Source organism: Brachyistius frenatus, unplaced genomic scaffold (genome assembly GCF_029030835.1).
Source record: "Brachyistius frenatus isolate BFR_SWC_R1_liver_20210118 unplaced genomic scaffold, ASM2903083v1 Contig_58, whole genome shotgun sequence".
Lineage (NCBI taxonomy): Eukaryota > Metazoa > Chordata > Actinopteri > Embiotocidae > Brachyistius > Brachyistius frenatus.
This window is the reverse complement of record NW_027210657.1, coordinates 2,457,948-2,513,802: the sequence shown is the minus strand read 5'-3', so window position 1 is coordinate 2,513,802 and position 55,855 is coordinate 2,457,948. Positions and strand designations below refer to the sequence as shown.

Below are 55,855 nucleotides of genomic sequence, written 5' to 3'. Positions count from 1 at the left end.
GATCCGACCAGCTGGAGAGGAAGAGTCAAATAAAGTCACCGAAAACAGAGCAAACACACGACGCCGACGAACCCTCCGAGTTTCAGCGCGCTCACCGCTCACAGCGCCCCCTGCTGGATCCGGAGCAGGAAGCTCTCTGGTCACCAGCCACGACTCTGTTGTCCAACTTTTGAAGGAGTTTGACTCTAGAAAACATGAATCCGTCCGTCGGAAAGAGTTCTCCATGAATTCAGCGTCTTCACTTGAGGTCAATGGACATCTGAAGAAAACTACTCACCGACAGAAAGCCGGACGACCGGAGCGTCTGCCGGGTTCCTGAACTTCGGCAGGTAACACCGGTACCTGCCGTCATCGGACGCCGTCACGTTCCTGATTTTGAGCGACACGTTTCCGCGCGCCAGTTCGGCGGCGAGTATCTCCGTCCTCCCGACGTACGCCGCCAGTTTCATGTGGCGGTCTACTCTGCCGTTCCGGTTGAGGTGGACGTACTCCACCCGGCCGAGCCGGTCCGGCTTCAGGTCCGGTTTGGACCACTCCACCGTCAGGCGCCGGGCGTCCTCCGCCGGCTCCACGTAGCACGGCAGGATGACGTCATCGCCCGGGGCAACGACGACCAACTCGGTCTGACAAATGACCCGAGACTCACCTGTGGAAAAAGACGGAGAGTTTGATGAATCATGGTCAGAAATCTGATCTTCAGCTTCACAGAAATCTTGGTTCCTTTTTCCTCCAACAGTTTCTGGCAGGAAACCCAGAAGATAAAACTTTTCCCAGAACCGTGTTTCAATGGAGGTTTCAGACAACAGATGGATTTGACTTCAATTAAAACAATAGATTTCTGTAGGTTTGAACATCGGCGGAGACATTTGGGGTCGTGTGTTAAAATGACATCACATATGTCGGGATGTTTCTAAACATTTTAGTGCAGTAAAGTTACAGATTTTATTTACAGAAGCAGCTGTTTTGGGGAAATTTTGTTTCACTTCCAAATAGGTCCAAAACTTTTCTAAAACTCCCTCCAAGTTTCAAGAACCAGAAACAATATTTTACATCAGCAGTCGACTTTGTTCATTTTATTATCATCAGACAACAAGAAACAAACAAAGTGAAGATCTGGAAACTTCGGGGCATGTTTGACATTCGTGTTTAAAACAAAGACTAAAATATTTAACCAGTTCTTAAATTAGAGGAATATTTTCTGTTGATCGATTTGTCTCGGCACCGTTTTGAAGCAACATTTAAGATTGGGATATTTGTAGAGTCATTAGGACTTCACCAGTGACATGAGCAAATTACATTCAGGGTTTCTTATTTTCCCGCCATCTGCTTCCTGAGGATTATAAACTTTAACGGTTTTGGAAGTAGGCCAAAACAACCTGAAAAAACATGAAGTTGGCGCCTTTTTGTTTCTTCTTCACCATTGAACAAAGCACCACTTGTAACTGGAGCAGATCTGTGACCAGATCAAGAGCATTTTATTTCATGCTTTATGTGTCATCAGGTAAATGTGGAGAACACCTGAAACAGACTAGTTAGTAAAACCAAAAGCATTATAGATTTAAATATCCCTTCTGATTCAGCCTGAAACCCTCTGATCTGAATCCAATGACTCAGTCTAAAACTAAAAGAAGATTTCACTTTACTGCAGTTTAAAGTGTCCACATACACTAAATGTTCATCTGTTGATAGACAGCGAGTTGTATTTGGTAAAAAATAGTCCGTTCAAATCTGAACAGATATGATACTCCCATTTTTAGAGAAAGCGTGACTTAGACTATTATACGAAAATCTCTGGTGTCCTTTAATATGAAACTTTTACAAAAGAAAAGTCCTTGCCGAACTAGCCTCAGAATCATCACGTTTTAAGTTTTTATTCAGATTTAATGTGAATTTTCTGTTCGCCGTCATCACTTTAGATATTACAGAGCAAAGCAGAAATCCTAACAGTGAATTCGGCGTGGTTATTTGACCATAAATGTAAATAAAACGTCGGCTAACAGCTACCACATTAACTTGTAAACATATTATGACGTTATCCGCCAGCGTGTCCGTATTATCCGCTCTTACCTTGAACGGGAGTCCCGACGAGAGCAAAGCAGAGCGTGAAGGTCCAGAGAGGGAAAGAGGAGAACACGTTGTTCCGGTCAGAGGTGAACATGAGCATGTTAGAACACGAACGGAACCACCGGCTGTCTGAACACAGTGAGAGTCCTCCGGTTTCACCGCAACGAATTGAATGGGTTTGCGTCTGACGTCATGGAACTTCCGGGGCTGCGTCTCTGCGTCACTGCGTGACGATCGATACGATTCCGTCTTTGTTTTGTTTTTTCCGTGATGAGTTTCCCATGGAGATATTTATTATTGTTTTGGATCATTACTGACAAAAGAAATTCACACTATCGCTTTGTTTAATTATGTTTTTGTCATTTTGTTCAAGATTTATATTTTTAAAATAAGATCTGCATAAAAGAAAAAAAGTATTTTGATATTTCGGTGAATTTCCGATTCATTTTGTTTGTAGGTGAATATAGCCCACAATCCCCACAAATCCCTCTTTTCAATCACAGAACAACACGTGTCTTTTATGTCGGGTGTTCAGATTAAATCATGACTGAGATTGAAAACTCCTTCATGTCTAAAACGTTCTGGAAAGCTCTGGGCTGACTCTTGACAACATGAGTTGTCTTTCCTTATGAACAGCTGACTGTTGAATGAATGTTTTTAATCTGATCAGGTGCTCCTGTGGCACACACAAAAATTTATAATTTGCTGTCATTAATAGGGAAGAAACTACAGATGATCTTTTGTATTATCATTAATATTATGATTTGATCAAGTAGAGAAAGAATCAGAAAAATACTCATCAGAAGATCCCAGAGCCTGAAGTGACGTCTTTAAATGATTTATTTCATCAAAAGATGTTTTAATAAAGACAAAATAAAGCAGCAGAATACAAACAAATGTTGGTAAAAAAAGATCTTTTGACGGATTAATAGACTAATTTAACACTAAAAACAAATGTAAATGTTATATCTCAGTATTTCCTTTTAAAGTACATAAATAATCTATCATTTCTATTTCATAGTGACTGAAAACAACTTTTAACGTCTTCAATTTATTTCTCAGTGACCTGATAGGAATATGTAGAATATATGTTGATGTTTTACAATAAATTACTCTGTAGATATTTCATAATTACTGAAAGCAGACATGTTATTTCTTAAAGATATTTACCAGGAATTTAATTATTGTGTATAACGTTGTTTTTATTGCACATCTGTAGATAAACTGATGAATGTAAATAATAGAAGTCTTCCTCTGGTCTGCTCCGTGATGACATCATGTTGTTTAGGATCAATCTCTTGTGCGTTTTGTGTGTTTATAAGTGTGTGTGCTGCTGATTTGTTTGCTTCCTCATCTGCCTTGTGGTTTTCCCCTCGATACCGAGTCATTCTCTGTTGTGTGTGTTGTGTCTGTGAATCATGTGAATGTGTGTTTCTGCATGACCTGATCCCGGTGTGGTTGTGGTTAGTCATGTTGAACCCGCCAGCCGGCTCCTCCTCCGCTTCCTCCGTTTACAAACGAGCTGATCTGAGCCCACAATCTGTTCAAAGGGTGTTCTTTAACTGCTGTCCATCGGGCCCTCTGTCATTATATGGATTTCCTGGTGGGGTGCCACTGTGTCTGTCAAACACTATCTTCAATCTTGCCAAATACTGTCTCGTCGTCTCCCCGAGTACATTCTGCCACGTGGGAAAAATCTGCTCTATCTGCTGTCAGATTTCTTATTCTAAGGAGTAATGCTTCCAGCTGAACTTGGTGAGCATTTGGTGACTACCGGAAGGGGCGGGGTTTCCATCTACCAGCGGGTTCCAATCGCCGGTATTGGAACCAATCTACTCCTGTTATCTGTCTGATGCATCTTTCTATTTCAAATCCATTCAGCTGGTCGCTCTGACACAATCATTTTAGCTGATTTTCGAATTCTGCTGAATTTCCTTTTGGATGAGGAATGCCGTCTCCAGCTCTCCTAACGTCCGCTAATGTCCACGGACGATAAACTAGTACTGTGGCTTCCTGTCCCTCTTCTCCTGCTGGGATTAGATCATTCTATCAGGGGGTGCATCTGTGCGTGGTGTGTTTCTGCATCTCTTACGGTATTATTGAACAGATTCTGATCGTCTCTACCTGGTCTGGTTTGTCCAGGGGATGTGGTTCTTAACCAAACGGTCAATCGTCTGAACAGTTCTCGGCTGCTGTCTGGGGTTGGAGTAGAGGGGTGGAGTTTGGTGACGGTGTCGTGGGTTCGGAGACAGAAGCTGGCTGAGCAGCCGGAGGCGGAAAAGGTGGAGCGGGCGGATCAGCTGTTACCGGGACGTCTCCCATGTTAGGGTACGGAGGAGGATCGGGTCCCATGTTGGTTCGTTTTTGTACCACATAATCATCATCTTCATTATATTTCTGGGAGAAATGCATTTCATTTATTGGATATAGTATTGGTGCACTAGGAGCTTTATTCTCTTCTCTTCCCCTCTCATTTTTATTTTCTGCATTCTCTTTTTCCTTCTTCTTTCCGTCCCTTTTCTGCTGCTCTCTGTCTGTCAGCATGCCCTTGCTTCTCTTAAACCTTTTTTTATTTCCCTCACACTTGCTTTCTATTTTCTCTGTCAACTCTCTACATGCTGTCGCTGTTAGTTTTCCCTTAAATCTGTGTTCCTTTTCCCATTTTTAAAAATATTTGATGTAATCTGCACCTTTTGAGTGCATGTGTTTTACGTCTCCCTCCAGAGGTATCTCTTTGATCTTATTACAGCATGATCCCATTTTTTCTATCTGTGAGCCAACCAGTTAGTATGGAGTTCACCTGAGCAACTGGTCTTTATACAGTGTACCGTTAGGCTTCGGCCCGCTTTTACACTGTAGGACACTCACAGTATCTAATTATTTATTTTAATTTTCTTATAGTTACCTGTAGGTCCCTGACCTATTTTTGTGCACGCGACTTTTAGTTTACCTGGTCTACTCAGACTCTTTAGTTTACCTAGTCTACTCAGACTCTTTAGTTTATCTAGTCTACTCAGACTCTCTAGTTTACCTAGTCTATTCAGACTCTTTAGTTTACCTAGTCTACTCAGACTCTTTAGTTTATCTAGTCTACTCAGACTCTCTAGTTTACCTAGTCTATTCAGACTCTTTAGTTTACCTAGTCTACTCAGACTCTTTAGTTTACCTAGTCCATTCACTCTTTAGTTTACCTCGTCTACTCAGACTCTTTAGTTTATCTAGTCTACTCAGACTCTCTAGTTTACCTAGTCTATTCAGACTCTTTAGTTTACCTAGTCTACTCAGACTCTTTAGTTTACCTAGTCCATTCACTCTTTAGTTTACCTCATCTACTCAGACTCTTTAGTTTACCTAGTCTACTCAGACTCTTTAGTTTACCTAGTCTTCAGACTCTTTAGTTTACCTAGTCTATTCAGACTCTTTAGTTTACCTAGTCCATTCCTACTCTTTAGTTTACCTAGTCCATTCACTCTTTAGTTTACCTCGTCTACTCAGACTCTTTAGTTTACCTAGTCTATTCAGACTCTTTAGTTTACCTAGTCTACTCAGACTCTTTAGTTTACCTAGTCTACTCTTTAGATCAAAACAACAACAAAAGAAGTTGTCTTACCCGGGTGTCCGATGTTTGATGGTGAATCAGCCTTGTTCTAAGATCCCGTCACCCCTCCTCTCTCCAGTTAGTCCTGGCCTCACCAATGTCCAAACTGTTTCGATAAAGAAACAGGGTGGAGGTCTTTCCTCAGGAGTCCCAGACTCCCCCGTGCACGGTTTCAGGCTACTTCCGGAGAGAGATGTTGGGATCCGGCTCGAAGGACCAATTATGTTAGACGGAAAACAAAAGAAACTTTCCGGAGCCACAATGCAAACAAGAGGAAGAGACAAATCTTTTCTTTCCATCAAACACATAACTTGTCAAAATGTTAAAGGGGATGTTGTGGAAAGTTTTCATCCTTATAAAAAAAACTGAAGTGAAGAGGACTTTTATTTGTTTGGTTGGATGTTCCGCCGGGTGTTTCTGCAGATATATTCACATCTCAAAATGAGCTCTGGGCTGCGTCGCTATACTTCGTGCTTCACCATGGCAACAGACACCGAGGATCGTGGGTAATGTAGTATTGAAGGTAAACTCGATAAAAAAACAAAACATGATTTCTTCAAAAATGTGAAATGATGGAAACGGGTGGCTACAACAGAGCGCTGGGTTGTTTCTGATTGCTGATGACTGCTTCACTCAAAGCCAGGAAGAAAGCTGAGGTCACCATCTGCAACAGAGACGCAACCCCAAAAGTCCCTCAAGCCCCTCAGAGCCGTTGGTATAATTTTTGATTTTTTACACTTTATTAATCCCCGAGGGGAAATGTCTTCACTACAGCGGGGGGGCTCTCAGGGGGGAGCTGCTGCAGCAGGCTGCCACTAGCGCGGCGCCAGGTAACCTGACCTGAGGTGCATGTTTTTGGATGATGGGAGGAAGCCGGAGAACCCGGAGAGAACCCACGCAAGCACAGGGAGAACATGCAAACTCCGCACAGAAAGGCCCAGGACCGGATTCGAACCCGGAACCTTTTTTGCTGTGAGGTGACCGTGCTAACCACTGCACCACCGTGCTAACCACTGCACCACCGTGCCGCCCGAAATCACTGCTTGTGATTGATCAGCTGACTGTTAGTCATAAACTCCTCAGGAATTGATGTAAAACAGAGAAAAGCAGCAAGTCATCACGAAGAAGTTTGGAAAAGAGGAAAACGGTCTAAAATGGAACAATAACAGTAAAAGTACAAATAACAATAATAATAATAGCATTAGTAAAAAATGAATTAAAAACAATAACGGCAAAAATAACAACAGCAATGATAATGATAGAAATTAATGTTATTAGTAAAAAGAACAACAATAATAATAATTGTTTTTCTGGAAGCTCTAAAAATGTTGGTTTCGGGCAAAAAAAAAAAAAAAAAAATCAACTTATGATCTTTATTCAAATTGATCCATGAACATGGGACTCATGTCAAAGGTCACATGACCAGAACAGTTTACTTCCTGCTTGTACATCTGGAAGATGATGTTCACCTCAGATGTCAACGAAAGGCAGTAAAACACTTAAACGAACCGATTGAACATATTTTGTGCGGTTATACTGCGATACTTCACACTCGGCTCATAAGAGGTGTGAATGTTATTGAGCTCTTGTGAACTGAACTTTACCAACAGAGAATCAAACTGGGCGTAAAGTTTGTGTGTCTGAGGAGGAAAATGTGTCTTAGGAAGGAAACTTAAGTGAATAGAAGGCGTTCGAGGTGGAATCACAAGACTGAACGCTAATTTTACATGAAACAAACTATAAAGTTCAACAGAACCAAATGGTGATGACGATGGAGACTTGAAGTAATATTTACAATCTTTTAACTGGACTGGTGAATAACAACAACTGTAGATTGAATATTTCAACCAATCAGTACAAAAGTTTGTGTTCCGTTTTCTCAAAAACTGAATTCAGTCCAGCAGGAACACAAAATGAGGCCGAGGCCACGTTCACAAACGGCTCACAATTGAGCCGTCAAAAAAGAACAAAAAAACAACACTTCCTGCACAAACAAACTCGTCAGACATTCGGACCTGGAGCGCTTCGTCGCAGCAGGAAGCTGTGGCCTCTGTTTCGACAGAAGAGGTGTGATGGAGCACCAACCCCCACCTCCACCCAACACGACCTGCCAGAAGAGTCGGTGTGTCAGAGCAGCATGGAGATAACAACACTGTGCGCTGTCGTTGGTGAGTACCAGTGATTTCTGTGAGTCGGACACTAAAACGTGACCTGCGCTCTTATTCATGAGCAGTTCCTAGTGTTTAACTTTGTTGAATCTTCTCTGTGACATTTGTGTTCCAAACCCGGTTCTGAATAATGTTGGGAAACTGTGTAAAATGTAAATAAAAACCTGAATGCTATGATTCCCAAATCCTGTAAAAAGATATTTAATTGAAAGTACACTCAGCAGGTCGTCATGAGGACCAGAACGGTTCAAAGACAAGAGTCTGCAGCTTTATCTTTACAAGTCGTTATGCAACGAGACCCCCCCCCGTTAGCTCTGCTGCAGACAGTATTTGAGATGTGGTGTGATAAAGATGCCAAAGAGAGAACACGTTTTATTAAATGTACTTATCGTTGGACTGTCAATGCTGGGAGTCGTGTTGCACAGCTGAGACGTTGGTTCCTTCTGTTCCCCCTGAACAAACAAATAGACGATAGAAGTGCAGTTGATGACTGATTGTGATAATATCTAATTAGTTATGTGACATAACAACAGCCTTTATAGAGTGCCAAGCTGAAGATTAAAAGTTGGTTTAAATATTGCACCGACTCACCTCTGCCTGTTTCCTCTTCCCAGGGTGTACCAACCACAGGAAACGGGAAGGGGGGGAAGTAGAGATGTGTTGCTCTGTTTATTTAGGGAAATCATGTATTTATAATTTTAATCTATTTATAGGGACTGTAAATATTTGTAAATTATTATGGATATCTTTGGGTTGGTGAAATCATGTAAATATGTATTGTACATATACTGTTGATATATATATTTACCTGTAGATGGTATGTCTGGGCTAATTAGAGTGAGCAGGTGTATATAAGGATCTCAGTGTGTTTGTGTAGGGAGCCTGGTGGGTGATGGTGTACCTCTGGTGTACCTCTGGTGTACCTCTGGTGTACCTCTGGTGTACCTCTGGTGTACCTCTGGTGTACCTCTGGTGTACCTCTGGTGTACCTCTGGTGTACCTCTGGTGTACCTCTGGTGTGATGGTTTTATAGTGAAAAGAAATGAAGCTTCAGCAGAAACCTCTTCTGGACTCTGATCTGCTCTTTTGTCTCGATGGCTGCTCGGGCATGTTAATAGTTAATAATAATCAGCGCAGCGCAGACTCGTGGGATTTCAATCATTTGTGGTGAAACCACCAGCTGACTAACACATCAACCAGGGTTTCCTGGTGTCAACTTCCTACCGATTGGTAACGATCTCAGTTTGTCATTACTTCTGTCTTTCTTGCAGCTTCTCTGACAGTCTTCCCCGACAGATCCCAGATCTTCCAGTATGAGCCGATCACTCTGAGCTGTGAACATCAGGAAGACTCCACCGAGTGGATCGTTAAGAGGAACACATCCGAGAACGTAAATGAAGAATGTTCCCATTTCTGGAATCCAAGAAATTCATCTGACTGCTTCTGCAGCGAATCTTACTATTCAGACACTGGAGTTTACTGGTGTGAGTCTGGAGCAGGAGGATGCAGCAACACCGTCAGCATCACTGTGACAGGTGGGATTAAACCACAGTCCTGTGTTCGTAGCTTCAGGTCTGAAAAATGGTTCCGATGCAGAAGTGTCTTCAGCTGCAATACCAGCGAGTGCCACTAGAGGTCGGCTCCAAAAAGCCTCCGGCTCCATAGACTCCCATTCAACTTCTCTCATCAAATCCAAAGTGAATAAAATGTGTCCATCAGTTCTCTCGGTGTTGTTAGCTAAAGTCACTCCTTCTTATTAGTTTTCTGGAGGTCCATCTGAAAATAATCCCTCATTCATTAGAAAAGAAGATTCAAGAAGACCTGTTTTTGGGGGCGTGTCTGTTTGATTGACAGGCCTGTGGTGCAATCAGGTTACAGCTATCGGTGGGGGGGGGGGTGTCACTGCTGGTTGTCACTTGGTTTGAACAAAGTAGCAAAAGATCAAAACATACCTCAAACAACCAATATATTATCCTCAGGCCTGACCTCTTGTGGTCAAAGCAGGTCGTTTAGATGTTGATAAACCACAAAGTGCAGCAAGTATAATCTGGGTTTTGAGAAAATACCTCTGTACCTGCTTGTATGGGAAAATGTCCACTGGACCAGCATGTCAACGCTTGTCTTACACTCGTCAGAGAAAAGTACACGAACAGGGTCGAAGTCTCAAACTGTGATCTCGTCCAAACCTTTTTCTGAGTGTGTAGTTTGTGGAGGCTAAACCGAAGGTGTCTTTCTTTTGAGAGAAGGCTTGACCCTGACACGGTTTCCTGTTGTTTTACAAGCGGTCGGACTTTCACACCCATGTCCAGCCATAACTGCTCAGCTGTGCAACGGTTCAAATGTCTGCTTCAGGTGCTTTGATTCGATTCTTTACACAACTATCTGTCATGTTTCATGTGAACAGTCCAACACTGAAGATTTAAAAAAATTGTTTTAGCAAGTCTGGTATGAAGACCCAAATTCATGTTAAAAGATAAGGCTGCACCCAAAGTGCAATACCACTGGGGACCACTAGGGGCTTGCTCCAAAAAGTTGAGTTGCAGTGTGGTCTATTGTCCAAGTCTCCTAATAATGTGTAACCCAACCGTTTGCACGCAGGAAAACTCTTGCGTGACGTGTAGAAAGTCTAAAGTCGACTAAATATGTGTTGTTGTGTCTTTTCGTCTCTCAGCTGGTTCTGTGATCCTGGAGAGTCCCGTCCTCCCCGTGACGGAGGGAGAAGCTGTGACTCTACGCTGCAGAACCGGGACGACCTCAAACCTCACCGCCGACTTCTACAAAGACCAGGTTCTCATTGGCAGCAGCTCGACGGGAAACTTCACCATCGGGAGCGTTTCCAAGTCCGATGAAGGACTCTACAAGTGTAACGTCTCAGGAGATGGAGGATCAGCGCTCAGCAGGCTCACCGTCAGAGGTGAGTCGCTGCTTTCAAGGCCCTGAAAACCAAAAATGTCTTACTGTCAGCAGCGTGGTTCCACCTGCACAGGTTTCATAGTCTCACATGTATCTTAAAGTGGGCGGGGCCCAGCTGGAAGAAGTGATGTCATGTTTCTGTGCACCAATCAGAGTTTACCAACATTTGGTGTTCTTTACTTGTTTCCGATTGTATCCTAAATTCACCCACACAGTTTATTACAGTTAGCGTTTAGGAGTGAACAGGAAGTTAGCCGCAGAGCATGCTCAGTATTTATTCGTAAGGTTAGTGTGATTTGTTTGGTTTAATCAGCTTGCAAACGATGTTAATTTATATATAAAAATCCTGCCTTGTTCCTTTTAAGTTAAATAAAATCAGATGGAAGTGACACGCGGCTCACGAACCTTCGGTTCCCTCGACACCGATCGGTCAACAACAATGAACATTGTGCCGATGATGAGACCAGAGATGTTTTTAAGGGTTAGAAAGTGGAAAGTTGGAGGTCACATCGATACGGTTCCTCTCTTGGTTCGTTGTACATTTAGGCCAACCTGCGGTGTTTCTGTTTCGAAGCAGGGCGTCCTGAGCGATGCGACCAACCCTTCGCTCACATTCTACTTCCTGTGGTGGGCGTCTGCGTCTGCATCTTGCTGATGCTGCTGATGCTGCTCTGCCTCCGGAGGGGCATTAAAGGTTAGTCTGTTCTCACGTCAATAAGAACCGACATCCTGCTGGTTCAGTGTCGGGCTCTAAAAGCAGCCGGAAGTCCTGCAGACACAGGTCGTAAGCTTTCGACCACGATGGGTCCGAAACCAGCCGAGAACTGAAATCTGAGGCTGAAGTAAGTACCGGCTCACCGAAGCTGGACCGCTGACAACGGAAAAACTCCTCTGATGAATCTGCATTTCTGCTGACGCTGCAGATGTTCGGTCAGAATCAAGAGGCAACCAGCTGTGACGTCACCCATTGGTTCATGAACGTTATGAATCCTCCAGTTCAGATTCTGTCCGTCACCATCTTGCTAGTTCGGAGCGGTTTGGAGCAGGAAGTGACCATATTTGGACGAGCTGGGGGAGGAGCCAGCGGTGGATCTGACCGATCTGATCGGAAACCTGAGGATACTACGTCCCGCCCACCGATAGCTGTAACCTGACTGCACCACAGGCCTGTCAATCAAACAGACACGCCCCCAAAAACAGGTCTTCTTGAATCTTCTTTTCTAATGAATGAGTGAAGCTGGTGACGCAACATTCGGCGCTTCACAATGGCCGGATTGTGATGTCTGATAATGGGCAGGTGGGAGCTGGAAACATCCCCACCACCGTCACTGCAGACATAACAAACACACCTCGAGCACAGCGTAGCTCTTCTGTTCATTTGTAAATGAAGTTTCATTCACTGGGGAGGAATCGTATGTCACAAACGTCCAACCCGAAACAAAAAATAAACTCTGACGTGGTTCGCGTCTGCAGACAATAAAAGAACCTCCCAGGTGGCAGCTCGAGGCTGCAGCAGAAACACAGCTCGCCTCAAACTAACTTCAAACTGCACGCTCCTGTGTCTCTAACTCTGAATCGACCATCGTCTGGGTTCAGAGCTTTAAATCCAGTTTTTCTGTTGCAGGTAAAATGAACTCCGCCGTCTCGTACACTGACGTCACCTTCACACAGGAAGTGAAACCTCGGCGGGTCAGAGGTGAGCTGGCCGGTGTCTTGACCCACTTTTCCTGCACACTTGTCGGTCCACCTGACTCTAAGCTCCGCCCCTGTATTCAGTCACTCCCCATGATGCCTTGACATGAGGTCGTGTGTATTGCTCGGCTCAGATCCTCCCTACAGCTCTGACGCTTTCTGTCTTCATCTGTCTGCACAGATTTGGACGCCACGCCGACCTTTTACTCAACGCTCAGCCTGGACGCCATCTGACCGCAAACAGTTTATCATATTTTCTGTTAAAATGAGCGTTTAACATGATTTTACAGGAAACGGAAACATTACTGTTAATTGAGGCTCCTGACGAGTCGTCGTTCATCTTTAAATATTTGCACAAAACTGTCTTTGTAGTCGTTGACATCCTTGTTGTCATTTTTTTTAATGTTTTATGGCTGTTTTGCATTTCATTGGAGTCTCTTTGTTTCTTTGTCTACTTTTGTGATGCTTTGTAGTCGCTGATTTATTTATTTTTTGATCAGGTTTTAACGATAATGTGAAATTGTCTGCATCTCTTTTTGTGTCTCTTTGGGTGTTTTGTGTCTTTGCAGATTACGGTTTATCTCTCTCAGCAGCCAAAATAATCTGCAAGAAAACTAAACTTGAACTGTTTGAATGAAAGAGGGTATATTTGAAGACTTTGAGTTTCACTTTTTAAATGTAATGAATGGTGTCTGTTTCACCAGCTTCCTCCCCGACAGTTCCTCTCTAAGTACAGTTCATGACAGAAACCAGACTGAAAGGTCACACACTCAACACAGCAGCTGTAAATTATACAAACTTTCCCCGGACTCAAACAGCAGAAGCTTCAGTTTCTGTAACCAAAATAAAATGTTTGTAATGAAGGAATCGAGTGTTTCTGACTTGTTGCAGAAAACGATCAACCGCAAGTTTATAACGAACAGAAAATACATTTTATGGCTATTTATCAGAAGATGTCACGATGTAAACAGGTCAATAATTGGAACCGTTGTCTCAGGAAAGATTATTATTTTCACTTCTTTATCTGCTTAAAACTACATTATAGTGTGTATTAATTTTTTTTGGATTTGTATAATGCTGCTTGTTAATATAAAAATAGTTAATGTGCTGCCTGCCACTGCTGTGTTCATGGCTTCTTCAAAAACTGTATAATGAGCAGATACCATAGAGACACAATTGCATTTTCTCCAAGGCAGGATCGATGGATTTTTCAAATTATAGCCAGCGTTCTCAAGTCTGAAGCGTTTGTAACAGTTAAAACGGCGACATCTAGTGGCCAACATTCGGAATTGCACTGGAAAGACTGTTGGTCTTTTTAACATGTTCTTTAAAGGGTCGACAGAAGAAAAGGAAAATATAAACGGGATGAAAAGCTGTTAATTTACGTGGAAATAATCCTTGATAAAATTATGGTGAGTAGCAGAAACTAATGTTTCGCGGTTTGTTGTCATGTTTCTATGTTTGTGTTCAGTCGGGTTCAGTTTGGACTGTTTGTCTCTTGTTGGTATGTTTTCACGAAATCTTCAAAGCTGAAGGAAAAACAAATGTGTCATAAATAAATATATTTAAAATGATATGATGCGTTTCTGTATCTTAAAGTCGACAAAGTTAAACCCGAAACACCAACAGCAGTTAAATACGTGGAGATGAGTTCAGAAACACCGACGGAGCTTTTCAGACTTTAGACACATTTGGCTGATGATCGAAACGTTTTTACTTCAAGAAGGTTTCGAATGCAGGACAGCAGCTGTCAATCAACGTCACACCTGAGTATTAATAAAGAACAAGTCTGACAGGATGACGTATGCCGATGAACCACATCATGACTGTGTGTGCGTGTGTGTGTGTATATATGTGTGTGTGTGTGTGTGTGTGCGTGCGTGTGTGTGTGTGTGTGTGTGTGTGTGCTCCAAAAACATTTACCAAACCCAACTCAACGGATTTATTCCTGAGAGGTGATTTAACAACAACAGAACAGATAAACAGTCACATTAGAATAAGAAATGCAAAAAACATAATTAGTAAACATAACGTTTATTTTTCTGTTCAAACAAGAAACTCTGCAGATTGTTTTGTGAAAACATCACACAAGCATTTCAAAACTAAACAACTCTAAAAGATTAAAAAAACATGAGAATACAGGTTTGCTCCACAAGTTGTCGCTCTTCTTCGCCTCCTCAGTCCGCCGTGAGACCAGCTGACCGTTTCTTTCTGGCTTCAGCTCGAACTGCAGAGACAAAAGAAACTTGGTGTGGTGCAGGTTTTGTTTCACACGAGAGGGTGTTGCACAACAAACTCGGGTCTCGTCGCACACATCCGTCAGTCATCGGCTGGCACGACGCTCTGCCGACACCTTTCCTGCTTTCGAACAGTGCTCCTCTTCTGCTGTTGCCGTGACAACCGCTGCTGACAACGTCAGCTCATTAACCATGGCGACCGCAGCTGTAACATCTGCAAACAACATGCGGGTCTGTCCTGAATGTTGAAGGACAAACCTCACCGGCCACAACAGGCTGGCCCACTGCTTATCCTCAAGCTCCGTGTTGGTTCTCTGGTACTGGACTGATCGCCATGGTAACCACATACCTGAGTTCCACACTTTTGTTGTGACCACGCGAACGTTTGGCGGTTTGTTGTTCTCTGGATTTCAAAAAGATGCAACAACAAACGGGGAAATGAAACAAACTGACAGAGAGGAAAGAAGAAGAGCACACAGACTGAAATACAGCAGAGAGGGAAGGACAACGAGGGACAGGTGAAACTAATCAGGGGGGCGGGGCCAACGATCACACAAAGGACAGGAAGTGAAAACAAGACAGACAATCCAACAGGAAGCACAAAACTCAGACTGACCTGAAGACTACGAAGCAGAAAAGAAGTCCGAACCAGAACCAGAACCAGAACCTCAGAAGGTCCCGGTTGAGCTCGGTGTTGACAGTCTGACAACCAGCTAACAAAGCTAACAAACAGCTAATTTGGGGAAAAAAACCAGCTAATCTGAAGTTAACAATCAGACAACAACAACGCTAATAAGCGGCTAATTTCCCTGAACCCAACATCCGAGTGTGTTCTGTCGTGATTGGTTCTCACCTCGAGCCCAGCTGCAGTACATGTATATACAGAGGATGAGGACGACGGTGTAGAGGAGGAAGAGCAGGATCGTAACCACCAGTCTGGCCAGAGACATCAGAGGAGGAGAAGGGGAAGGAGGAGGAGGAGGAGGAGAGGACGCTCTGACTGCGAGGAAGAAACATCAGTTTTCTTTGGTCAAAAAAGCGAATGTGTGTCTGTCACTGCAGTTATTAGTGTTCATTTCGTGAATAAACGTCTTCCCATCGTCACCTTTCACAGCCAGTGGACTCTGCAGCGACTCTCCCTCCGTGGGGTGTCCACACTTGTAGAGGCCTTCGTCAGACTTGGACACCGCCGGGAGGGTCTTCGTTCCTTCGGGCCCCGACCCGATGAAAACGCCGTCTTTGTAGAACGTGGCGTTGAAACGTGACGAGGATTCCGTCACGTATTTTCTTTTGTGGGAGCAGCGCAGCGTCACTCGGTCGCCCTCCGTCACAGGAAGTGCAGGGATCTCCAGGATCACATCAACAGCTGAAAAAAAGACAAGTTCAAAATCATTAGTTGGCCAAGCGAACCTTTAAAATTCATTGCAAAACAACCTCTGGGAGTCTCATGAATTACGATCTTACTGGCCACTGTGACGTTGATGACGTTGCTGCACTCGCCCCGCCCCGACTCGCACCAGTACTGCCCGTCGTCCGTCGGGGAGGCGCTGGGATTCGTGCACGACGACCCTCTGAGGTAACCCCACCCTTCCTCACACGAAACACCAAACTCCTCGGTGGTGTTTCTCCTCAACGTCCAGCCGCTGAAGCTCCCCGGCACCGCACAGTTCACAGTGAAGGACTCATACAGGAAGAGGTGAGACCTGTCCGGTTGGATGCTCAGCGTGGCTGCTGCGGGTCAAAACAGGAAGTGACAGACCTTCAGGTTGAGCTTCTGTTTGGAGGTTGAACCGCATGTACTTTAGTTCATTTGGACAAAATGGAAATCTGTTCACCCAAATTCCAAAAATGATTTCTCACTTCTCGCGTCATTTAGTCGCAGCGAAAGCTTTTAGTGGTTTTATACGACATGTTGAATTTTCTTAATTTTTCAGCCATTTAAACACCACGAAATGACTTCCTGTCGACCTACTTTTATTGAGACAGTGGAAATCTTTACTCGGGGTGATGGCTGACCATAGAAAGTACCATTATAGCACCGTTGTGAAATGATATATTAAATTCACGACAAACATGTTAAAAATTGGACTTTCTATATCTAGTAGGATTCAAATCTCAAAGAGCAACAGCTGTGAAAAGTTGGAAAAAATGACATCAGTCCGCACACAGTCTTTAGTTCAAACATACAATCACATAAAAGGTCACCTGAGGGGGAAATGACATTTAACAGACAGTTAGTGCAGCTAAATACTGTGTTTAACATGGAATTGGACTCATTCACCAAGAAATCAAGATTTGATAGATAAACAGCCACAAAAATGTGAACGTAGACGTTTTAATCTTTGTGTAGCAGGTGACTAGAAATGATTACTTCCTGTGCTCAAATCACACTGCTCTAAAAGTTATTTGATAAAAGGAAAACATTTCTTACAGATCATCAGGCAGAGTGATGCGGCTTCCATACTGAGTCCGTTCAGTATGTCTGCTCCTCTAACTCGGTCACATGAACACACATCCTGAGCTCACAGCGGAAATCCATCACTGCAGGCTGAACAAAAACAAACACACAATCTAAGCCTTCTTCCTCTATCTCTAAAACTGAGTGAGTTACCGGTCCTGAAACAAAATGTGTTCCAACCACAACCTATTAAACGTAAATTAAAAACCCGTCATCCTAATTTTATTATACTTACTTTTAAAAGTTTCTTTTGATCAATTTGCTTTCATTTATTTATTTCATCCACACTTTCATACCTTTTATCATCCATTTAGCTACTTTTAAGTACTTTTAATTCTTCTCACCCTCTCACCATCTCATGTTTAATCCTACCTTCTGATTAATTTCTATTTTTTTTTAATCCTCATTTTTATACTCGTTTTCAGTCTGTAGTTCTTATCTCACTCTATTTTACCACTCTTATTGTCATTTTAGCTTTTAAATCTCTTTTGGTCTCAAACTGGTTTTCAAATCGTCTTATTTTTCTTTTAATTTGTTCTCAAATTGATTTGATTTTTTTCTGGTATGCAGCTGTCTGTTTTATTATTGGCCCCTCAATCATCTGTAAAAAACGTTGAACTTCATTCAAATCTATGAAAGGTGCTCCGCAGCGTCACAAGTGTTTTACTTTCGTTTTCAGTAATTGCAGACGACGTGTAGGTCTGTGCGCGGATAAAGTCGGCGAGAGTACTTTAAATATTTAATAACCACCGAAGCTGGATTGAGTAACATCGACTTCGATTTGAATATGAAATATTATGTCAACTTGTTGGTGATTCTTGGACTTGTTAGCTCGGCAGGTAAGCGCGATTTCCACACCGGCAGGATCATGATCCGTCAGTGGGCTCCGGCTGAATCTAGAAAATATGGCTCCGGTTGTCTTATTACAATTACATTTTAGAGCAACAGCCATGTAGGGGAAGAAACGAGATTTAAATCACAATCCTGAATCTCGTAATAATGATAAAACTTTGTCTTTAATGTTCAATCTGCTGCCATTCATTGAACAACTCGCGGGTTGGGAATTGGCAGTAATATTGAACTTTTCAGGCTGCAGGTCGACAGTCGCTTCAGGAAAGACTCACTTTAGTCTTTCTAAGTTCAGAAATGGACCTGCAAGCTGTAAAAATCAAATCCAGGAGTCAGAAAGTTTACAGACAGTTCAGGAAGTTGGATCTTTTACAGTTTGCCTGCAGGGGAATGAGAGGAGTGGAGCATGTGACGTAATTAACATCATCCAGATTGTCAAGTCTGTGAACAAAACCAACCAAACTGTGAGGGTGAATATGTTCCAAATGGTTTTATTCTCATCTCATAGTTTTATGTACTCTCAAAACTATTTTTGTGCTGCATAAAAAAGATGTAAAAAGACCTTTATAGGACTGGGACTCCATGTATGGATATCTGCTGCCAACAGCACTTCAATTTTATTCTAATTTAAATTCACAAGTTACATAATGACATATTTGAATGCAATGATTTAAAAAAAATGTTTTTATTACTGCATGTCATGCTGGTCACAAAACAAACAGGCCCTGCACAATCTGCTTTTTCTTTTAAATCTATTAATGAATTGAAAAAACTGCCCATCAATCTAAAAACGTGCACAGACTTCACCATCTTTTTCCCCGCAGTTAATACATGGATTTTAAATATCCAAACTTGTCAGCACTGATGTTAAATCTGACAACTTGTCTTTACAAGTGTTGCATGTGTGTAATGCTTTGATGTTGCATCATGTTGTGTGAGTATGTGACTGTGTGAGGAGGGTGAGTGTTGGTGGGCTGTTAGTCAATGTGTAGTAGACGGTTTTATTTGTTATTTCATGTTAGATTGTTTTTTCCTGCTTTACCAGGGACTCCAGATGGAAATGAGATAGTAGATAAATCTGAAACAGAGCATCTCCTCTCTTTTTGTGATGAATGTTTTCTGTACATGGTCCCTGCCATAAATAAACTTAGACTTAAACAATCAAAAGCTGACTTACTTAAAATGTTATAATTTTTTACCCCGTGTTAATATTTATTTGTTGTCTTTATTGCAGGTCGAGACTGTCCTTCTAATTCAACAGATTTTGAAAAAATGGATCCAGTAGGAGCAGTGGTTGGCAGCAACACTACTCTCCCATGCATCCCAAAATTTGATTTTAATTATAAGGATGACAAATTGGTACTGAGGTGGAACAACGAAACAGATGATATTTACTTGTTTAAGATGCATGAAGTAAAGTTCGTACACAAAAACTACGCAAACAGAATATCTATTTCCCGAGAAGATCTAAAAAAAGGGAAACGCTTCCCTCAGCATCATTGGAGTGAAGAAGTCAGATGAAGGAAAGTACTGTTGTGGTGTTAACAATAAATGGACTAATGTGACTCTTGGTAAGAACTTTAAACACCACATTCCTACAAACATTTTCTAATAACATTAATCCCCATTTTGATGATCCGTAGAAATATAGAGGTGGTTCATTTATCACAGAAGAGCCTCTCTATCATGGTTGTGTGCCAAATTAAGATTACTGAGAGGCCAGAGCGTCTGATGTCAAAGCCATTAAAGGGCCAATAGTGGAAGATGAGATGTGCCAGTCGGGTTCGGTCCCAGTCACCCGCTCACCGAGCTCAGCTAAGCATTCGGTTAACCGAGTAGTTCACATACGTGTAACTGAGGCTGTGCTAGAGAATAGCATTCCTAAAACAAATGTGAATTTGAATGTAAATATACACTGTTGTAAGATGTGGGTGAGGTGTAGTTCATTGTTTTTTTAGATAATAAACGGGTAAGAAACTGCAGTGTCATGACCCTAAAAGTGGACGTAGTTTCCGGGTCTGAAAAGAGAAGTCAGTGCGGAAGTGCCTCTAAAGTGTAATACCACCGAGGGCCACTAGGGGCTCCAATAAATTCCAATTAAAAAAGCATCAACTTCTCTCCTGAAATACAAAGTCAGTCAATGTTTTCCACGAGGAATCATGGTGTCATTAGATAAACTCCATCTGATCCGAGTTCTGGTCCTTCTGGAATTAACTCCAACAAGATATTTACTCATTTCAACTCGGCTTTATTTGTATAGAACCTCTGGTGAGGATGGGACACGTCTTGTTTTCTTAAAGGCTGGTTGTGACACCTGTTGGCAGGAATATGAAACTGCAATGTCCTGTTTCAGTAACGTGAAGTTATATGCTGCATTCAAATGTTGTCGTATTTATCGTGTACACAGAAGAGTCCGTCTGAACGGCGCCCTCTTGTGGTATTCACGACGTCGGAAATCTAAATTTTCTACAAGCCTGGAGTTCATGAGTTGTAACGTGTTTGGTGATGTTTACAGAAAGGTCAGAGGTCATGGAGGTTCGTGTTTAGTTGGATGTTCAGCTTTTATATTGTAATTTCAGTCGTGTAGAGTTTGTCTTCATAACTTAGATAACAGCCTGCGTCTGAGGAAAATGTTGATCTTCCCAACAGCCTCATCTTTTCCGTCTGTGTCTTGGTGTCTCCTGCATCACGTTACCCCTGCTGGTAGCTTGCTAAATCGTTAGCCTGTGTGGCTTCGAGATGCCGTCCACGTTGATTTTACAACTGCCGGTGCACACGACTTCCCATGTTGTAACCACGAGCTCACGAGTTCATTCGAACTAATGCAGCATTAGTTCCATATCAACTCGATTGCTTGTACTTTACTCGTCTCATGACATAAGGAGGTGAACTTATTGACTCATTCAGTAGAATAAGGAAGAGATCCAGTCAGCCACCTATGGCCTCTCAGTCATCATATTTATGGCACACAGCCTGCACCGTACCAAGGACTGAATTGCCAAAATCCAAAAGAAAATCCTACATTTAAAGACGGTCACAGTTTTTGTTGAATGACTTCATTGTTTTAGAAAGTGATTTACAAGTCTGTATTTAGTTTCTGCCGTCAGAGTATTTATCAATAACATGTGCATGACTTTATCAAACCTGTCTGTATAACAGTACGACACTTTCTTTTTAACAGTTGTGAAAGAAGAGAACCAGGACATCAAAGGACGTGGAGGTAATTTGTCTTGAGTATTTGCACAGAGCAGTTAGTACCATGCGTGTCGTCATATATAATCAGCGCTCACCTTCATTTCAGTACATCAGGTAACTTGAAGGGGTGTGCATCATGTGACTGACTACATCAGACTTGGTTAATTACGTCACCTTTAATGCAAATTTGACGAGACGACGAACCATGTTCACACCCGAAGAGACATAATTCTAAACATGTAACTCTAACTCTAACATGTACCACTGTAGTCTAGCTCAGTGGTTCCCAAACCGTGGTGCGGGGGTCCATCTGATGCCACAAAAACAGTCGTTATATGTACATGTTACTGTACAATGATGTCAAAATATTGTGGTTTTGGTTCTTCTTTGCCGTCTGTTTGGTTTCTGCCCTGAAATTTCTGACACTGCTGCTGTTGTGTGCAAACAGGTTTTCTAATTTTTGTCTCATTGTGTATTTTGATTGCTGCCTCAGGTGACCAGCAGACCACTCCAAGCCCGAACAACGCAACAGAAAACTGTAATTTAGCAGATTATTTACAGTTCATCGCCATGTTTTATTTGCTGTTTTCACAACAGAATTATTATTTTATTTGTTTTACCCTTATTCATAGTCGGTAATGTATTTTCATCATAGATCCACTGTTGTAACAGATAGAGATTAAATGCACACATATGAAGAGGTGAAATCAGCTCAGTGAAAAATCTGTTATCTCTTATTTTCCTTCATTTACCACAGGGAATGTTGTTGTTGCTGCTGTTGTTGTTGTTGTTGTTGTTGCTGCTGGTGGTCTCATCGTATACTGTTGCCGGAAGAAATCTAAAGGAGGTAAGTTGCTTATTTCTGCCTACGGCAGCTTCGGTCCGATTGTTCAGTCCAATATCCTCAAAAACAGACAAATTTCAACCTCCTTATGTTCAGTGACAACACTCAGGAAATCGTGAGTTCTTGATGTAACGAGGTGGAAAGCAAGGATGTATTTTGAAAAATGCATTTGTGAAGTCTCACGCACGCAGACCTCTTCAAAATCACGCCGTTTATCAAAGTTTCATCGACTCCAGATTTCCTCATTGCCTCCGTGCCGGCGATGGCGAAACAGGAAGCATTATCTGTCCGTCCGTCACGTTCTCGTGATATCTACAGAACACCTTGAAGGAATGTCTTCAAACTTGGCAAAAACATTGACTTGATACCAAAGATGAACTGATTTGATTTTGACACATTCACGTCAACATCTTATCTATCGGTGCGTTCAGGCGGCTGGGAAGCAGGAAAGTCCAACCTGGTGACCTCCGAGAGCGTTCCCATGACGACAACAAAAAAGGCAACATGGCAGCCCCTAGAAAATCTGCTGTATTTGCTGTCTTAGTACAGAAGAGTGACAAAAAACCTGGTCATCACCCATGTAGACCATCACGGGGGTGAAATGGAGTCATTATTATTTTGTCATACTTTCCCACTTCCCAGTTGCTGATGAACGCACCATTCGGAACGTTTAAATGGAATTTCTTCAAATGTTACACAATCGTTCACTTGTTCTCAAGGATGACCTAATTAGAGTTTGGTGGTCAAAGGTCAAAGTTCGAGGTCGCCGAGGCTGCAGTGAGCAAAGAAGTGTCAGTGTGTTAAAAGGATTTCAAGTAGCTCAAGTTTTGACCGGCAGACCTCTGTGTACTTGGTGTTCTTTTATAGTTGGAAATTACTAAATGTTTATGGCACTCTTGTGTTTCCTAATTCTTTCAAACAGATCATTCTGCCAGATATGAGCGGTAAGCACAGAATGTAAATGACGGCATTAACTAACTAGCCTTTCCAGCCTTTCACTATCCCTCTGTCTGATTATATCCTTGGTTTGGTCGGGACGAATTAAACATGACTGTTTACCTACTATTTGTTCTTTCTTCTGGCTTCTTTGCTTCCTCAGATGCTTCAAACATCTTTTAGCATTGTATATTTCAAGTGGTCTGAGACTTCTGCACCTGCTCTTGGATCTGTATTCAGGATTTCCATCTTATATTTCCATATGGGAGAGGCTGAGGACAGACCCAGGAGCGTGGAGAGTTGCAGAAGTAGGGCTGTATTTCCAAATTCTGTTGCTTTTCTCTTTCCTGCCTTTCAAAGAACTTTCTACCTCAGGTTTAAGGTTTGCTCTCGAGCTTTAACAAAAAGCTTTCGTCTAAACTTAATCACGTGTTGACCGGAGCGTTTTAAAACACATGCGTGTGTTGTGTTGTATAGGGGCCAAGGAGAACACGGGATACCAGATGACCCCACAACAATCAGGATGATTTGTGATAATACAACTGGACAGGACCAAGATGGAAGTAATGTCATACAGCGATCGAGGAACAGTCAGCGACATCAGTGTTTTGTAGTTTGAAACAGCGGCAGCAGGGCGTAGCACTGGAACCGCAACTCCCATCTAACCGACCAGTACACGCCACTCATCCACCTGCTACAATCCCATCACACAGCTCATCAGACGGTTTTATGATTTATTTATTATTACTACGGTTAATCATGGATTTTACACGACTAGGAGTTTGCACTACTTTGCATTGTGTTGGTTTACAACAGAGACAGTAGATAGGGTTGCAACTGCAGTTATAGAGCAAGTCGTTCTGACCCAGCGACCTGATTGGTCAACTGTACATTTGAAGCGTGTTCAAATCATCATGACATCACATCCTGCTCATCACGAGAAACATCACTCCTCCTCCTCAATGGGAAAATAGACTTAGAATAGAGTTTCATATAATATGTAATATAATGTAGTTTCTACTTGTTCTATTTCTATTAAATGACCCATTTGGTGAAGTCGGGTCTCTTTTGGTCCTTTTTGGTCGCTCCGAGCACCCGTACCGTAACACCACGGATAGTCACGCACTTACAATCCTAGAGGAGGCTAGCTGGACCGGTTTGGTTTGAACACATGACACGGAGCTAAAATGTTAAAAACACATGAGAACATGGATATCTTTGTTCATCAGATATCTTTGTTCATCAGATATCATCAGATAACTTTGTTCATCAGATATCTTTGTTCATCAGATATCTTTGTTCATCAGATATCTTTGTTCATCAGATATCATCAGATATCTTTGTTCATCAGATATCTTTGTTCATCAGATATCTTTGTTCACCAGATATCTTTGTTCATCAGATATCTTTGTTCATCATGGATAAAAGCGTTCATCTTTGTTCATCAGATATCTTTGTCCATCAGATATCTTTGTTCACCAGATATCTTTGTTCACCAGATATCTTTGTTCCAACCAGACTGAGCTAGCTGAGCAGTTTAGTGTTTCTATGTTCTGTATTTATTCAGTTGGAGACTAGAAATCTCCTCTGTTGCTAGGTGGTTGCTAGGTGGTGTCTAAGGGTCTGACTACTTCCTGGAGTAGGAAACATTGCGTACGTTACACTAAGAGTTCACTGACGTGACTGATTGTTTTCCAGTTCTTAGTCATACTCCGTGTTGCTGTGGAAGCGGAGATTGCACAAACACAAAGTTTTATATTTTGAGACTTAATTGCCCCACAATATGAATACATGTAGATTACATATTTTATTTAGATGCTAACTAATTACACTCGATTTAATGTGATTAATGCCATGACTGTGATGCTTAACACTTTGTTAAAATGGAACTTACTGATGGCACTTTGTAGTTTGGCTTTCTTGAAGAAATTGTATTTTCTTGATTCTTTTTCTTGTTTTGAACCCTCATGGGTGAAATGAACTTATTTTAAGTCGCTTTGGATAAAAGCGTCAGATAAATGAAATGTAATGTAATGAAATGTAATGTAATGTTAATGTGTCAATTGTTAATGTTGACGCTGAGCCATCATATTGTAAAAATGTCTGTGACAAACAGACAAAGAAAAAGTAAGATGTTTTTTTTTCTACTCACCAGAGTTTATGTTATTTTTATATGTTATTTGACAAAATATGTGAGAATAATTGCTGAGTGGGCATGTTCAGGATTGTGAGTGTTGCTTGTCGTGAGAAAGATTGTTGTTTTTGATAAATGTCATGTTAAAATGTCCTGTTGCTCGTGGCCCATGATTGTGCTTTGAGTTATACATGTATTTCCTACAAAATCGACTTTTATTGCAAATGATTTGTACATGAATGTAATTTGTGTGAGAAAGGGGTTTATTTATTTTTCAGGGCTGCACTTGTGCCTTTTATAGGGAAACGCCACATATCTATTGTTTAAGGTTTTATGGTATCACCGCTGCAATTAATATATAATCTAATACTTTATTATTTCATATATGACTTTATTAAACTTCTTTTTTATGAGAAAATAATTTGTCAATTGGTATCTTTGGTCTTTATTAGTCCCTGTTAGTATTCTGGTTTTAACCATATTTTGAACAAACATTTTATTATTATTTTTTTTTTTACTGAGGTCTTATTAATATGAAGTTTTGCTTACGGCTGCTTCAACTATGTTTAATGGTACATTCATTCTAATTCAGTTTTTCTTGCTGACGTGAGCCAGTGTTTCTTCCTTCTTTAAAGAATGATGACAAATAGATTTAAATTTAAATACTTTGCGTTGTGACGTCCACTGAACTGCAGCGGTTTTACCAGGAAAAGTTAATGAGTCCATCCGTTGACAGATTGTCTGCGTTTTAACCTAAAAAAACAACCAAAAACAACTTTACTGAGCAACCAAACCTCAGCAGCTTTCAACCACACTGTAATAATAAATATAAGTCAATTAAACCTGCTTCCAATGCTCATACACTTGTGTTTTTAAAGAATTTGAAGTCATTTCACTGCATTTTTAATCTAAATTGGAGGTGTTTTTAATACAGCTGTGGATGTGTTAGTGTGTTTGAAAGTGTCAGAGTGCCCTCTCTTCTCAGAATTAACACTTTGCTTCAGCACAGATTGTCCAACCACAGCCGGCCCACACGAGCTTGATACGCCTGATTCAGCAAATTGCGGAGGAGAAAACATTTCCTGTTTGTTCAGCTGAAGTAACATTAATGTGAAGTTTTGAGAGAATTCACCGACAGACGGCACAAAAACGGATGAGAACCGCAAACTCCTCTCGGCGCTCTCCTGCTGCCTCCACTTCTTTTTCATACTCAACACACGAATGATGCTTTTTTCACATCAGTTGCAATCTTCAGTGTTACTAAACAGACAAAATGTTCCTCCTTTTGTTACAACGAGACCACGCTGACAAAATTACAAATAGATGTTTCGGTTAATTAACACTTTGGGCAAAAAAAGCTCAGATGTCACATTAAAGCGTGAAAAGTTTTGGAAAAGGTCGAGGAAACAGGTCATGTGATGAAGATTCATGACCAGATGATTTGAAACTTCTAGCTACTCTCAGTTCTCCCATCTGCGACTGCAACATTTCATCATTTCAAAAACTGTTTCAACAGAATACCCCAGAAAAAAAATGTAATGATATTGAATTGAAGTTGAATGGGAGTCTATGGAGCCGACCTCTAGTGGCTCTCGGTGGTATTACACTTTTCGTCACTTCTGCATCGGAAAGGAAAAGTAGGAAGTGAAAGCTTCCGTTAAACAGTGAATCACAGACTTGCGCAACAACAAGCATGAAAAAGACGACTTAAGTTTTCTTTATTCAGTCTTAAATTCTTTGTGATCATAAGAGAAGTCAATGATCAGTGTTGGTAAAACTCTGACTTGCAATTTAAAGATACCAGAATACAACAAAATGTCCTGTGCATTTAGTTTTTAAGGCCACGAGGTCTAAACACTAGTGTCTTCAATTCAACTGTGGTAAAAAACAATATCCAGAACATCCACTGGTGCAGAATATTTTGACACTTTTACCAATTAAACAGCCATTTTTAACAGTTAAACTGTTAAAATGATTAAACAGCCAGTTCTCCAATCAGTTGTCCAAATAAAAATCTGGCTGCACAACTATTTCCATGATGACGTCAGCGCTGCTTCTCCTTTCTGCTCCGGTCTGAGCGGCTGTGAAAAGAAAGAGATAAACAACATTAGTGGCTGTTTTCTTTACCGCTATGTCTTAATGACTGTCAATAATATTCAGAGTCAAGTCAAGGAAGTTCGTTTGCAGCTGAGATCAGAGTCACTGAGCGTTTGATGCCCGTGAAAACTCACGTTTTCTTGGCTTTTTGTTTACAGAGTTGTGGTTCAGCTCATCTTACTGTATAATATCGTTATATTCAGAATATGTTGGGCGACTCAGAGGTGCCATCAATTCAACATGTTCTGGGACAGCCAGTATTCAAGGAGCGTATGTTGATGTTAAATCCCCAAAAATCTAATTTTCACTCATTATTTTTTATTTTCTACAAAAGGGCTACAGATCCTTTCATTTCAAATGTGTACAAGTTCGTATATGATCATAAAGTTTAGTATTATTTGGAGTAACACCTTAATTGTGATTATTGGCCAATCGGTGAAATCACTCGTTATGCAGCCTGACTGTTGGTTGATGGTTTTCTTTTCTAAACCAACTGTTTTGGATTGATAAACATTTATTTCAGATGGTTTTAATGATGTAGAAAATAAATAAGAGAGCAAACAAAGGACAGCGTAGCTAGCTGCTGGCACAGCTTATTGTTATAGATCCGATCTGATTGGACAAAATTATTTTGTCCAATAATAAATAAATAAATAAATAATTGGCAGAAGCAAGAGCGCCTTCCTCGGTAATGTTCACTCTACCTCTCTTCCTGTCTCTGTATATGAGTCCTAGTAAGATGGTGGACAACAGGTAAGGCGTTCCTGCCACCAGGTGACACACGAGTCTGATGACGGAGAACGAACAGGAAGCTGCAGGTGGAGCCGAAGACGTCGGAGCAGGAGAAGCTGCAGAGAAACACGCGTTTAACCACCAAGGACGGTTAATAAAGGACATTTTACCTTCCAATTTTCATCTTTTCTCTCAATCTTGACTCAAAACAGTGAGATAGTTTCACAGATAAATGTAAAGACATACTTAAGCGAACTGTAAGTAACCGACTCTGAATCTGTGGAAAACACAGATGCAGTTACTGTTCATCACCACAGGTGTCACCAAAGAGAAAGACAGGCGCTGACGTCTCCGGCTTCAGGCTTTTGTTTTAAAAGTTGCTCTTTAAAAACCTTTTGTCAGCAGCTAGCCTTAAGCTTTACGCTGTCCTCGCAACAAACAGTATTTACGCATTCAACAGAATATTTAGTCATAACTGGAGCCTGTTTCTGTCACCTTGCACAACAACCAGCCAGCTCCCTGATGATTCTTCACCCCCTGAGATGCTGCACTTGTAGAGTCCTTCGTCCGACTTGGAAACCCTGTGGATGGTCATCTGTCCTGTGGAGTTGCTCGTGATGGAGTGGCCGTCTTTAGAGAAATGAAACTTGTGGTTGAATGAGTTTCTCTTGGCTTTACAGCGCAGAGTCACAGCAGCTCCCTCCGACACCGGCAGGGCGGGACTCTCCAGGATCACAGCGCCATCTTTAGAAGAGAAAAGCCGTTCTTCAAGATCGTTTCTCACCCCGACCGCCCTCCGCGCTGCTTTGAATGAACTCATGCCTGGAGGAACAACAGTGAACGTGATGTGAGCAGTACCAGTGATGGCGACGTTGGCGCTGTCGCTCCGCTCTCCACTGACCGACTCGCACCAGTACGCCCCGCTGTCTGACGGGTAGGCTTTTGTAATGGTGCAGGTGGAGGCCGAGGAGGCGGAGCCCCAGTTCGACGAGCAGAATCCGACCCCGCCCTCCAACGTTTTCCTCTTCACCTTCCAGCTGGTGGAGTTGAGCTGGTCCTCGCAGCTCAGAGAGATCGAGTTCTGACGGAAGAACTGAGAGCTGTCGGGGCTGACGCGAAGACAGGCTGCCGGGAAGAGAGGAAACGAAGGGATAGGGAGCACTGAGGCCAAGAATTAGGACACAAAAACAAGGAGTAACAAAGGAGGTACGGACGCAAACAGAAGTGATGAAAGATCAGGAAGAAATGAAGGGAAGGTGAGGAATGGATGAGCGTGAGGATGAAGGAAGGAAGAATTTGAAAGAAAAAGAAGCAAAAATGGAAAGAAAGAAGCAAAGACAAAAGCATGAAACGTATTAAAGAGGAGGAAAAATGAAAACAGAAATAAAATAGCACCACAGACAGGAAACAAAAGGAGGGTAGAAGGAAATAATACGAAGTTCGAGGAATTGAAAGAGAGCGAGGATGAGAGATGGCAAGAATGCAGGTTATGGAAAGACAAACGCAAGAATGAACCAATAAAGAGAATAATAAACAATAAATAAAAGAAAATACAGAAATGTAAATGACTTGAAGAAGTTTAAGACAGATTTACTCAAAGAAAGTAAATCCATGTCGCAGTTTGTACTCACTCAGCATCATACAGAACGATGTGAACGGCATCCTGTCGCACAACAAACTGACTGACAAACAGACAAACAGAGTCCCTGCACTTCCTGCCAGTGTTCAAAGTCGTGGTTTAGCTGCTTAGTGAGATGCATTACAGGCCGGTTTCTTTGACCTGAAGAAGAAAAAATTAAATGTACAAAACACCATTCATTTTAGTGGTTTAACTGAGCAACTTTTTTTTACTGCTATTTTACTGCTTTTCTAGTATTCTATTATTATCTTATTGCTTCTGTATGCTGCTGTAGCAAAAAAATTTCCCCTCAGGGATTAATAAAGTAAATACCTAACCTAACCTAACCTAACCTAACCTAACCTAACCTAACCTAACCTAACCTAACCTAACCTAACCTAACCTAACTTCCTAAACAGAAAAGCTTTGGTTTGTTTGGCCACTTGGGGACGTGTTGCTGCGCTACAAACTGAATCAGAAGGCTCAATTTAACTGATCAAAATCACACGTTGAATTTTTAGTTCAAATTAGCAGGAAAGTTTGGACATAAAACCTTTTGTTTTTTCTGTGATGGAAGTCGACACTCAAATTGAATAATAAAAGATGTTTATTTCATTTCACAAAAGATTGTAGTGGACTTACAAAATTACAGATAAAAAAAACCACAAAAATATAAAGCTCTGTTTACACAAATATATTGTTACAAATTAATAAGTCACCAGTAAAAACATGTTTTAAAGAAAAGAAACCCTTCATACAACCCCAGAGATAAAATATTAGTGTAAACCATGACAATACTGAACAAATATTGATCCAATAATGCTGATCCAATTTTATTTTTACATAAAAATGCTCTGCAAAAGTGACACAATGTGTACATGAAATATCCATTTCAGGCAGTTTTCATGAAAATGTGCATGAAAAAGACATTTCATTATGACATTAAAGTGCAACTGAAGTCTGAGCTGGTTTGAATTCTTCTTGGAAATGTGAACACTCGATTTGATTTCGGCCATTTTTCAAACATGTTTTTGTATATATACATGAAAAATAACACCTGAATCATGAGCACCATATTTCAGGCCCTGGTCAGAACGTTTTGACTGACGAGTGCTGCAGAAAAAATAAATCACAGTTATCGAACGTCAGAAGAACCAAACCTGTGTGAGGTTAGCCTAGTTTACCTTAGCTTAGCATAAAGACTGGAAACAGAGGGAAACAGTTAGCCAGGCTCAGTTTGAAGGTAACAAAACTTCCATATCAGCATCTCTGCTGCTCAGTAAATTGAGTTTCTATTGAATGTTATTCTACCAAAAGAAAAGAAAGTCATTTTTATTTGATTCATTCGGACTGTTTGCTTGATTTTTTTTTTTGTTAGCCCATCCTGACATCCCCAATTATTTTGTGAACAGATGTTTTCAAGCCTTGTGTCTGACCGTCGGCATCGTCCCCTTTTTTTTGCCCTAGTGGTCCTCCGGGGTATTGCACTTTAAGGCACTTCTGCTCAGAAGCTACATTCATTTTTGCATACAGTCTGTGGTTTTAACCAAAGTTTGAAGAATGTAGTTCATACTTGAGCTCCGACAGAAAAAGCTTACTTTTTAAAAAACGATCTTTTATCGTACTTAGAAAAATGATCAACCTACAAAAAAGAAAATCCTATAACCCCGTTTATGTTTGGAGTGTCTGAAATGTAGTCTTTAATTTGGTCGTGGGGAATCCAGAGAGGAAACTCGCTTTCGCTTTGTTTCCTCTCTGACGTGTCTTCACTCCTCAGGCAGGTTTTCCAGGGTGTGATAGCGGTTTGTGGACAGAGCGGACGTTGGAAGTGAGACGGAGTTTCGGCGCTGAGGCGGGCCGTTGTGATTGCGCTGGGCGCAGGACTCGCTCATTGAACGCTGGATGCGGGCCGGGTTCTTGTCCGCGGTGCTGATTGAAAAAGAAGGAGACGAAGGACCAGCCGGACCGCTGAAACTATGGCTTCTCAGGATTGGGGGGACGAGTCCTGAATCGCTGACTTGCTTTTGTATGTCAAATTTGGGAGCCTTTCTTCGGGGTACGGTGGCAGTTTTTGAAGGGTGACTGCTGGTCGAGGCCGATGGTTTTGGATCGCGGCCTGTGGTCTCAGGGTAGCTGTTGTCACGTTGTTCGCAGGGTTTTGAGACATCCGGTGTGGATTTGAGGCAGCTCCCGGGAATCGTCGGCTGCCTGTACTGGCGGATGATCTCGTCCTGGAGACGTTTCTCGAGGTCGGCCACCTTCTTGTTCAGCTCCTCGACGATGGTGTTTTCATCGTTGTCAAGTAGGACCTGCTTCTCACAGGTATCGCTCATCGGACTTTGAACTGATCCTTTTTTCACTGTTGTGTGGACACAAGAAGACGTGCTGTTAGCAACGCTGACATTGTTTTTTACAACCTGGATCTTTAGCTACAGTTTCTATTCAAGTATGAGAACATTACAGCGACCGAATTAATTGTTGAAATCTGGGAATGTGGCAACACCACAAAAAAAGAAGGCAGACGAGCTAAGAAATACGAGCAGCCGCACAAAATGTAAAGAATATCTGCTTAAATATTAACACAGACCAACTGACCTCAGGCATAAGGTCATTAAGAGTTATATCAGTTAGAAACTGAATGGCAGCACAGCATGTTTCAGAGCATGTCTGCCATCTACTGGCAGTTGTGCGTCACTACAAAATGTCACATCACAAAGGCAGAGAACAACAGCAGCTCTGAGCCACTGAACGTCACTCAGTTTGCACTTTTACCATCTTTTTCCAACTCTGACTTACTAGATCTGCAGCACCTCCACCATAACACAGATAAAGTAGCTACAACTAAGAGAGACACGAGCGTCGCTCCCGCAGCGATGGCGATGCTGGAAGTGGAGGACCTCATGCAGTCCGCTGAAAATCACAGAGAGAGTTAAAATAAATGTGTTGCATGTCAAAGAAATGGCTCCAACAAATCCAAGGAGGACCAAATATGAAGATACAGTCAGTATAATCTTATTTTACTAAAAGCTTTCTACAGGAATCATCACGTATAATTAACAACTTTTCAGGACAATTTCAATACATTTTTTATAAACTGCAATTTAACCCCTGAGTCCCCACCATGTCAGCCAGAGTATGAAAGATATCAATGATAACAAAATGCATGAATTTATTGACTTTTTTTATCACATTGTTTTCAGGATAAACCGATTTTAAAAAATGAAGCAAAAAACACCTGATAACTAACTTAACTGTGCACAACAGGCTTGAATTTTTATGTGGAAATGGAATTCAATGTTATTTAAAAAATATCTTTCATACTCTGGCTGACATGGTGGGGACTCAGGGGTTAAATTGCAGTTTATAAATTTTTTTATTGAAATTGTCCTGAAAAGTCGCTGATGCCCAATTATAAAAACATTTAAATTCAAAAACTAGATTTACATTTGGGCAAGTATGGTCATTTCCATTAGGATATCTGACAGAAATAGCTGGAGCCATTTTGTTTTATCTGCTGCATATATTTGTTGTTTATCCCTCCGACCACTAGGTGGAGCCTCCAGAACATCAGACTGAGGGCAGTCGTGGCTGATCAGCTGCAGGTTTGGATGATTTAACACAAGGCATGCCGTTGTTCATTGTTTCCCCTTTTGTGAAATATTGTCTGGTTTCATCAGAGATCAGCGAAAGGTGAGTTACATTAATGTGAATGAAAAATCTTGATGTAATTATGAACAAACTGGACATGTTTGAAATCACGACAGTTCTTGAACAGCAGCACCACAGTGGCTTTATAAATAAAGCAGATAGTCACTACAGACGTCATCCCACCGACTGTAACCAGCTCCTACACATGAAGCTTGAGTTCCACCAGGTGGAACAGCGCCTGTGTACCTGGTATGAAGATCACCGCGTCCCGGGTCTGGTTGAACGCCGACAGGTGAACTCTGCAGGTGACACTGTGAAGAAACATACATCAAATTAGGTTTTAAAATGGTTGTTTTATATTTCGTGTTTTCTTATGGAAAAACAAAAAACAACAGCTTTGCAGTTCGTGACACACTGATGTAAAATGCCTCTATCTTTTTTGTCATTTGTAGCTGGCGGCTTACATCGAAAAAACCGTATCAAAGCAGCCTTATCGTTGAAACTCGAGTTGCCCGCTCGTGGTTGTTTCCCTCCACCAGACCGTCGAGTTGCAGCACTTCCTGTACACTTTCTAGCGGCTGCCACTGAGATACAGTTCCCCTCCAAGTTGTTGCCATGACAGCAGGTGACGCTTCAAATCTGGCTGTTGTGCCAAAGAAGCTACAGATTGTAAAAGGTGGATGCTTCACACACATGTTGACACATTTAGTGTACGAATTTTGGAGTTATGGCCACAAACATTGACCTTTGACCCCCAAAATCTATTGACTTCATCCTTGAGTCCAAGTGAAGGTTTGTGCCAACTTTTGAAGGAACTCCCTGGAGATGTTCCTGAGGTGTTGCCACGGTCGTGGCTGCAGGCTTCATGTTTTCAGGTTGCACGTCTCATTAATGTGATTTCTCACCTCGAGCGAACGGCTTCAAATTCGGCACAAAAGTTCACTTAGACATCACGATGGACTGATTAGAGATTGGAGGTCAAAGGTCAATGTTACTTCACATCCGTCCCAACTGACTCCTGACTGTTTGGCAGAGGGAAACAAGCACGAGGCACAAGACGACCTTTTGAATCTAAAGGCGGAACGTTTGTGATGTAAGTCCGACCTGGTTGTGGAACTCTTTCGAGTGACTCTTGTCGTGGTGAGACATCCGCCGGCTTCTTCTTTTCTTTCTGGGTCGTCGGCGAGGATGTCGTTTCCTCCGTCGTCCAGAAAGCGGACGTCCGGCTGCGGCTGCCAGCAGCGGGCTTCGCACTCCAGAGTCACTCCTCCGTCCTCCGACCGAACGATCCGCAGCTTCGGATCCGAGACGGCAACTGCAAGAACGAGGATTATTCAAGGTTTGACTTGTGAACGCTCCACTCAACGTTTCGCTCATTATTTCCCGAACAACTAAGTCTGTTCTTGGTTTCAACATGAATGTGGGAAACACTCAAAAAAAGCCATTTCGTCTCAAATAGAACAAATGAAGTTCAACATTTGATAAAAGATTACTGCTTATTATGAGGTTAATAACAAAGCAGTTAAACCTGCTCGACCAAGACCTGCTCCTGAACGTAGCCAAGACCAGAGAGATGGTGGTCGACTTCAGGAGGAAGACGACGGCTCCACAACCGCTGAGAGTTCTGGGAGAGGAGGTGGACATGGTTGAGGAGCACAAGTACCTGGTGTCTCCATGACAACAGACTGAACTGGAAGACCAACATCAACGCTGTCTACAAGAAGGTGATGAGTCGACTCGAGATCATTCCTGATCCAGGAGATCATTCCTGATACAAGAGATCATTCCTGATACAGGAGATCATTCTAGATACAGGAGATCATTCCAGATACAGGAGATCATTCCAGATCCAGGAGATCATTCCTGATCCAGGAGATCATTCCTGATACAGGAGATCATTCCAGATACAGGAGATCATTCATGATCCAGGAGATCATTCCTGATCCAGGAGATCATTCCAGATACAGGAGATCATTCATGATCCAGGAGATCATTCCTGATACAGGAGATCATTCCAGATACAGGAGATCATTCATGATCCAGGAGATCATTCCTGATACAGGAGATCGTTCCTGCCGACCGCAATAAGACTGTACAATAACTCACCTCTGGCAAAATCCATCACACAACAATAACACTGTTGTCTGTGTTTCTTGGTTGTTTGTATATAAAATATATAGATATATACTGTACTGTATATACTGTGCATTTTATATTTAATCTTTTTTTTACTGTTATTTTATTGCTTTTTATTATTTTATTATTATTTTATTGCTTTCCTGTCTGCTGCTGTAGTGAAAACATTTCCCCTTGGGGATTAATAAAGTAACTACCTACCTACCAAGTCGGACACCTGCACCCACTTTGTACTCTCAGCCTGAATTTCATCCTTTGAGCGAAGCTCTCAAATTTATTTTTAGCCTCAGAAATGAGTCAGAACAGGAGGAACGTTATTTAATTAACAATCGAATTGGAGTTAAAAACCGAAGGTGATTTCAAACCTTCTAATTATATTAAAAAAATTCTATAATCACAGCTCGAGCTTTGCTTTTCTGTTTTTGTAACAAGCTTTGCAGCTAGTTGTTATTTCCTATCAGTAGATTCTCTTCTGTTTAATCTATAAAATGTAAAAAAAATAATGAAACAGGCCGTAACGATTCACCAGAACACAATGTGATGTCTTTAAGTTGTAAGATTGTCGAATGACTGTGATTTTAAATGCTACATAAGAGAGACTGAAAACCAACGATGCAAAATGGATGTTTCCTTCTTAAATCCTTCCTTTTGCCGACATGACATTAGGTCGGATGGATCGGGTCAGATTGGACTTTGTTTTGAACGAATCCACCAGTTGGACCTGAACGAACGGAGCCGGTGCAGGACTCTGACTTGGACCCTCCTCCATGAAAAGAGGAGGCAGGTTTTTGGTGACCAATAAAGTAGACTAAACGCACCGACAACAAGCTCCACCATGTGGACCTCCTCTGCGTCCATCCAGAGCTTCATGCATTTGTACATCCCGCCGTCAGACGTCCGCAGGTTGGCGATCCTTAACGAGACGTTCCCGTTTTTCAGTTCCTTGGCGATGAGGCTGCTCCTGTACATGAAGGCCGAGTTCTTCTCCTCGTGGGTTTCACGGCCGTCCCGGTACAAGAAGACCACGTTCGGCTCCAGGCCTTCCTTGGACCACTCCACCACCGGAAAGGCACTTCCCTCTGTGATTTTAAAACTGCAGGGCAGGACGACATGTCTGCCGGCAAAGGCCACGACCTGCTCTGGTTGACCGCGAACGGACGAATCACCTGCAAAAACAAAGAAAATGCAACAAAATCCGATCTTGTCTCGTACACAAAATGATCCGCCGTGACGTCTCCTCTCAGTTTGTGAATGGACGTTATCAAACCTCCAGTCGGCCATTTTAAACGACGCCATGTTGGGTTTAATTTGAATGCAGAGAAGAACACCATGTTGGAGGCACTAACTATGATGCAACATCTTCTCTGGACAAAAAAACTTGAACTGTAAGTGTACAAATAGCAGGTTGTGGTTTCAGGCTGACGGACTGTTTCTTTACCAGACACACGCTGACTTTGTTGAACCTTCTTGTCACATTAGGTTAGGTTAGGTTAGGTTAGGTAGTTACTTTATTAATTAATCATTAGGTTTGTAGTCGGAGCTGCTGGGAAGCAGGTTTGTTACCTCCAAACGGAGCCAGCTTAGATTCTTCTCCTGTCTCCAGTCTTTATGCTAAACTATCTAGCTGTTCATCTAAATACCAAGAGGCACACACACAACAGAAAACTCTCCTGCTTCCTCCTGAGGCCTGAATCACACGCCCTAGATGGCCTTTTCTTTTTTTCTACCGCTCTCTTGCACAATCTGGTGCTTTTCTAAGGTGTGCCATGATACGGGTCACAAGTATTCAGGAGTGGGAGAAGAGTCGGGACCGACTGGAAGCACAGATCATAAAGCCAGCAGGTCGAGGCAGGTTTATAAAACCTTCCCTTCAGTACGTTTCCACCTCCACACTATTGTGGTTCTGTCACCTGACTAACTCTAATTCACATTCATGAATAAATACGTTTTTTTTTCTCCTCTTTGACTTCAGGGAAAACAAAACTTTTGTCAACAAGGTTCTTATCAGATCTGGATTTTGACCCTTTTTTTCTTTTTTCGTCAGAAATCATGATGCAAACTTCACACGGGCACTTTCAGCAGTACATTTAATGGTAACGTGATTGTTTTGTCTTCCTGCAGAGAGAAAAGTATTCAAATGAGCTGCAAACTCATCACAGGACTGAGTCAGCTCCAAGAAATGACATGTTCAGACATTTAAAGCCTCATCGGTGCACAACGTTCTCCGTGAAAAACACACATACATGTAACTTTTTGCATCTTTTTAATCACGTTTGAATTACTCTGATCAGATTAGAAATCAAAGTGTGCCACAAAATCAGTTGAATTTGTAACTTTTAATGGGGCTGAAGTTCAGGAAGTAGTCATGTGATGCAGCTCCTTTTCTTACCTGACAAAACCAGCAGGATGATGTTCAGGAAAAGACGATGAAACATCCCCAAAGGACAAAAGTCACGTTTTTCTAATTTAAAAAAAGATTTTTGGAGAACAACCTGCAGTTCTTCTAAAGTCGGTCAGTGGAGCATGACTGCGGTACTTTCGGTTTCATGTGGTGCGTTCAGGATCAGTGGGAAATTTCCTTTTACAGCTAAATAGTGAGTAACATAAAGAAAACATCGACAGTAACAATGATTTAGTGAGCCAGGCTTTGAAAATAGGGATGAATAAACATGAATGATGTAAGTGTAAATAACCCAACTTATGTTTTACCTCTAGTGAAGGATAGCCTTGTCAAAAGGATAATTCCCCTGTTTTATTTTGTACTTTAGAGTTTTCACGCTGTACGTTTCCCGTCTTCATTTTAGATGCTTTTATTTTGAAAGGCACAAGTTTTTGTTCCTGTCGCGCAAACGGAGAGGAGGAGATTGGCGCCCCCAGAAAAAGCACAAGGTCGGAATCTGATGCTATTCTGAGATGTTTAGATGTGGCGTATGTTATTTTTAAAGGAGGTTGAACTGTGGTTTGTTTAACTTAGTTTACTGAATGTTGGCTGGTCTGATACTGGACACTGTAACGGAAGCTAATTGATATATTTGTGTTTATACCCTACATTGTTTTTTAATTTTAATTAAATAATAATTTATAATAATACTATACATACATATATACATACATATATAGCGTTCATGGTCAGTTTTTTTCTGTGGGACATTTGATAAACGCATCATTCCTGTGTCCTTGTCAGGAGACGTGGCAGCACTACAAGTGCAACCAGGACCACTGGATGGGTCTCGTTGAGCTCCTGTGTCGTCGGGGTGGAGGGTCATGACCAAGATGTCGATCACAGCTGCAGAGGCTCTATGCGAAGCACTCAATCGTCATATTGGTCGAACAACACATCAAACCAGGCAAGTAAAAAAAACACAAAAACTGACATGCTGGACTTTTCGTTTGCGTGCCGAAACGCCTCATCGCTGTTATTCGATGATGTCACACTACAAGTCACGTTAGTCATTCCCGGTGTTCATATTCGGGCCCGACACTTGACGTTTTTTTGTCGTCTGATCCGTGCGTTAATTAAACGGTACAATTTTACTCTTTGTCATAGTTTGATTTATGTAGTACAGAGACAGATTAATAACCGACCAGCGTGTTTTGATGCTCAAGCTTTTTATTGTTGCACAAACAGACGATTTCACCCTTCAGAATAAAGCTGTGCAGAAAGCATCCGTTTTCCACCACGTTCGGTCGGCTCGCGTTCAGAGACAGTCCCCCTCCGGTTTGTTCGACTTGTCGCTTCATTCCTTAAGCAGCGTTGCGGCGAGAGTTCAATAATAAAGACGTGATGTCTTCGACGGACGTCTTGGTGTGCCGATCCTCAGCTGGGGAGTCGTCACATCTTGGCGCAGACGGACGGTTTTTTAACTAAGCACTGATAGTCGTCCCAGCACTTCTGACCTGCAGGTAGCAAAACAAAAACACGGGAGTCAGTGAACGCAACACAGACCGAAACCTCAATCTGCTGAACGACTCATCTCAACGGATACACTTCGGTACCAATCATCTGTAAGACTGTTTATTTTAACCACCAGCTGATTTGACAAAAACAAAGAATACCTAAGTCATGAAGACATTCACACGTTTTTCTGGATGTTAACATCACTCAAACTTTCTTTGTTTTACCTCCATGGTTCATCCTTAAGCAGTGCTGGTTGCCGCTGTGGTTGTTGGGCTCTCCAGCACACCATTCCTGATAGTTGAAAGAGGTTCCGTCACTCCAGAACCACATGTTCTCCTACAGGGAACAGAAGGAATTCCAATATTACATGAGAATTAAAAGTCTTGTTGAGGTAAAGGGTGTGAAGTGATGTTTAAAATACCTCCTGCGCATCCGAGCCTCCGATCCACGTCTCTTTGTACTCGTAACTAGCGCTCATGATCAGCCTCTGCAGCTCCTGGTACTCCATCACGTTGTGGACGGACGCCAGGTTTCCTCCCAAGGACTGACAGTTTTTCTGCAACGAAAACAAGAATGAAGATGTCAGTTATGTTTCATATTCCAATCGAGCAAATCATTCAATTCTGCGCTGGTTTAAAGACGCTGTCGTTACCTCGGCTTTGACCCAAGTCATCGCTTTGGGAATGTAGCGGAAGCAGCGATCGTTGAACTTGGTCCAACCGCTGAAACAAGACGCCGCCCTCTTCACCAGGTGACTCTTAGCTGAGGACAATATGTAGAACTACTTTTAAACTGTTTTAAATACAATGTTGTTTGATTGCCTTTAAATGTAACTCCATGTTGAAGTAAAGCGTATCACAAATAATGTAGCAAAATAACAATAAAGCATAAATTAACATGATACGACAACATTTAATACAACTCGGTAAAAAAATGTAATGCATCTACACAACATAACTTGACGTAACGCAGCACAAAGTAACATAAATCAACTGCAGACAACATAATGAAGTACAACACAAATTTAAAATGAAGTAACAGAAAAATGAAAAAATCAACACAAATCAGTGAAAACCGAGAAGTGAACACAAACTCAGAGAATGAAAAAGCTACCGACCTGTTTGATCCCCTTCGGGCTTCGCTTCAAGAAGAGCTGCAGAGTTTGAGACACACGTTATGGACTGTTCATTACCGTTCATCCACACATCTGTTTCCCACCTCATACTCACCAGCAGCTCTGGTTAGAGCCGTCAGGGCACACAACAGTGCAGACGCAGTCAGCGCTCTCATGCTGGAGATGATGAAGACGATGAAGATGATGAAACAGTGTGCTGGCGGCCCGGTAGACTTCCACCTTCTCTGTGTGTGGAAACGAAGAGCAGCTCGTATTTATCTGGTCATCTCTCAGAAAAAAACAGGAAACTAACAAAAGGGCGTGGACGGTTAGGGTGGCACGGTGGTGCAGTGGTTAGCACTGTCACCTCACAGCAAAAAGGTTCCGGGTTCGAATCCGGTCCTGGGCCTTTCTGTGCGGAGTTTGCATGTTCTCCCTGTGCTTGCGTGGGTTCTCTCCAGGTTCTCCAGCTTCCTCCCATCATCCAAAAACATGCACCTCAGGTCCCGCCGCGCTAGTGGCAGCCTGCTGCAGCACCTCCCTCCTGAGAGCCCCCCCGCTGTAGTGAAGACATTTCCCCTCAGGGATTAATAAAGTGAAAAAAAAAAAAATGTCACTGTAAAAACTACCGTTCATGATGAGGCGTGGAGTTCTATGCAAATGATCCGCCACCTTTAATTTCAAACTGACTGCACGGACCGGACGGTATCTGCAGACTCCCACAACAATGACCTTCCGCTCATTTGCAGGTGTAAAAGTTCAAATTCAGATTGTCAGCAACATGAATGAGAGAACATTTGAAAATATGTTTCTTAACAACAACAATACCAATTAAAATTAAAACTGCAAGCAGTGATGTACGGGCCCTCACACTCCGGCGCGCCGTCTCCCCGACGTGCAGCGCGCGAGGGACCGCGTATACCCACTTAAAGTTGCTATTTTTGTCTTGTTACCTGTCTCCAGCAGGGGGCGCTGGCGAGCCGTTTGGCCACGTTGACTCTTAAAACACATCAGCTGTATCGTCTCACCACGCCGGATGTGTTACACGTTTCGTGAGGTTTCAAGCATCCTTTGACCTTAAACATCAACTTCCTGTGTCACGGCGAGACATCCAACTTTGCCGCATCGTCACGGCGATGCCCATTGACAAAGTCGAACGAACGTCTCAATATATCATCAACTACATGTTTAGGTTATTGTGACCCGACTTTACGTTCATGGGATCAACCAGCTCGACGTAGAATGTGAAAGTATGAAAAGTGTAATTTCCAGTTGGCCAACAGGGGGCGCTATGACTATGAGCGAATATTACCCCACAGGGGTCTTCAGGGCGGGGCTGTTATCATACCTGTGATGTTTGGAGAAGGTCGGTCCATGTACATAAGATTTAAAGCAACTCGTAGTTTCATGGCGAGACGCTCAAAATGGCCACTTCTCACGGGCACACACATCGATGAAAACAAATTATTTATACAACTTTTAATCCCAAACATGTTTTCTATCCATAGAACCTAAATTTAAGTCGGTCGGACAAAATCCCTCGGAGGAGTTCGACAAAGTACAACGTGTCAGAATCGCCCAAAATGGCGACTAAATTCAAAATGGTGGACTTCCTGTCGAGTTGACGTAACGGTGCAACGTAACTTTTTTGTGCGTCTAGGTGTGATACACGTGTCCACCGGATTTGGTGAATTTAGGTAAATGTGGCCGCCGGGGCATCTCTTTAGGGGGCGCTCTCGAGCCGTTTGGCCACGCCCACTCGCGACTCCACTAGAATACGAAATGTTTCGCCGGGAGACAAATGTGTTTCCACTTTCATGAGTTTTTGAATATGATAAAGCCTCCAAAAAGGAAAATCACTTTACGTAAGGAGAAGAACAACGACTAACTACCAAGAACGTTTTTACCAAATACAACAGGGCTTTCACACCGATGCTCGGTGCTCGGGCCCTAAATAGCAACTTTAAGCGGGGATACGAGGTCCCTCGCGCGCTGCACGTCGGGGAGGCGGCTTCGGGGAGGCGGCTTCGGGGAGGCGGCGGCGCGCCGTGGTGCGAGGGCCTGTACATCACTGCTTGCAGTTTTAATTTAGCATTGCTTTGGTCATGACGCAGCAAGTACAACTCGGCTGTCTGTCAATCTTTGAACTACAAGGAATCGATTAAACGGTGTGATTATTTTCTCAAATATCAGCTAAATCGTTGGTGTTATTTCTAAAGCCAAAGTGCGTTCATGTGGCGTATTGACTGCCAGCCGAGGGGCTCCCAGGGTTCAGAGAGAAGATCTGTCCGGCCCTGCTCTCTACTTGGTTTGGGGAAGTTGATTCTGCAGCAGTTAAACTGGCCTTATTTGATGTTGCACAACTCTGATCAAACATATTGATAACTTTGTGTTATTGCATGGTTTTGGTCTAGCGGCAGTACGTTTCTGCTCCTTTATTTCCTGTTCCTCTTAAAGGATGGTCAGCTGGTAAAGACGCTGACTCGTTGTTACTGTTGTGTTTTTCTTTCTGATTTTATCGTACGGACTCATTTTACTGCCTTACGATGCCGATGAAGTCTTCTAGAGCAACTTGGGTTTTAAGCATTGACGTTTCCCAACACGAGCCAGCAAACAGTTCGCCCGGACGAAAACCCACAGCTTGAAATCCGTTTGTCGTCTTCTCTACGACACTGGAGGCCTGTTATTTTTGAAAAGTGTTCAGGACTTTAAATGAATTTGCCCCAGTTATCTCTGCATTTACGTTACGCAACGATGGAAAGATAGAAACAGTATTTAATGTTCTTCTATCTGCTGTTACGAGAGAAAAACGTGGAGAAGTGCTGTGAAACACCGAGTTTGGAGGGACTCTCCTCAGAAAAGGCCATCACAGGTGATTCTGCAACATGCAACACGTTTAAAGTTACTTTAGATGGTCTGATACAACACGGCACTTTTTTAGAAAATGCACTCGAGGTAATGACACATCAGGTTTCTTGGTTCACTTGATGCACGAACACAAAGACAGACTTCAGCGATGAGTTGGCATTCAGACAAACTTTATTTTATTCACAAGAAAAAAAATGGTGTCAGATGAAACGATAACTCTTACAAAAAAAATACGCAACTTCTGCTTTGAAGTTATTTCGGAAGCAGCAACTTCTTTAAATTTGGATGATTGATGATGAAGAGTATTTCGACAAGTAACTTATTTGGAAAGACTCTTCTTGGCTTTCTGTGTGCTTCATTTGGGGAAGGAAAGATAAAACAGATGATGGGCTGCCTGTTGTCATATTTCCAGGTTTGGTACCTTTGTGCTAAAGACCAAAACCTGTGAGCAACATGGGACCAAAATCCAAAATGCCAAATTTCCACAAAGGATCAGAAACGTAGTTCAGACAAATAGTTTCCAGTCGGTTGATCAGTCAACAGACACGTTTTAGGCCAACAGGAGGATGGTTGCAAGAACTAGCACCTGTTCCTTGTCCTGGGTTTTGTGTCACATCACATTACATCTCATGGTAGCAGTGACTGCTGGGCCTGCTGAGTCTTTTCCTGCTCCTAGATTCATGTATCTCAGGCAGGTTTGGCTGATTATTCCTTATTTTGAGTCCCTGAAGAAATATATTCATATATTTGTGCATTTTGTATTTTTTTTTTAGTTTCTGTCGGTGTTCTCACTGCCTGATCTGTTCTGCACTCGGAAACACGATATATTACTGCATGATTTGCACCATGCATAAAGTACTCATCAAAAGTTTGGACACACCTTCTCATTCAATGTTTTTTTTTAAATGTATTTATTTTTTCTACATTGTAGATTAATATTGAAGACATCCAAACTATGAAGGAACACATGGAATAATGTGGTAAACCAAAAAAATGCTCAACAAACCAGAATATGTTTTATATTTTACATTCTTCAAAGTAGCCACCTTTTGTTTTGATGACAGCTTTGTACACTGTTGGGATTCTTTCAATCAGCTCCATGAGGTGTTCACCTGCAATGGTTTTCCAACAGTCTTGAAGGAGTTCCCAGAGGTGCTGAGCTCTTGTTGGCTGCTTTGCCTTCACTCTGCGGTCCAACTCATCCCAGACCGTCTCATTGGGTTTAGGTCGGTGATGGTGGAGGCCAGGTCATCTGACGCAGCACTCATCACTCTCCTTCTTGGTCAAACAGCCCTTCCACAGCCTGGAGGTGTGTTTGGGGTCGTCGACCTGTTGAAACACAAATGCTGATCCCACTAAGCTCAAACCAGATGGGATGGCATGTCGCTGCAGAATGCTGTGGGAGCCATGCTGGTTAATATGACTTGAATTCTGAATAAATCACCAACAGTGTCACCAGCAACCCCCCCCCACACACACACACACACACCATCACACCTCCTCCTCCATGCTTCATGGTGGGAACCACATGTAGAAACCATCCGCTCAGCTTTTCTGTGTCTTACAAAGACACGGTGGGAGGAACCAAAAATCTCAGATCTGGACTCATCAGACCAAAGTCCAGATTTCCACTGGTTTGATGTCCAGTCCTTGTGTTTCTTGGCCCAATCAAATCTCTTCTTCTTCTTCCTCAGTAGCAGCTTCTTTGCAGCAATTGGACCCTGAAGGCCTGATTCACCCAGTCTCCTCTGAACAGTTGATGTTGAGATGTGTCTGCTACTTGAACTGTTAATTTGTGGTTTCTGAGGCTGGTAACTCTAATGAATTTATCCTCAACAGCAGAGGTAACTCTTGGTCTTCCTGTCCTGGGCGGTCCTCATGAGAGACCGTTTCATCAGAGCGTTTGATGGTTTTCGTGACTTCACTTAAGGATACATTCAAAGTTCTTGAAATGTTCCGGATTGACTGACCTTCCTGTCTTAAAGTAATGACGGACTGTCGTTTCTCTTTACTTAGTTGAGTGTTTCTTACCATAATATGACAGAACTGTAGTCCAATAGGCCGATTCACTGTAGAGAGCTGTGCACCAACCCTGCCTCTGCACAACACAACTGATGCTCTCAAACACATTAAGAAGGCAAGAAATTCCACAAATGACCTCTTGACAAGGCTCACCTGTTAACTGAAAACCATTCCAGGTGAACACCTCATGGAGCTGATTGAAAGAATCTCAAGAGTGTGCAAAGCTGTTATCAAAGCAAAAGGTGGCTACTTTGAAGAATGTAAAATATAAAACATATTCTGGTTTGTTTCACTTTTTTTTTTATTTACCACATAATCCCATGTGTTCCTTCATAGTTTGGATGTCTTCAATATTAATCTACAATGTAGAAAAAAATTAAAATAAAGAAAAACCATTGAACGAGAAGATGTGTCCAAACTTTCAACTCGTACTGTATGTCGACATTTAACGGTGTTAATACACTTTTAAGGTTGCAAGTCAAAAGCAACTTCCTGCAGACAAAATGTCCGACTCGACTTCCCTCCTTTGTTGACCATAAGAAAGTTGCCTATTCATGCTTTATATTTGATGTGACGTGGCCGATACCAGCCAACTTGAAAGCGCACACAGTTTGCACGACTGCTTTTGTTTTATTTGCAATGTGAAAAGATGTTTTAACAAAATTACAAGATCAATACAAAAATGATCTGTCTTTTGCACAACCTTGCCCACTCGTGGTTTTATTTTTTGTCTCTCTAGATGTTGATGTTTGGCCTCGTAGAACTCAGGATGAGACCTGCAGTAGTTCATTCTCACATCCTTAACACAAATTAAAGCAAAGTAAAAGATAAAACAACGAGGCAGTAAGTAATGCTCTAATCAGATAGTCTTGATTAGTTAAAAGTTGTTACAAGTACTCGTTAGAAGTTGTACCTTTTGTTTATTTTGTAGGGAGTACTTTTACACCAGGGACTTTAAAAAATATGCAATACGACTTCAAGGTACTTTAAAAGGTGTTACCCATAATTCTACCCATTTAAAAAAAATAAAATAAAGAGAGATCACACACAGACCAACTTGTTTCAATGCGTCAAACTTTTAATTTTTGCTAAAGACATGAGAGAAGAGTTCATTCTGCAAACTACAGTTGTGCTAAAAGCTTTCTTTTCATTAACATGTTCAGTTTTCTCTGCTCAAAGCCTCGAGGCCTGAGAGACGACACGCTTCCTGTTGACTTGTCGCTTCGTTCCTTCGGTTGCTTTACGGCGATAGAAAAAAAAAACTACAAAGCTGTAAAATGATATGAAAGAGCGTCGGGTTATAGATGAGATGGAGGAGATCGTAAACACCAACACGAATCCTCCGGCGTGTCGGTTGTTTTACAGCTGCTTCGTGTCTCCGCGTCGGCCCGCGAGTTGACCGTTTCTCTTGACGCAGACGGATGGTCGGCGGCTGTTGCACTGCATGTCATCCCAGCACTTCATGTCTGTAAGTAAAACAACACAAACCATATAAAAGCTTTAGTTTTTGACCTTTACGTCAGTCCCACTTTAAGCCCTGTGGTTCGGTTTACCTCCATAGTTGACTTGGATGCAGTGCTGCGACCAGCGGCCGTTGTTGGGCTCTCCGGAACACCAGTTGGAGTAGTAGAAAGGCTGTCCATCACTCCACAACCACATGTTGTTCTAAAAGACAGGATTTAATAGTGAGTTTTATGAAATACCGGACAAACTTAGTGTAACAATGACGCAAATACCTCCTGCGCATCCGAGCCTCCGATCCACGTCTCTTTGTACTCGTGGCTGCCGCTCATGATCAGCCTCTGGATCTCGTGGTACTCCATGATGTTGTGCACCGACGCCAGGTTTCCTCCCAGGGACTCGCAGTTTTTCTACCAGAGAGATAAACACAGGCGGCGTCAACAGCGGGACTCAGAATCGGCAGGATGCCAGCGTGCGTGACAAACAAACAAACCTATCGCTTACCTCGGCTCTGGCCCAAGTCATGGGTCTGGGAATGTAGTGGAAGCAGCGACCGTTGAACTTGGACCAACCGGCAGAACAAAAGGCCGACCGCTTGACCAGGTGACTCTTAGCTGAGGACAAACAGTTTTGTTGAGTCTCCAGTTAATATTTAGTCATATTTTATTTGAATTCTACCAATCGTAATATATAGTAAAGTAAAATCTGATGTGCGCATCGATAAGACTTTCTGGAGAACATTTTAGACATTTTTTGGTTTCCCAGAATATTTCTTCCTAAATTTCAGATGACGTTCTCTGAAATCTTTCTAAAAGTATTCTGTGTTTCCAAGAACATTGAATCATTTGTCGCCGGGCTGCTTGTTAAACCAGGAATTCTAGAGCAATACATACCACCAGCTGGATCTCAAAAGAAGATCCACGTGTCATAGTTTAATAAAAGCCACCGACCTGTTTGATCATCTTTGGGCGCTGTTGCTGGAAGAGCTGGAAAAATAGTTTCACACAACAGTTACTAACTTGGTTCGTCTTGTTTCTGTGTGCAGCTGAAACTTTAACAAACTCACCGGCAGCTGCAGTCAGAGCGATCCCGAGCACGAACAACGACAGCATCCCGGCGCTGGAGCTTCACCTGCAGTCCAGAGAAACAAACACGTCAGTAAAACTTCAACACACAAAGATTGAAATCATTTAGAGAGTTCCTAGCTGACCTTCTCTTCTGGAGCTTCTGCCTCTCCGGGGACGCAGCAGCTCATTTATACGATTACTTATCTCAACACCTCGCGCAAAATGAGGAACTGAGACGACAAAGAAAACCACAAAAACGTCTTCAGTCAGAACTTCAAAGACACAATCGATGATCCAAACTTAGAGCAAAGGCAGGAGGGATGTAGATATTTCAATATGTCTTTCATTGCAGGGAAACGTAACTGAACTTTTAATTAGTGTTTTTTTTAATTCATATTTGTTGTTTTATAAATGAGATACTAAATCGTAGATGGAAACTGTAATTAAAACTGCAAGCAGTGATAACGGGCCCTCGCACTCTGGCGCGCCGCCTCCCCGAAGCCGTCTCCCCAAAGCCGTCTCCCCGATGTGCAGCGCGCGAGGGACCGTGTATCCCCGCTTAAAGGTGCTATTTTTGTCTCGTTTCCTGTCTCCAGCAGGGGGCGCTGGCGAGCCGTTTGGCCACGCCCACTCGCAAAACACATATCGGATGTATGTGACACGTTTCGTGAGGTTTCAAGCATCCTTTGACCTTAAACATCAACTTCCTGCATCACGGCGAGACGTCCAACTTTGCCGCATCGTCACGGCGACGTCCATTGACAAAGTCCAACGAAAGTCTCAATATATCATCAACTACATGTTTAGGTTATTGTGACCCGACTTTAGGTTCATGGGATCAACCAGCTCCACGTAGAAGGTGAAAGTATGAAAAGTGTCATTTCCAGTGGCCAATAGGGGGCGCTATGACTGTGAGCGAATATTGCCCCACAGGGGTCTTCAGGGCTAAACATGTAGTTGATGATATATTGAGACATTTGTTGGACTTTGTCAATGGACGCCGCCGTGACGATGCGGCAAAGTTGGATGTCTCGCCGTGACACAGGAAGTTGATGCTTGAAACCTCACGAAACGTGTCACATACATCCGATATGTGTTTTGAGAGTGGGCGTGGCCAAACGGATCGCCAGCGCCCCCTGCTGGAGACAGGAAACGAGACAAAAATAGCACCTTTAAGCGGGATACGCGGCCCCTCGCGCGCTGCACATCGGGGAGACGGCTTTGGGGAGGCGGCGCGCGGGAGGTTTGCAGTTTTAATTTGTATATTTGTATTTGTGCTTATTTCATCTCAATATTTAGCGGAAGAAGAAATGGGAAATGGGATTTATATGATCTCACTAAAAATTTAATTACTGGTTTGTATATGTTGTTTTATGCAGATGAAAGCATTGAATTATTTATGCGACAACGTTGATATAACGGATACATTTTTATATATTTAGAGGAAAATATTTTTAAAGGAACCTCAAAGTTTCGTTAAACTTTTCAAAGAAACCTAAAAAAAAAACGGTCTCACTGCCTTAATACATTATAACAATGTATACTGTATAATTCCCCCTCCCACACGTTCTTCCTCTCTCCATATATATTTACATAAATGGTGGCAAGTAATGTTTAAATCTAATGAGGGGAAATGACTTTTATTATATTATATAACGAGCATTCAAATGTTCAAACGGTAAAAAAAACAATAAAAAAAAAAACAATATGCATAGTCTGCTCTGAAACCACCATTCATACAAAAAAGCAGTTATATCCAGTGCACTTAAATTTTTCTCACTTTGTCGTATCTCTTTATCAGTTTATTGCGTTACTTTATTTGTTGCGTTTAAATTGAACAATAAAGTTAAAAGAAAAAAGTGTTTTGGAGGAAGTCGCGTTACGTCACTTCTGGAGAGACGCAGGCGGCTAGCAGTTAGCAGCTGGCTAAACATGGGTGATGGCGTCTGCGGCGATGGATGCGACGTAAATAAATAACAACACCTGCTCTACGCACAGTGCATGTTTATGAGTGGTTAACGGGTTGTTGTTTTTTGACGAAGAAGTAGAGTTAAAAAAAAAAAAAAAAAAAAAAAAAAAATTTGAAGTGGGTTGTTATGGCGACCGGGAGCAGCAGCGGCGGTTCGCTGGCGTCAAACCATGGCGGTCAGGAGGCAGCATCCAACTCGGCTCAGTGCGGATCCGCCGCCGCAGCCGCAGCAGCAGCAGCTCTCCAACGTGCCAGCCTCCGGTACTGCCGCGTCCGCCTCCCCGCCTGTCCTCGGCCTTCACCGGGAGCCCATGTACAACTGGCAGGCGACGAAAAGCTCCCTGAAAGAGCGTTTCGCCTTCCTCTTCAACAACGAGCTGCTCAGCGACGTCAGGTTCATCGTGGGGAAAGGCAGACAGGCCCAGCGGATACCGGCCCACAAATTCGTCCTGGCCGCCGGCAGTGCCGTTTTTGATGCCATGTTCAACGGAGGGATGGCCACCACGTCGACGGAGATAGAGCTGCCTGACGTAGAGCCGGCAGCCTTCCTCGCCCTGCTCAGGTAGGACAGGTGATCCTCTTACTGCGGCCAAATTTAAACCCACCGAGGTAACAAGAGTAATAAAGCTTTCAAGACTTGGGATTGTCGGTCAGGCAAAGTAATTAAAAATGCATAGGTCCAGTCATTCGCTGAATAATTAAATAATTGTCAGACTTATTGATATTGAAAATAGCTTTAGCCCTAGTGCATTTATTAATAGGTAGAATCTGCTCTTTACACCTTGATATCTTCTACATATTCAAACCCCAGAAGATACGATTGTAGATGCCTTACCATGAAATTAGAGCTGCGATAATTATTCAATCAATCATGTAGTTGATTGATAGGAAAATAATTACCAGCTATATTGCTAATTGGTTGTTTTGAGTCATTTATAATGTAAAAAAAAAAAAAAGTGCTAAAATTCTCTGATTTCAGCATTTTAAAAGTGCATATTTTCTGTTTCTTTAAATCCTCCATGAAAATAGTGGTTGTGAGTTAGTTCAATACAAAACAAGACGGTAGGCTGTACATTGGTCTTTGGGAAACACTGGTCAATATTTGTAACCATTTTCTTACATTTTAAAGAGCGAATAGTTTAATCTAGAAAATTATCGCCAGATTAATCTATGATGAAAATTATCGATGGGTAAAACCCTATGCAAAATATATTTTAAAAAAAAATAGGGTTGTGTCTGATAAAAGAATAAATAAGGAAGACTATAAATCTGACCGTTTTTAAGACTGTGGGCAGATTTTAGATGGCACCAAACAAGGACTGAGGTTTAACGGCACCTTAAAACTGCCGATTCATTTCATGTTTTATGGTTTGTGTTACTAAAAAGTGATAGATAAACTTTTCAGAATTCCTACTGTCTAACAACATGAATATCTGATCGCACACGTTGTTGTTTTTCCTCTGTACAGGTTCCTTTATTCTGACGAGGTCCACATCGGTCCAGAAACTGTGATGACAACTCTGTATACAGCGAAGAAGTACGCTGTCCCTGCTCTGGAGGGTCACTGTGTGGAGTTCCTCACCAAGCACCTCAGAGCCGACAACGCATTCATGCTTCTCACTCAGGTTATTGGTGACCACCTTGATTTCACAGCACATCCTCAACACTAAAACTGACTGGCGTGATATGGTCTAAATTGCAATTTTTCATTTACCAGCTAAAATATCACTTCATGTCACTGACAAAACTTACTTAAGTCCAAATCTTTAACTTGTTTGGTCTCCATTTGCTGAGGTTTTGAGTCCCTGTTTCTGAGATTCTTGAACTTCATTTTGTTGCTCAAATCCTTGAAAAATCACATAGACAACAACATGTCTGTTCAGAATTAGTGTATTAATCACAGATACATTTTAACCGGGTCTACTATCCGCCAAAGAAAAGGCCCTCATGAAAACACACATTTATTTAACGCAGGGCAGGAATAGAGGGTTTCAATAACAGCTTGGCCTGATTTTGAATCACGTTTTGTAGCGTAATATGTGAAAATGTGCAATAACAAATCAACATTGCTCTCTCCATCTGCTGGATACTGTCTTGACAGAAACCATTTTTCTCTCTTTGTGTCCACACCAGACCATCTTCCAGCCGTCGATGGTTGGATTTTTATGACATTGGCTGTTCTATTTTTGGTTTATGCTGCTGTTTGTTTGAGTTCAGCATTTTTCTCTGCTGCTGGCTGCTCTGCCTTCAAGCTGCTCTCTGATCAGAAAAACACTCCTTTCTTGTGTCCATCACTGCAACACAAAGAACTGACGTCCGTAATTTGCTTGAGACGATCCATATTCCCAACAGTGTTGTCTTATGCATTAGTGTCATTGCTCACCTAATTATAAATTATATTTTCTGAGGTTTCAAATCATTTTGGTGAGATTTTAATGTAGGAATGAAAAACCTGCTCGCAGTATTTGCACGAAACACTTTATTTCACGCAGCACGTTTTGGTTTAATCACGCACAATGCTGAGCGAATAAAATGCAGCAGTCCTCCTTCAATGCATGTAAGATAAATGACCAGAATCGAGTAGTACAAACTTATATTGCTTATTTTGTGCTTTATTGCAGGCTAGGTTATTTGATGAGCCTCAACTTGCCAGCCTCTGTTTAGACACCATAGACAAAAGCACTGGGGATGCAATAAACGCAGAGGGCTTTACAGACATTGACCTCGGTATGTGAGCTCTCTTGACCAGAAATCTCCTTTTCTACAGTTTGTCTTTTTATGTGAAATGATGAATGTTTTGTTTATTTGTACGTGTAGACACCTTATGTGCAGTGCTAGAAAGAGACACACTCAGCATCAGGGAGAACCGTCTGTTTGGAGCAGTGGTACGCTGGGCGGAAGCCGAGTGTTACAGACAACAGCTTCCCCCGACCTCAGAGAACAAACAGAAGGTTCTAGGGAAAGCTCTCCCGCTCATCCGCTTCCCGCTCATGACCGTTGAGGAGTTTGCTGCCGGTAAGTATTACAAAAATATAACTTGTTAATCATGCAGCAATGGTAGATTTTTTTTTTCCCAACACTGCTCTGACCAGTTCAGCCATTAACAAACATATTCATCATGTTCCTGTTGTGTCCATACAAGTCAAACCACGGAAACCAGTTTGATATTCTTTCTTGTGCAACAGGGCCTGCCCAGTCTGGAATATTGTTCGATCGGGAGGTGGTAAATCTGTTTTTACACTTTACAGTAAACCCCAAACCACGGGTCGACTACATTGACAGGCCTCGCTGCTGCCTCAGGGGGGAGGAGTGCAGCATTAATAGATTCCAGCAGGTAGAGAGTCGATGGGGGTACAGTGGTACCAGCGACAGAATCAGGTGAGACAATGAGATGGTGGTCAGCTGTTAATCAGAGCAAACTGGATTACACTGCATTTGCCTTATTTTCTTTCTCTCTCTGTTTTTTTCTCTCTCCGTAGATTCAATGTTAACAAAAGAATATCCATAGTGGGTTTTGGCTTGTATGGTTCAATACATGGACCCACTGACTATCAGGTCAACATACAGGTAATGTCTGCCATTAATGTTAAAAGAAAAATTCTGACATTGCAAAAATCACCAGCGGGTTTGTGATGAAGAGATGTCATTTATACTTTTTTGTTGGTCTGGTATTCATATTAGTACTGACCAGTCCAGAAATAAGGAATATAGAATAGTTTTTTCCTTTAAAGGTGCAATATGTAAGATTTAAGTCTCGTAATACCACTTTGTACCTTAAGAGGCAGTAGTGAGTCACTGTAGCTTCCAGTCTGTCCTCAGTCCAGCTCCTAGAGTTTAAGCAGTTTGGTGGTTTTGTTTGTGTAGTCTTGCCCTGCTGTTAGTTAGTTGACTTCCTCTATAACTGATGAGTGTAGCGTTAGATTGTATGGAGCCTGTATCGGATTAACTAAAAGAATTGCAATCGGTTAAATCTACGTTTTACATTACAGCTTGCTTATCTCCATTTTTAGCATGAACAATATATCGATGGCATTTGAAATGTTTTTGGGTTTGGTATGTGTTGTCATTATGTGCTACAAATATCTGTTTTGAATTATCCAAACAAGGTCAGGCATTTGTTTTTTCCTGTATAAAATGACTTCAGTTTAGTAGATCGCTAGATGAAGATCTACTTCACATACAGCTATTCTAACAGCAACAAACAGCTAATATTAGCACTGTCAGTAAGGTTGGTGTCCTGACTTCAATTGACTGCTATGATTTCACATTCACATTTATACTTGAGTTTATCCATCTAAGAATGTTACGTGTTGCAACTTCTCTTTAAAGTGTAATCTTGTGCAAAGACAAGTAGCACATCTCGTGCTGGATGTATGGATTTGTGCTACAATTTGAGCCACTAAAACTGGTACAGTTTAGTCAATACTAAAAGTGGATACAGTGGAATATGTAATGGGTAATTAACAATTTCCGGAACAGATGAAGCTCTGAAACTGCCATCCGTGTTTAAAATTGGTGTAATTATGGGTTTTCGCTTTGCACCTTTGTTCACCTGGTGCAAAAACTTTATTCATTTCTGTAGATTTTAGAGAGCGACAAACGCATTACACTGGGGCAGAACGACACAGGGTTCAGCTGCGACGGCACAGCGAGCACATTCCGAGTCATGTTCAAAGAGCCTGTGGAAATCCTACCCAATGTCAGCTACACTGCATGTGCCACCTTAAAGGTCAGTCTGAACTCGCTGCATTTGGAAAATGTTTTAAATTGAATGACTGAATATAGAATTTGGATTAACAGACAGCGTGTTCATTATTTCACCACTCAGGGCCCGGACTCACATTACGGCACGAAAGGGTTGAAGAAAGTGACACAGGAATCAGCAACGGGGACCAAGACGACCTTTTTCTTTTTGAGCTCACCTGGTAATAACAATGGTACATCAGTGGAGGACGGGCAGATACCAGAGATCATCTACTACACCTAGACTTTAACACGGTGTCATACAGGTACACTAAACCAGGGAGACCTCAGACCGCTGGGAAGACTGGACTGATAGAGATGTACGTAGTGCCTCATGACCCCTTGGAATACCGAATGTGTGTTTTAGAGTGAGTGTGTTTGTGTGTGTATGCTGTATGTGAGTATCTGTCTACACAATACTGGTGTACAGACATGATCAGGAATGTGCAAAACAGCCTGAGTAGTGAGAAGACCACAGTTCTGTTGTTTAAACAAAAAACAAAAAAAAAGCTTTTCGGGCATAAACTGTATCATCAGCTGTAAACGATCTAACTACGGATGTCCTGTCTATGTGTTATTATCTGTACGCTGCCCAAGTGAAACTACAGAGACAGCTACCATCTGTCGGTCGATGCCAATTCATTTCTTTGTCAGTTTTTGCTGATTTATCATAACTATAAAATTTCCATATTTTTTACAGTGCAGTTTTCATTTATTCAGCCGGTGTCTTTAAGTACTTTATTTTTGCATTGTATTAAGGATCAATGTGTGTTGTGTAACTTTGCCAGTGGTACATGCTGTAATTTATGACTTCATGTTTGCATAGCACTACATTAAAATGTAAACAAACAAACAAAAAGTTCCAAGACTTTTATGAAGAAATAAATGGGAAACAAAGTAGCTTTTTTAGCTTCTTTGGCAATAAAATACGGTAAGACCAAAGTAAGATTGTTTCGTTTGATAAACTCCAGATGAAGTTGGTCCTGGGTTAAATGATTTATGTTCACTCCTCTTTCTGCCACTAGATGACGCCAGATATTCCATAGATCCAGATATCACACTATTAAACAGATCAAGTGCAGAGTAGGAGGGGGTTGTGAGATGATGTCCCTTCACTGGAATATTATTGTATATCACATATGGAGTCACTGATGTGTAAAAAATATTTATGATTACTGTACATCTGCTTGAGGTAGCGGATGTTATTGGAAGGTGTCAGATGAAGATCAAGAGTTAAAGATGCCAAAAGTCCAGCAAAGTATTGTGCCCCTCAAGAAAGACAAACTTTCTGTAAGAAAAAGTGAAAAATAATCAGCACCGTCATTTTAGGCTCAATTGTGTCCTCCCCAATCCCAACTCAAATCTCAGTCTTGCCAGATTATTTCTCGTTGGAT

The 55,855-nt window shown here is 42.0% G+C and overlaps 8 protein-coding genes and 1 long non-coding RNA gene across 15 annotated transcripts; 3 read left to right on the top strand and 6 right to left on the bottom strand.

Annotated features, from left to right (window-relative positions):
• Nucleotides 1-95: 95 nt before the first annotated feature.
• Nucleotides 96-2,221, bottom strand: LOC138625077 (myelin-oligodendrocyte glycoprotein-like; the record flags this gene model as incomplete). The annotated part of the gene is made up of 3 exons (XM_069705760.1): nt 2,068-2,221; nt 278-646; nt 96-185 (listed from the first exon to the last, which is right to left on the bottom strand). Coding segments are annotated over exons 1-3 (556 nt in total), but the record flags the coding sequence as incomplete, so codon positions are not given.
• Nucleotides 2,222-7,627: 5,406 nt separating this feature from the next.
• LOC138625086 (low affinity immunoglobulin gamma Fc region receptor II-b-like) lies at nt 7,628-12,679 on the top strand. Of its 2 annotated transcripts, none has more exons than XM_069705775.1 (6): nt 7,628-7,830; nt 9,102-9,365; nt 10,502-10,744; nt 11,321-11,437; nt 12,368-12,439; nt 12,617-12,679. In XM_069705775.1, exons 1-6 carry the CDS (start codon nt 7,800-7,802, stop codon nt 12,667-12,669), a joined length of 780 nt encoding a protein of 259 aa, XP_069561876.1. In that variant the 5' UTR covers nt 7,628-7,799; the 3' UTR covers nt 12,670-12,679. The 2 variants fall into 2 exon arrangements, with proteins under 2 accessions (XP_069561876.1, XP_069561875.1); XM_069705774.1 differs by having other exon boundaries at nt 11,318-11,437.
• A 1,771-nt stretch (nt 12,680-14,450) lies between these two features.
• LOC138625085 (low affinity immunoglobulin gamma Fc region receptor III-A-like) lies at nt 14,451-17,169 on the bottom strand. The gene is made up of 5 exons (XM_069705773.1): nt 17,104-17,169; nt 16,137-16,403; nt 15,778-16,038; nt 15,526-15,672; nt 14,451-14,662 (listed from the first exon to the last, which is right to left on the bottom strand). Exons 1-5 carry the CDS (start codon nt 17,132-17,134, stop codon nt 14,613-14,615), a joined length of 756 nt encoding a protein of 251 aa, XP_069561874.1. The 5' UTR covers nt 17,135-17,169; the 3' UTR covers nt 14,451-14,612.
• Nucleotides 17,170-17,818: 649 nt separating this feature from the next.
• Nucleotides 17,819-24,176, top strand: LOC138625084 (uncharacterized). 2 transcript variants are annotated; one of them, XR_011311205.1, is made up of 7 exons: nt 17,819-17,969; nt 19,214-19,550; nt 21,161-21,199; nt 21,668-21,712; nt 21,932-22,021; nt 22,941-22,962; nt 23,432-24,176. It is a non-coding gene; the product is annotated as an uncharacterized lncRNA (long non-coding RNA). The 2 variants fall into 2 exon arrangements; XR_011311204.1 differs by having other exon boundaries at nt 21,668-22,021.
• A 2,634-nt stretch (nt 24,177-26,810) lies between these two features.
• On the bottom strand, nt 26,811-29,573 carry LOC138625083 (Fc receptor-like protein 5). Of its 5 annotated transcripts, XM_069705770.1 has the most exons (5): nt 29,549-29,573; nt 28,776-29,078; nt 28,413-28,661; nt 27,890-28,033; nt 26,811-27,169 (listed from the first exon to the last, which is right to left on the bottom strand). In XM_069705770.1, exons 1-5 carry the CDS (start codon nt 29,556-29,558, stop codon nt 27,084-27,086), a joined length of 792 nt encoding a protein of 263 aa, XP_069561871.1. In that variant the 5' UTR covers nt 29,559-29,573; the 3' UTR covers nt 26,811-27,083. The 5 variants fall into 5 exon arrangements, with proteins under 5 accessions (XP_069561871.1, XP_069561869.1, XP_069561868.1 ...); XM_069705768.1 differs by having other exon boundaries at nt 26,811-27,161; nt 27,885-28,033; nt 28,413-29,078; XM_069705767.1 differs by having other exon boundaries at nt 28,413-29,078.
• A 557-nt stretch (nt 29,574-30,130) lies between these two features.
• Nucleotides 30,131-37,853, bottom strand: LOC138625075 (butyrophilin subfamily 3 member A2-like). Its single transcript, XM_069705757.1, has 6 exons — nt 37,709-37,853; nt 36,138-36,485; nt 34,288-34,498; nt 33,430-33,494; nt 32,332-32,445; nt 30,131-31,894 (listed from the first exon to the last, which is right to left on the bottom strand). The coding sequence occupies exons 1-6, from the start codon at nt 37,752-37,754 to the stop codon at nt 31,302-31,304; spliced, it is 1,377 nt and encodes a 458-aa protein (XP_069561858.1). The 5' UTR covers nt 37,755-37,853; the 3' UTR covers nt 30,131-31,301.
• Nucleotides 37,854-38,911: 1,058 nt separating this feature from the next.
• LOC138625074 (ladderlectin-like) lies at nt 38,912-40,566 on the bottom strand. The gene is made up of 6 exons (XM_069705756.1): nt 40,447-40,566; nt 40,335-40,370; nt 39,870-39,979; nt 39,639-39,773; nt 39,442-39,553; nt 38,912-39,216 (listed from the first exon to the last, which is right to left on the bottom strand). The coding sequence occupies exons 1-6, from the start codon at nt 40,505-40,507 to the stop codon at nt 39,152-39,154; spliced, it is 519 nt and encodes a 172-aa protein (XP_069561857.1). The 5' UTR covers nt 40,508-40,566; the 3' UTR covers nt 38,912-39,151.
• Nucleotides 40,567-46,278: 5,712 nt separating this feature from the next.
• LOC138625073 (ladderlectin-like) lies at nt 46,279-47,877 on the bottom strand. Its single transcript, XM_069705755.1, has 6 exons — nt 47,749-47,877; nt 47,633-47,668; nt 47,187-47,296; nt 46,958-47,092; nt 46,775-46,886; nt 46,279-46,687 (listed from the first exon to the last, which is right to left on the bottom strand). The coding sequence occupies exons 1-6, from the start codon at nt 47,792-47,794 to the stop codon at nt 46,581-46,583; spliced, it is 546 nt and encodes a 181-aa protein (XP_069561856.1). The 5' UTR covers nt 47,795-47,877; the 3' UTR covers nt 46,279-46,580.
• Nucleotides 47,878-49,636: 1,759 nt separating this feature from the next.
• LOC138625070 (BTB/POZ domain-containing protein 1-like) lies at nt 49,637-55,495 on the top strand. Its single transcript, XM_069705749.1, is given in 9 exon segments — nt 49,637-49,958; nt 49,960-50,280; nt 51,187-51,343; nt 52,340-52,445; nt 52,536-52,733; nt 52,904-53,096; nt 53,198-53,285; nt 54,301-54,447; nt 54,547-55,495. Coding segments are annotated over 9 exon segments (1,482 nt in total). The 5' UTR covers nt 49,637-49,845; the 3' UTR covers nt 54,706-55,495.
• The last annotated feature ends 360 nt before the right edge of the window (nt 55,496-55,855 follow it).

What these genes read in the sequence shown, in the direction of transcription:
- LOC138625086 (XM_069705774.1), top strand. Translation starts at nt 7,800, where the DNA reads ATGGAGATAACAACACTGTGCGCTGTCGTTG. An exon ending in CGTCAGCATCACTGTGACAG is followed by an intron (nt 9,366 to 10,501) that starts GTGGGATTAAAC and finishes TTCGTCTCTCAG; the next exon opens with CTGGTTCTGTGATCCTGGAG. An exon ending in CAGCAGGCTCACCGTCAGAG is followed by an intron (nt 10,745 to 11,317) that starts GTGAGTCGCTGC and finishes TCTGTTTCGAAG; the next exon opens with CAGGGCGTCCTGAGCGATGC.
- LOC138625085 (XM_069705773.1), bottom strand. Translation starts at nt 17,134, where the DNA reads ATGGAAGCCGCATCACTCTGCCTGATGATCT. An exon ending in ATCACTCTGCCTGATGATCT is followed by an intron (nt 16,404 to 17,103) that starts GTAAGAAATGTT and finishes TTTGACCCGCAG; the next exon opens with CAGCCACGCTGAGCATCCAA. An exon ending in GAGTCCACTGGCTGTGAAAG is followed by an intron (nt 15,673 to 15,777) that starts GTGACGATGGGA and finishes TCTTCCTCGCAG; the next exon opens with TCAGAGCGTCCTCTCCTCCT.
- LOC138625083 (XM_069705767.1), bottom strand. An exon ending in CTGGCTGGTTGTTGTGCAAG is followed by an intron (nt 28,034 to 28,412) that starts GTGACAGAAACA and finishes GTTTCTCTGCAG; the next exon opens with CTTCTCCTGCTCCGACGTCT. An exon ending in ATACAGAGACAGGAAGAGAG is followed by an intron (nt 27,170 to 27,889) that starts GTAGAGTGAACA and finishes TTCTTTTCACAG; the next exon opens with CCGCTCAGACCGGAGCAGAA.
- LOC138625075 (XM_069705757.1), bottom strand. Translation starts at nt 37,754, where the DNA reads ATGTTTCATCGTCTTTTCCTGAACATCATCCTGCTGGTTTTGTCAG. An exon ending in CGCGGTGATCTTCATACCAG is followed by an intron (nt 32,446 to 33,429) that starts GTACACAGGCGC and finishes TGTGATTTTCAG; the next exon opens with CGGACTGCATGAGGTCCTCC. An exon ending in GTGGAGGTGCTGCAGATCTA is followed by an intron (nt 31,895 to 32,331) that starts GTAAGTCAGAGT and finishes TCCACACAACAG; the next exon opens with TGAAAAAAGGATCAGTTCAA.
- LOC138625074 (XM_069705756.1), bottom strand. Translation starts at nt 40,507, where the DNA reads ATGAGAGCGCTGACTGCGTCTGCACTGTTGTGTGCCCTGACGGCTCTA. An exon ending in TGACTTGGGTCAAAGCCGAG is followed by an intron (nt 39,774 to 39,869) that starts GTAACGACAGCG and finishes TTTTCGTTGCAG; the next exon opens with AAAAACTGTCAGTCCTTGGG. An exon ending in GAGGCTCGGATGCGCAGGAG is followed by an intron (nt 39,554 to 39,638) that starts GTATTTTAAACA and finishes TGTTCCCTGTAG; the next exon opens with GAGAACATGTGGTTCTGGAG.
- LOC138625073 (XM_069705755.1), bottom strand. Translation starts at nt 47,794, where the DNA reads ATGCTGTCGTTGTTCGTGCTCGGGATCGCTCTGACTGCAGCTGCCG. An exon ending in TGACTTGGGCCAGAGCCGAG is followed by an intron (nt 47,093 to 47,186) that starts GTAAGCGATAGG and finishes TCTCTCTGGTAG; the next exon opens with AAAAACTGCGAGTCCCTGGG. An exon ending in GAGGCTCGGATGCGCAGGAG is followed by an intron (nt 46,887 to 46,957) that starts GTATTTGCGTCA and finishes CCTGTCTTTTAG; the next exon opens with AACAACATGTGGTTGTGGAG.